Consider the following 55,137-nt stretch of genomic DNA (forward strand, 5'->3'; position numbering starts at 1 on the left):
CAATTAAAAAAGTACTGGTTTTGTTTTTGTAGCAGGGTCTCACTATGTGGCCCTGGCTGTCCCATTAATTGCTATGTAGATCAGGCTAGCCTATCTCTGCTTCCTTAAGAGTGTTCTTATTGCCAGGTGAAGCAGCACACGCCTTTAATCCCAGCACTCTGAAGGCAGGGGCAGGTCGATCTCAGTGAGTGAGAGGCCAGCCTGGTCTACAGAGTGGGTTCCAGGCTACACAGAGAAACCCTGTCTGGAAAAGGGTGTCCTTTATTGTTGAAATGAGTTGGAAGAATAGTTGACTCTAAATGCCTAGAAAAACAGATCACCTTTATACAGTTACTATCTTTGAACTATTTTTATTGGCTCAACCAGTTTCTTCCCTTTGCGGGAAGGTATGGAACAAATGATTTCCTTGTGGTATTCAAGGTAACTTCATTCAGGTCATGCTCCTCCAAGAGGTGTGAGTTAGGACAGTGCCACTTTTAGCTGAAGGTGTCTGCAAGGGAGAGGCCTCAGGGATTGTTTGACCAGCTTTTTGCTTTTACTATGGGTGTAAAATGCTTTCATTGTAGACAATGGAACATAAGATGCTAAAACTAACTTTCATCTGCGACACTGGAAGTCCATGTCCTTTTCTTGTAGGAATCACCTGGAAACACTGAAGGGGGAAGGGAAAAAAAGGGAAAAAAAAAAAAAAAGGGCCCTTCAGGGCATGGGCATGAGCACACATTGTTGGGTAGTGGGTCTAGGAATACAGTGTGGATACAAGGTTTCCTGATAAGCACAAGGGATAACACATGCAGGGTAATCTGGTGTTGACCTGAAGAGCAACAGTTACCTATATAGAGCCCTTTTTTTTTTTTTTTTTTTAAAGAGGCAGGAGGGAGCCCATCCTATGTAGCTGCTTTTAGCAACTTGGTGCACTGCCTCAAACAACAGTATTAGAAAAACTGAAATTTCCTCCTCGTGTGGTGATATATTTTATGATTTAATAAAGCTTGCCTAGGAGGATCAGTGCAAGCAAGCTAGCCTCACTAGTTATCTTAAAGGAAAAAAAAAAAAAAAAAAAAAAAAAGCTGGCCAGTGGCAGTATACACCTTTAATCCCAGGACTCAGGAGACAGAGGCAAATGGATCTCTGAGTCTAAGACCACCCTGGGCTAGGCTACACTACAGTGAATTGTTTTAAAAGAACAACAGCTTATGTGCTTGCTTGCTCCTCCCCCCCCCCCCCCCGCCCCCAGACAGGGTTTCTCTGTTATTGCTTTGCTAGCTCTGTAGACCATACTGGACTCCAACTCACAGAAATCCACCTGCCTCTGCCTCGAGAGTGCTGGAATTAAAGGCGTGTGCCACCAATACCCAGCTGAGTTTACGCCTTTAATCCCAACACCAGAGAGGTATATAAGGAAGAAGCAAAAAATGGTTTCATGTGGGATTCAGTTTCCAGTCACAGGAAAGACAGGACCTCCGTTTCATCCTTGGTAGAGGTAAGGGCTCATGTCTGGCTGCTTTGCTTCTCTGATCTTCAAGCAAGCTTTAGTAAATCATGATCAGTAATCACAATTACCTTTTTTTCTTTCTTTCTTTCTTTCTTTCTTTCTTTCTTTCTTTCTTTCTTTCTTTTCTTTCTTTCTTTGTCTAATTGCCACCCCACTAAAAAGCCTGTACTTTTTATTAGAAATGGAAGGAGCAAATCTATGGGATACAGAGAGTGTTGGAGGCCTATCTGCAACCTCAGTCCTCAAAGTGGTTTTACTTTTGCCAGGTGTTGCTGTTTGTCTCCATGAGTTTATATAGCAGTAATAACTGTGAAGGACATTTTGTTTATTTTTTTGTTTTGTTTTTTGAGACATGGTTTCTTCTGTGTGGCATGGTGTCCTGTAACTTACTCTGTAGACTAGGCTGTCTGGAGCTTGCAGAGACCCACCTGCTTCTGCCTTCCAAGCACTGGGATTAAAGGCGTGCACCACTACCTCCAGGCTCTTTTTTTATGATTTCCTAATAATTTTCTTTCACCTAATCAGAATAATTTAATAACGTGTGCTTTGGTAAATAGCATTTGTTTGCTGAGCAATAGACACCAAGAGAATTAAAAATTGGGTTTCTTAATATTCCTTCACGTGCTCAAGCATCAGCATGTGTGATAGGAAATTTTTGCAGCTATAGACCTTGGGACTCAGTGACAAGAGCCAGGTCTTGATACCTGCTGGGTAAGAATCATATGAACAGCAAGCTGTTCCCACTGAGGACAAGAGGAGAGGAAGTTTTCCCATCTCTGAACAGGCTGAATTTTCTAGGCACATTCTTATTATTAATTCACTTTATGGGAATTAACATTGAGTTATAAAAAAAGAACTTTTTAAAGATACTCTTTCATTTTTCATTAACAGGGTTTAGCATTTTCTAAATCCCATTTATTTAACAGAGTGCCCAGATAAAAGATCTTTAATAATAGAAACTATAAGTAATGATAAACTGGCCTAACCTGTCAGAATTAACAAATTCTGAGTTAGAGCCAAATCATTTTTATTGCAGCACTGGACATAATTTCTAACAAGGTAGAATTGCTTCAGAGTTACATTTGGAGGCACTAGAGGACCGTTGTTTGTATAAGGAAAACAAGTCTGAAGACATTTTGCCATCCAGTAGGACAAAATGTGCATGTGCACTTGAGTGTTGAATCATGACTGGAGGGTCATCGTGGCCATCTGTCACATGGCCTGCTGAGAGCTAAGAAGTTAGTTTCATGTTTGTGACTGTAGACAAGTTTAAGCACACCACAGTTAGACAGGGTTTCTCTGTATTGCTTTGGAGCCAGTCCTGAAACTAGCTCTGTGAACCAGACTGGCTTCAAACTCACAGAGATCCATCCGCCTGCCTCTGCCTCCTGAGTGCTGGGATCAAAGGCATGTGTCACCAGAGCCCAGCCGGGATAGTTGAATCTTGAGATTAGAGTAGTTAAAAGGTCATGCACCACACTAAAGTTTTTTTATAGTGTTATTTTAACATTTGGGGAGATGTGTTTTGCTTAATTTCTCCTTTGCATTGGTGATGTTTTGCTGAGTGAGTCAGGAAATGGGAAGGGAACCTCCTAACCTCTGTTAGGAGCATGTAGGACGGAAGATGGTACATTGTAGATGCTGTTACTGTCTTGTACTACCCAGCGCTATCTTAATTAGTAGAAACGGCAAAAGAGTTAAAGTTCTTTTTGTATTCCATGAGCTTCTGTGGGATCCCTGAAATTTCCTTGGATGTGAGTGGTCAAAATTTTCTGAAATAAAGACGAACATGATTTGTTTTCCTGACAGCTAATCTGTCAGGAAATACATAAGGGACCCTGAGCTCCCACTGTGGACTGGGTTTGTAAAATATACCTTTCCCTTTAGAATATCTTTGGTGAGAGGAAAGGGGAACGGCGGTTAATAGTAAATGAATAAAAAAGTGTATCTTTGGAGCCAAGGAAGATGGCCCTGGGTAAGAGTGTTTGCTGTCAAACCTAATAGCCTGAGTTTGATCCTTCAAACCTGTATGGTGAACAGAAATAAATGACTACTGCCAGTCGTCCTCTGACCTCTACACACCCATGTCATAGCAGACATGTGCGTGCACATACACTGAGAAAATAAGTGTAATTAAAAAGCAGATGGACATGCTGCCTATATGAGGCTTAGCCCTCAGATGCACACCTGTGTCACTTTCCTATGAGGAGCTGGAGGAGCTGGTACTGGTACATCGTGTCTCCTTGGATGAGAAGGCACAGCGGCCATCCAGCTCAGTGTTAGGTTTCTAGCTAAACATAGGATTTGCACTTTCAAGAGAATTAAAATTTTAGAAACATGTCTGTCATTGTGAGCTTGATAGTTTTCCAGTAATGAAACATTGCCGAGGCAATCCAGGCTGTTACAGATGCCTTTCTTCTCTAACTGCCTAGAATGCTGTGCTCTAGTGGTTCCTAAATAACCCTGTGTATGTGGTCTGAAGATGCAAGTTGTATAAAGACTCACATAGTACCAGACAGGCTAGTGGGTTAATGCAAGAAACTAAGAGACCTTGATTGAGTTTTATAGTCCACAAAGAAAATCCACAACTATGTAAACTGAATGACATGCCTCTGTAAGGCAGGGCTTTTTTCATAGAGTTCACTTAAAACCATACAAGGCAGAAGCATGTTTGGAAATCCTGTTTTTTTTTTTTTTTTGTTAAGCCAGAGATCTGCAAAAATAAAAAATACTACCATTCTTAATGCTTGTGTGATTTTTGAAAATAACAAAAAGTAAAATTAAGTATAGTGGACTTTTAGTAAATTACTTTTGCGAAATAACAATACATTCCACATAAACAAAAGATCTTTGGAGTCTTCAGAGTGTATTTTGCTGAGACCAAAAACTTTGAAACCCACCACCTAAGAATTCTGGTTAGCCATATAATTAACCTGTTTGTGCTGTCAGTCTTCAGCGTGTAGTTGATGTAGTTGGCATTGAATCTTTGTGGCGCTCCGTAGCACTGCTAAGAAATGGCACTGCTAAGAAATGGCGGCGGCGTGGCGCAGGCATGAATCTCACTGGCACAGTCCAAGTTGTCCATTAGTTTGCTACAGTCCTCCTGTCTGTTCCCTGAGCACTGAAGTTATAAAGTGTGTGTGTGTGCCTGTGTGCTTGGCATTCTGTGTCTTACTCTATTGCTTTCTATATCACTTCTTGAGACAGGGTCTTTTTGAACTGGATACTTGGCATTTTAGCTAAACGTTGGCCATCAAGTAAGTGTTCAGGATCTGCCTTTCTGAACATGTTCTAATGTTGGGGCTACCAGTGTAATGCATGCAACTGTACAAATCTTTTGTATGTGGGTGGTAGGGGTTTGAACTTGGGTCCTCATGTTTACAAGGCAAGTATTCCACTGAGCCAAGCCAAACCCCTACATAAAATTTTAATGCTTTAATTTCATTGTATAATGTATACTTCTGGTTAATGGGAAATAGTGGGTTTTAACTGAGAGGAGGGAAAATGACCTTCATAGTCTAACTCAGTAGCGCATGCCTTTAATTTTAATATTCAGGAGGAGACTAATGGCAGTAGGGTTGCCACAAGCTCCAGGTCATCTTGGCCTAGAGTCAGACCCTGTTCAGAAAGAGACAGATGGAAGTCATGCATTCAGAAATGGCCACTTTTTTATTTGGTGAGAAATTGCTAACATGACAGATATGATCACAATTTCATGGTCACTTTTTTTTTTTTTTTTTTTTTTTTTTTTTATGGACTGCTCTGTGTGGTGTGCAGAATTGGGTTAGAAATGTAACACAGTTTTTTTTTTTTTTTTTTTTTTTTTTTTTACTTATTCTTTAGTGGTACTGGGCTTGGTACCCAGGACCTTGTGTTTGTTAGGCACGTGTTCGCTGTTGTTCCACACACAACACAGCCCTGACAAAGTTTTCTAAACTGAGGTTGGCCTTGAGCTACTGTCTCCTCACTACGGACATTTACATACCCATTGTTGTGTCACCAGGCACCAGCACTGTTTTCTACTTACACCTTATGAATATGTTTCCTTTTGTTTGTACTTTTGTCCTGATACATTCTGTGCTTTTATTTCACAAACTGGATTTTAGTAGTTTTCTGCATTGGCGGAATTGTGAAAAAATTTTCAAATACAGAATTATTACAAATGACTTCTATTTCATTCTATTTAGCAGAATTAACTGCATTTTTTAAACCGTTTTTATTTTTTATGTATTTATTTTAAGACAGGATTTCTCTGTGTAACAGCTCTCTGGCTGTCCTGGAACTAGACCAGGTTGGCCTCCAACTCACTGATTTACTGAGATCTGCCTGCCTCTGCCTCCCAAGTGCAGGGACTAAAGGCGTGAGCCACCACAACTGGCACATTTTTACTTCTTAATATTCAGGAGTGTTCCAAATCCCTAGAAACATGTTTATTTTTCAGGTAAACCCATACTTTTTGCTCCCCTGTTGGGGATCCAATTCATGCTAGGCATTCTACCACTAAGCTGCATTCTCATCTGTAACTTGAATCTTTACAAAATTGTTTTTTAAGGTATTTTATGTGTATGAGTCTTTTGTTTGCAAGTATGTCAGTGTACCATATATGTGTCTGTTGCCTGTGTAAGTCAGATGAGGGTGTTAGATCTTCTGGAAATACCCTGGAACTGGAATTATGGGCTCTGGGGACCAAACCACAAGCTCTCTGCAAAAGTAACAAATGCTCTTAATTGCTGAGCCATCCCTCCAATCCCTCTAAGTTGAATCTTTTAAATGCTTTTCATTCTAAGAGTATTGTTTTTTTTTTTTTTTTTTTTTTTTTTTTTGGTCTTTGTAAGGAAATTCCAGTTTACTCAGTTTCTGACTTCTTATTTTGTTGTCATTTAGTTTTTGAGGTGCTATATATTATGTCCAGCCAGTTGTTTCTGAACTCTTGAAGTTGGCTTTTTTGTGGCTAGCTTTCCATGTGGTAGAAACGCTAATGACACCTGTAACTACATGGATTGGACATGAGGTCTTAAAAAAAAAAAAAAAAAAAAAAAAAAAAGGTTGTTATCACTTTAAGGATACATGGAATGTTTGCTCTTTGTCTTGGGTTACTAGGGAGACTACAGTTAGCTGGAAGGCAGTTGGAGCAGGCAGAGAGAGGAGGTAAGAGATGGGTTCTGCTCAGAATTGCTGGCTCTGGCCATTATAGGTTAAAAAAAAGCAAAGATAGATTGTTTAGATTATGATTATATGAACGGAGGAAAGGAGAGAGCTGGATTGGGGGTGGGCAGGGTGGAAGACGTTACACTTTTTTGAGATAGAGTCTGAGAACAGTATCATTAATTAGGACCTTCCCAGGAAGATTGAGTAAAACCAAAATGATTACTACTTATTTACTTATTTTGGGTTGAGACAGTCTCCTTGTCCAGACTGACCTCAAATTCAGTCTTGTTTGTGTCTGCTTCAGCCCATATGTACCACCCTGCCTGGCTCTCAAATATACATACATAGATAACTGCATCACATTGATGTTCAGTAAATATACAATTATTTCTTGTAAATTTCTTATATTTTAAATTAACTTATGATAGTTTGTACTACTAAGATTTAAATAAACAATTTCATAATTTTGTTATTCAGACTCTACCTTCTGTGTTTTTCCTCTCAATGTTGGGTTTCTTTGTGCTGGGTCTGCTTCATGATAAGCTCCTAATTGAATTCAGAAGCAGCTGATGCCCTGAGCCACCTTCTCTCCTTGTTTTTGACTCTTGCCTGGATGGCACCTTCTTTCAGAGTATACCAGTATCTCTCCCTCCCTACTCAGGGTAGATTAAGTCGAATTTGCTTTTTCTTGGTAGTTGCTGTGTGGTGTAGTCACAGTTGCTAAGATCTGTAACATGCTTTTCCTTTCCTATAGGAGCTTGCTCAAGAAGCAGTCCACACTGTCTCCAGAATCTTCTCACTCATGAGCTGAGACTGACAGAGGTGTGGTGAGGCTCAGCTATCTGCTGCACCTGTTTCCCAGGGCTATTGTTCTATGTAAGGCTGCCAGCCAGAGATTTCCAAGCTTTGTTTGGGGACAGGTAAGTGGCATTATTTGTATAATGAAATGAGTATAATGTGGCATTTATGTGTCTGTTTAATTAGAAACCAGTTTTGTAGAGGAAAAGTGAAGATGCCTCTTGGGTTCTTTATGGGCTGGAGAACTTAGAAAGACAGCACAGGGTGGCCTCTAGACTGTACCCTGAGTGGAGATACAGTGCTACCTGAACTTAGGATGCAGCTGTCTTGCTTCAGCCTGTGTCTGGAGTGTGGTTCAGTGGTAAAGTAGTTGAACTTAGTTTAAAAATGTTTTGATGCAAAACTCCTTTTTGCCTAAACAGCAAGACCATACTTCTCTCCCCAAAATTTTCTAACTAGAATGAACAAGCCACTATAGTAGGTACAGTTTGATATTTATTCAGCTATATTTACTTTTTCTACTTTAATTTTATGTGTGTACGTGACTGTCACCATGTGTGTGCAGTGCCCACAGAGGCCAGAGGGGCTAAGAGTAGAGTAAGTTAATAGCTCTCTGTTGTGGGTGCTGGGACTCAAGCTCAGCTCTTGAAGAGCAGCCAGCGTATCTCCAGCCCTAGCTATGTATTTAAAAGGAATACACTAGGTGGTCATGGTGGTGATGTCTTTAATCTTCCGTGGGGAGGCAGAGGCAAGTGGATTTCTGAGTTCAGGGCCAGCCAGGTCTACATATAGTTCTAGGCCAGTCAGTTACATGATGAGACCCTATCTGAGCCACCTCTCCTCTTAAGTGACAGTAGTTCAATGCCATTGTTTCTGTCCTTGGTGTCCAGGCAGTCTGAGGTACCTGGCATTTCCATTTAGGGGAGGTCACCTAAGGTGACTGAAGAAGTGATTCTTCACTTGGCAGCTTCCTATGACCTCAAGGCCATGGGGGATAAAGACAGTGCTAGACAGCTGCTGTAGTTGAGTGGCAATAATTTACTAAACTACTAGGAAAGAAAATAATATTTAGGCTACTGATAATCTTAAATTTTCTGTTTTGCATTTTTAGGGTTTTCGTTTAATGCCAATCCTTTCCCTAAGATGGAGCATGCAGTGCAATCATTCATCACTAGCATTTAAATGCTATTAAAGCCTGGACAGCTAGGAAAAGAATTCTCAAGGTATATATCTTTTCCAGTTTTGTCATTGTAAACAAGAATGAAATTTCATCTGTTAGAGAGAGAGAGAAAGACCTGAGTGTGTGGTGGTACAGGCTGTAATCTCAGCTCTTGGGATGCTAAGGAATGAGGGTCACCCCAATTAAAGCTGACCTTTGCCACATAGTAATAGCAAGACCTTAGGAAGGGATCCAGACTTGGGGCTACTTGGGCAGTACTATTACATCGAAGCTGTTGTTTAGATCAGCAGGCACATTGGACTGAACTGTGCAGCTGTTCTTTCTTGGTGTTCACAAGAGAAACTCCATGCTCAGCTGGCTCCAGTGTTCAAGATACTGTCCCTCCCAGTCTAGGTCCTGGATGAGAATAAAAACAAACACACAAAAAACAGGGTCAAAGCCCTAGCCAGCCTTGGATAGGCCCAGAAGTGTCAGCCCCCATGTGGCCTGACCTTGCTGATGGTCCTGAGCAGCCTGATGCCATGCAGAGTACCTGGAGAAAGGTATGGCCTCCAGCACCACTCTAGTGTCTGTTGGCCTTACTGTTTGGGTTCCCATGCTGCTTGGACTGCCTTCACTTCTTAGTTTCCTACCCATTTTGTGTTTGTTCACTCTCTAATCAGGATTATTCTCTGCAGAACATTTGCTGCATAACTTAGAATATCTTTGTTACCTCACATTGTCTTGTATACACCCCATAGAGAACAATGATCAGAAGCATTTAGTGTGTGTGCAGTTGTGCTCCTGTAAGAAAATGCCCTATTGCCACTGTTGGTAAGGGGCACTCACTAGATGTCCCTGGTGTATGGCCAGCCAAGACTACGTGGTGTGGTGGCTTGGTACTTTGTCAGTCACAGTGTGATTGCCTTTTATCATTAGGTATGGATGATAAAGGGCACCTGAGCAATGAGGAAGCACCCAAGGCTATCAAACCCACCAGTAAAGAGTTCAGGAAAACCTGGGGGTTTCGAAGAACCACAATTGCCAAACGTGAGGGTGCAGGAGACACTGAGGTGGACCCAGGTGAGCAGCCACCACAACAGCATAATCTCTCGCTGCGGCGCAGTGGACGGCAGCCAAAGCGGACCGAGAGAGTAGAAGAGTTCCTTACCACAGTTCGCCGCCGAGGGAGAAAGAATGTGCCAGTCTCGCTGGAGGATTCCAGTGAACCCACGTCCTCCACGGTCACTGATGTGGAGACTGCCTCAGAGGGCAGCGTGGAGAGTAGCTCTGAGGTCAGAAGAAGCCCTGCACCTGGCTCCTCAGGGAAGGGACATCCTGCCTCTTCCGAAAAGGCAAAAGGAGGTGATGAGGAAGAAGACAGCTCTGACAGTGACAGTGATGGCCTTACTTTGAAGGAACTTCAGAACCGCCTTCGAAGAAAGCGAGAACAAGAACCCTCCGAGAGGCCCCTGAGAGGCATTCAGAATCGCCTTCGGAAGAAGCGCCGGGAGGAGGGCCCTGCTGAAACTGGGAATGTCCTAACTGGCAGCGTTGATGATGAGAGCTTACCGCTCTGTAAGCCAGAACCTGAGGCTAGTCAGGGACCAGTGTCCCAGTCAGAGAAAGATGACAGAGAAAATCAATCAGAGGGGAAAGCAACTCAGGGAAGTAAAGAGGAAGGCCCCAGGGATGCAGGCAAACCAAAGCCTGAGTGTGAGGTTTATGACCCCAATGCCCTGTACTGCATCTGCCGCCAGCCTCACAACAACAGGTAGGTGGAGGGAGGGGGGAGCTTGTGCCCATTTCAGAGAGCCAAGGGATGGAGGCAGCGAAAGGACTCCCATTGGCTTTGATGCCAAAGAGCTTAAAGCTGGGCTTGTCAAGCAGTTGATTTATTGAAAAAAGATGAATGAGTCCTGTTAAAAGAAAAGAAACAAAGGATTGTATACAGTGAATTACCTAGAGCTACTCTGCACTGTAGCAGCCAACAGTTTGTCCACTGTGGCACTCACATATGGTCACCTGTATACAGTCAAAGTGTCCAGCATGAGATGGAAAGCTCACTGTCACTGTCTCAAGCCATGTGGACACTGTAGATAGGTGAAAACCTTCGGGAGAGTGTTACTCAGGACACGACTGCATCCATTGTGGTCCTTTGTTTACTTGAGTTGGCTGCCAGGTGGTGATGGGGCATCCTTGTGGGGTTATTAGGGAATGAATCTTCTGCTGTTACATGGAGATACTCTGAAGCCTCTAGCTCACTCTTAAAGTGGTCCAGCCAAAAGATGAAGGGCTGAGGATGCAACTAAGGAGTTAGAGTGCTTGCTTAGCATGCTTAGCATGCATGAAGCCCTGGGTTTGCCCTAGTGCCTCATATGTGGTGGCATATACTTGTGATCTCAGCTTTCAGTAGAGGCAGAGAGATCAGAAATTCACGAATTTGGAATTCTGGTAACAGAAAGGAGGACACATGGATGTTTTTAGTTCTTACCTCACTTTTTAGTTTATTTGCATGTTTTCATAATAGAATGTTAAGTTTGGCTTGGTGATAATAGTGTTGCACAGTAACCACGTAATTCCCATTTCAGGTTTATGATCTGCTGTGATCGATGTGAGGAGTGGTTCCATGGTGACTGTGTGGGCATCTCTGAGGCCCGAGGGCGGCTCCTGGAGAGGAATGGGGAAGACTACATCTGCCCAAATTGCACCATTTTGCAAGTGCAGGATGAGACAAGTGCCAGTGCCACTGGCGAGCAGGACACCGGGTGCAGACCCGTAGGTGCTGATGGCACAGACTGCACAAGCATAGGGGTAGTAGAGCAGAAGTCTGGTGAAGACCAGGGCATAAAGGGTAGGATTGAGAAGGCGGCAAACCCCAGCGGCAAGAAAAAACTCAAGATATTCCAGCCTGTAAGTATGTTTACCATGGCAAGCACAAACGTCAGGCTTACTGTTGGTGAAAACACCCAAGACTAGGAAGGTGTCTTTTCTTTGGAATAGCTAAGCTTGTTGTGGGGGCAGATGCTGTATCAGGTTTGGGTCTGAGCCTTACAAAGCAATCCTGATGTTGCTTCCCTCTTGTATCAGCGTGATGGCATTTTTGCACATGTTGTCTGTCACTCAGGCTCACCTCCAGTTTGTGATCTTTCTGCCTTAGCTTCCGTAGTACTTAGTACTAGGAGTATAGTTATTTACCAACACCGTACTCTAATGGTCCCTTAAAGAAAAAAAAAATACCCATTTCTGCAGACTGCAGTTGACTAAGGTTGGGGGAAAAAATTAGCCTAATAACTTGTTCTTTGTGTTACATGTTTTGAGTGCTGACAGAATTATTGAGAGAGTAGTGACTTGTATTCTCTCAGCGTCTTGATCTGAGTTGTTACTGGCCCGTTACTGATTGGGTCGTGTCTCTGTCCGCCCAGTGTTTTTCACTCTCCCTACTTGATTTCATGTTATCGCAGGGGCCATGGCGCTCATATTTCCCATGAACTAAGACTCGCAGTTTTTGCTGCTATCTCCATTGTCAGTGTCGCGTTGCATTTCTCTTGAGGGTGCCACTGTGTGCGCTCTCCTTGGCCCCTGCCTCCCCATTGGATGTGTTGTCTGGAGTGTCATTGCCTTAGCAGTCATGTGTGCTGCGGTGAGGGGGTGGCGTTTTTATTGCCAGTGTGTTTGTTAGATGTGGCCTGACTTTTATTCTGAATAAACGTAGATTTGGTAGAAGAAAAGCAACTATGTTAATATTTAACCTGAACACTGATGTTTTGCTGAAAACAGTGTAAGGGGCATGTTAATGTGTGTTAGCTTTTCCATCATCATAGCATTAGAAATTGTAAGCAGAAACATCCATATGTGCTATTGCCATTGTGTGGTTTCTGCTGCTATGTTACAGACATAGCTTAAAAAGTCTCCATGGGTCAGATCCTGGTACAGAGCCTGAACCCCCAAGGGGCACAGTTTTCCCAAGGCTCGGCTTGGCCTGATCACATTTACCTAAGGGCTGGGTGTGAGTCCAGTCTAGAGGCAGAATGAGTTCAGGGTTTACCTGGTCTACTGGTCTATATAATGAGTTCTAGGCCAGCCAAGACTACATTAGAAGACTTTTTCTTTTTCCAGGGGGCCTGGAGAGGTAGCTCAGTATTAAGAACACTAGTTGCTCTTCCAGAGTTCAATTCACAGCACCCACATGGTGGCTCACTACTGAGAACTCGAGTGTCAGGGAAGGGGATGCCCTCTTGTGACTTCTGTGGCACTGCATGTAGGTAGAGAAACATACATGTAGGCCAAAAGAAAAAAACATGCATACACATAAAGGAGTTTTCACCTGGGCCTCCAAGGTGGCTCTTTGGGTGAAGGCGCCTGCCATCAAACTAACTTTGACCATCAGACCACACATGATGTTTTTATTTTTTTTTTATAATGTTTTTAATGTGTATGTCTGGGGGAGGGGTGTAATTACACAGTGCAGGTGCCCTCAGAGGTCAGAAGTCTAAAGTTAGAGGTGATGGTGAGCTGCCTGATGAGGCCTTTTCTGAAGCACTCTGAGCTGTATCCCAGCCCTGCTCTGATATCACTTGGGACCTGCACATGCTTTCTGTAGAGGGTATGTTGATCTGAAGCTCCCATCAAGGGGAAATGGGTTTGTGTAGTTCATATAAACAAAAGGCAGGGTTTTACTATGTAGCCGAGGCTGGCCTAGAACTTGAGAATCTGCTGCCTTCTTATCCCAAGAGCTAGAATTGTATTAAAGATTATGCCATCATGCACAGCTAACGAATAAACAAATAATTTTTATTCATATCAAAAATATTGTTAGAGCTAGTCATAGAGCTTTGCTCTAGCACTAGGGAGGCGTAAACAAGTAGGTCTGCATAGCAAGTTTCAGGCCAGCCAGAATTAATGAGACACCCTGTCAAAAACCACCCAAACCAAAATAATAATAATAATAATAATAACAATGCTTTTGTCTCAGTCACAGTGCCGTCAGTGACCAGTGCCGTCAGCAGTGCCATCACAGCACTCACTACTAGTGTCAGCACGTGCATCGTCTGAAGTTTAACCTTTAACCTCTTTCTGCAGGTTGTAGAGGCTCCTGGTGCTGCTAAGTGCATTGGACCTGGGTGTTCCAATGTAGCACAGCCTGACTCGGTGTATTGCAGCAATGACTGTATTCTCAAACATGCTGCAGCTACCATGAGAATTTTAAGTTCAGGTAAAGAACAAAAACCAAAACCCAAGGAAAAGGTCAAGATGAAGCCAGAAAAATTCAATCTTCCAAAATGCAGTGTTCAGGTAAGCTGACCAAAGCCACCTTCAGGACAATTGAAACAGGAAGTGTTTGAAAGTGCTTGGCATAGATTTGTTTCTGTTTGCATGAAACAACAGTTGTCAACAAAATCTAAATGACATTTTTCTTATCTTTCCCCCATTTGCTGAAGGATTAGTTAACGTGAATATAGTAAAACAAGCAAACGTGGGTTTTGTTTTGTTTATTTTAGTTTTTGTTTTTCAAGCCAGGGTCTGACTATGTAGTCCTGGCTGTCCTAGAACAAGTTCTGTAGACCAAGCTGGCCTCAAACCCAAAGATACTTGGCCTGCCTCTGCCTCCCAAGTGCTAACGATTAAAGGCATGTGCCACCACCACCACCTGACCAGGCTAGTCTTAGGATTTCTACATATCCCTTGAAGAGTGTTTCCTTTGTTTTAAAGGTGGCCTGGATGGTTTTCTTCCCTTGGCCTCCCACCCAGTTTGGGTTACAGTTGGATCTTCAGACTCCAGAGAAGTGGTTGCTCTATTCAGTGTGAGGGTCATAGTGCAGATCATTGGGGTGTGGCAGAGTTTCCACAGGGAATGCAATACCATTTGTCCTCTCCAGGTCCCCCCTCATGCAGTCCTGCAGGCCCTTTCCATTTTGTTTTTAGTTTTTTGCTTCTTTTTTTCTTGGCTGGTTCACGCCTCAGCTAGATTATTATAGACAGATGTAGGTCAGGAATCCTTACATTATGCAGATGTTACATGGGAATGAATATCAAGGGTTATTAGTTGTGTAGACATAGCCATATGGAATCACAAGATTTTGCTCAGCTTGGGTGAAGGGTCTTAAGATACCAAAATAAAAGGCAGTATCATGTCTCTAATTGGTCATTGAAGTAAAGGTATCCCTTCAGATCTTAATTTGGATTTCACTGATTATCCAGGTGGGGATTAAAATCTCTTCTGTACACAAGAGACTAGCTTCAGAGAAAAAAGAAAACCCAGTGAAGAAAGTGATGGTGGCGCCTAGGAGTGAAACTTCCGGGAAGGAGATTACCTGTGAAAGCACCACACCATCCTGGGCAAGCGACCACAACTACAATGCCGTGAAGCCTGAGAAGCCTGAGAAGCCCACTGCACTCTCACCCACCCTATTGAGTAAATGTACGTATCACCCAAAGGCTGGCTTCCCAGGCCCCACCCATCATGTGGATGGCTGCCTGGGGCTATCTGGGAGTGGAGTCCTGGGTGCTCTGATACCGCTGGTAGCCTGCAGCTCACCACCAGCCAGAAACAAATACCAACATGCCTCTGGACCCCAGGTGTTCCTGCCTAGCCTGTGGAGCTTCTCTGGGTGTTTCCTAAAGAGCTGTGGTGGCTTCCATTCTGAGAGTCTCACAGTGGGGTCAATTTCTATTTCAGTTTCAGGCTTTGGTAAGTATTTGCACTGCTCTCAAGATGGGACTACACCAGTGCACTGTTAAGACTCCAGACTCAGTACCGTGCAGACACCAGTTTCTCACAGGACAGCCTGCATAAACCATGAGGAAGTTTTCCACATTACCTTTTGTTTGTTTGGTTGGTTTTTTTTAAGACAGGGTTTCTCTGTCTAGCTTTGGAGCCTCTCCAGTCATACGCTCTGTAGACCAGGCTGGCCTCAAACTCACAGAGATCCTTCTGCCTTTGCCTCCCGAGTGCGCCACCACTGCCCGGCTACATTACCTAGTTTCTGCACATGAGGTCACCGCTGCTCTTCTATAGTAAATTGATTTTTCTAGAGGTAGGATGTATTTGAAAGGACAGGTAGATAAATTGCTTGTGTCCATTTCACATACTACACACCTACATAATGAACAGGCTCACATTTTGAAGGTCATTTGTTGCTGCTGAGACCCTGTGGTGAGTAATCATGGAGACCTTTACCCTAGGGCAGTATCCTTATCAAAGTGAGAATTGTGGGTAGAGGCTTCCAGATTCCTTTTAGATGTTTAGATTTTTAGTCTGCTCCACATTTCAAATAATTGAAGTGGCAACAGTTTGAGTAAATTTTTAAAACCCCAGATTAGATCAAAAAAATTGAAGCCATTCTTGCTTAATAGCCCTATGCTCTACAGGGTACACTTTTTGTACAATGGTTTCAAGTGAATTTTTGGTTATGTTCTGGATAGTGTTTTGTTCCATCCCTGCCCGCCCTCAGCTAGCCCAGATAGAGTTCTTACAGCCCAGGCTAGCCTTAAACTTGCTGTGAAGCCGAGGATGACCTTAAACTTGTGAAGGGTGTTAGAATTTACAGGCACGCACCTGATTAATGTTCTCAGATGTGAACTCGGGGACATATTAGTCAAGCTAGATAATCTACCAACCAAGCTGCATTCCTGATCTTCCTATGTTCACTTCCTGAATGCTGGGGTTACAGTCATGTGGTGCTGGGTATCAAACCCAGGACTTCATGCACAACTAGGTAAGCACTACAGACCAACCTGTACTCCACCCCATTAGTGCATACTGTGCCCTTTGAAACATATGGCAGGGTTAAAGAGCCCTGAATTCTACAATAGGCTTGCAGCAAGTTAACTAAGGGAGGGATTTCTTAGAGGAACCTTCACAAAAGGAGAATGCAGTTGGAGGCCTAGAGTTCTAACATAAGTTGATGTGAGGATTGTGAGTTTTAGGCTAGTTGGGATTGCAGAGAGAACCTGTCTTTGAGACAAAGGGAGTAAATTAGCCTACCCTGCTGCGTTATGACAGGCCCTGGTGCACTTCAGGCAGTTGATTAGTGAGTTTGTTTGCAGAGGACATGTGTCTCAGATGTTCTTAACGTTACAGTAGCTCTACAACAGCAGCACTGTGTACTCCTGAGTAGACTTAGAGCCAGGTACCACCTCTTAAATAGGGAAGGACCAACCAAGTACAGGCTCAAGTGCTTCACATGTCTGTAGACCTAACAGTAAGGGCTATAAACCTGGGGTAGAGTCATAGCCCTGGAGCTGAAGACAACTCAGTTCATCTTTGTGTGCTTGACTCAGGGTCTTACTGTAGAAAGAGTTAACCCTCTAATTTCATTCTCAGACCCTGGTAAGTATATTGCCTATGTGGTATCATAGATGGCCCTGCCCTGTGCCTGAAGAAGAGGGTATTGGTGAGGGAGAAGAATAGTGATCCTAAATGTGAGGGCTGTCTTCTCCCTCCCACAAGGTTGGGAGAGGTGGAAGGCTCCTCAGCTGTCAACAGGTGGCCAGTTCGTTTTGTTTTTATTTTTTTTGTTTTGAGACAGGGTCTCTGTGTAGCCTTGGCTGTCCTGGAACTCAGATCCACCTGCCTTCTGAGTGCTAGCACTAAAGTGGTTGTCCAGCACTGCCCGGCTGGTGACTGGTTTCTGTGCCTAGAGGTTCTTTTTCTTTGACCTCTCCCACCTTGCCTTACAAATTGGCTCTTTGGTGGGGCTGATGGGCTCCAGGAGCAAGAAAGTGGGACACATTAACAACTGGTTAATCTTCCCAACATACCAGCATCTCAGAATTGACCGGCATTCAAAATACAGCATCAGGGACATGTTTCTGAACAGTGCTTGTTTTTTCCCTTTATCCCATAAATGTCATCTTCCACCCATTGAGAAGAGAGCGGTATCATCAGTGAGAAACACTCCCCTCTCTGCCTCTTCCTGTCCAAACAGGGCCAGTCCTCTCCGACCCCTTCTTCCTCTGCACAGTGGGAAGGACCACACAGCCTATGCAACTGTGTCCCAAGGATTCTGGCCTTGTCTCCCATTACCTGTGTGCAGAACATGCGTGAGGGTGGGTGGGGAGGGCATGGAGGGGGCTTCAAAGTGAACCCGGTGCTGGGAGCACTTGCACAACGTGAATGGATGTTCACCACACACACTGCACACTGAGAAGACTGCAGGGCAGAGCCGAGGAGCCCTGCCGCTCCCCCCTGGTGGACACAGGCAGGCACCAAGGAGCCCTGCCGCTGCCCCCTGGTGGACACAGGCAGGGTGCTGCCCACACAGGAAGCCACACCTCCACATGCAGGTGATCCATTTCACACACAGTTGTTTTTCTGTTCCTTTTTTTCCCCCTAGAATATCTGTACAGTTTTCTTAATTTATAGAAACAATTGTCATTTTTAAAATCCCCAAAATCTTGATATTGCTGTTAACCTTTTTTGTATCCTTCTGTTTTTATTTCCACTGACATCCCCATTGTCAGGAGGGAAGTGGGCTGAACATTTGCCTAGAATATTCCTGGTTTATTAGTTTTGAAACAGAATTAGGCATGTGTACTTATATACACAGTAACTAGTATTTTGGATTCATTAAATGGCTCATCAAGTGACTTAAAACACTAGGGTTTGAATAGATCTCGACATGACAACGGTGCATTGGGTGTGGGGATTTAATGGAAAACCCATCTGCCTATAAACCCTGCCTATAAACCCCACCCATGAGGATTGACTGCATCCTACCCATGTGGAGACAGTTTCCTTGTTGATGCATGAATGCATCCTGCACAGGCACCAGGTGGGGTAGCAGATGGGACGGGGAGAAGATGCGTTTTTTATCAGGTTATCTCAAGGTGTGGGCTCCAGAAGCACATTCCATGGGATCATGAAGGAATCGATCATCTGTATGTGGAGGGGACCAGAAACCTAAAGCTAAAGATGGGCCTGTGTTTTATCAGCTGTATGAGCCGTTTATTTGTCTCCTCCAGAGTAGTTAGTGGCAATAAAATGGGGACGGGAAAACAGCTTTGCACATCTAAACCAAGCCTTCCAAAACAAAACATGCTAAGGGGTTGTCAGTTAAATTCTTTTGGTATTTTAAGTCATTTTTGCTTTAATAACTCTTTAAAAGGCCTACTGTTGGAAGTTGTATCATAGCACTAACTTGAACCTGGCAAGTGAACCCCTAAGAAAACTAGTCTGTCCTACAGTGTGTCTCTGTGTCCTTCACCTCTCTGAAGTACCTTCCTGTAAACTTATGGAGGTGTGAATCCAAGGGTTATTAACACTCCAAGAAAATCCTTTTGATTGCATTGCTGATGTCAAGAGTACAATGGTCACCTCTGAAGATACCTACCACGGTTCCTCAGTGTATTTTCATAAAATGGTAAGATGCACATAGTTGACATGCTTAGTGTCCAGAAGTTAGAGAGTAACATAGAAGACCAGGTTCTTGGCTGCTTTAATGAGGGTTTGGGTAACATTGATGTGCCACAACCCTGGAAGAGCCCGGCAAGAACCTAAGGTAACTGGTTGATTGTCTTCACCTGGTTCTCCTCTGTGCCTCCAGCTGTAGACCCTTTAGGTCTGCAGAGCCCAAGGAAGGCATATGGGTCTTTTTAACATGTCCCCATCTTGTTAGTTTGAGTAAACAATTTAGGTACAAGGAAGTAATGGTTAAAGTGGACTTTACTGACTGAAGTCATCTGTGCCTGCGCTTGGGGAAATCTGAGGAACAGCAGCTCAGCTCCCAGTAGCTGGGCAGACTGAACATAACACCGACATGGCCTTCACCAACTGCATTCCAGTGACTAACGTATGATGTATGAAATTAACATTTACCCACCCAACATTATTTTAGAATCTCAAGACACTATGTGAACTAGTTAATATATATATAATTTTCAAGTCTTTTAGAGTTCACTGCATTAAGATTGAAGTCAAATACTGGACATCAGTAAGAAATAAAAGATTTGGTTTTAATCCCCCAGAACAAAGCAGTAGGATGTGGACTGGGGTCATTGTAGTCACAGTGGGCATTTGAGGAGCATCTCTGATAACAGCATGTGCTGCTTTTGTCCAGGTCACGGTTTTCTTACATGAAAGTAAATCGGTATCTGCTTTTTAATTGACCATTTTTGAGATGGCCTCAATATGATGATAGCCCTGGACACCTCCCTTCTAGTCCTGGCTCAACCTCCTGAATCATAAGATTACAGGCATGTGTATGAGGCCTCGATAAAGGGCTGATTATTTGAAGATACTTAACATGTTTAGGAAGCAACAGCAAAGACATTTCCACTTGCTATTGCCACCTCACTGAGAAGAAGTGCAGTGAAACAAATGGGAAACCCTGCGTTATTGTCCCACAGATGAGGAACAGAAGTCAACTTGGTACTGGTTCCTTTTAGGGTGCTGGAAGTGAAATGACCTGCATGGGGAGGGCGAGGGCAGTCACGGGGCAGGGTTTCTGGGGGTGGTTGGCTCTGTAGATTTGGCCCCCTGCCCTGTGTGTGCACCCTGTTCTCCATTAGGCTTCAACTTCAGCATATTTGCAGGGGTCTGCGCTGGGAGCACATGAGCAGGGTTTGTCTCCCATTTCTTCCCTCCACTGTGGGCCACTACTGCCATCTGGTGGCCAGCAGTGCTGTATCCTTACTAGTGAACCCATGGTGTGACTAATTTAGCAAAACAAATCTACTTCTGTATTCCACCAACCTTGAAGCAGCTTGGTTTCTATTACAAAGAACTGGTCTTGGCAGCAGTTTGCCTAGGGTAGTGGTCAACACCTTTGGAAAACATCTTCCTCCTCCTACTCAATGTTGGTCAATACCTTCTTGCCCCCACAAGAGGGCAGAGGAGGGTACTTGAACAGTGGCTCCATTAGTGGGATGGACATGTGGTGGGGAACTTAGCATTGCCCTTTGCCTAGGGGCACCAGGTGCTCCTATTTGTTGCCCAGCAGAGAAAGCAATAATGGCAGTGCGTAACTATTGCCATGTTTTACCCCCTCCAAAGTAGTGTGTCAAACTGCTGGTAGGCAAATAACTAGTGACATTCATCATTTATGAGGTATATTTGCCAATTTATAATTACATAACAACCTTTTACACACTGCTGGGGGTGTCGCTAAACGCTCCTGACGATTTCCTTAAATGGGCAAAAGCTGCTGGAGCTGTAAGACTGCAGAGTGATAGATAGCTACATTAGTGATGAATGGCTTTCAAGTATGATTGCTTAGGTCATCAGGTATATCCTGGGAATGTTGCGAATAACCAGAATGCAGCCAGACCAAGAGAGGTTGGGTCTATTATGGAATCTGTGGCTCTGAAATGCACTTTTATAACCAGAAGCAAGGAAAACATCACAAATGTTTCAGGCTATACTGTTGCTTTCTTGAGGTTCTAGCTATGCCTTAGTTTTATAGAGGGGAAGATGGCTGGTTTGGGGTCTCACTCTTGTAGTTGTTCTAGAAGCCTGCAAACTAGTACACATTTATTATGCCCCTGCCCAGTGCCCAATGTCCTTACTGTTCTCTGAAAGCTCATTCCTTCCTTGGCCCTTTCTCAAAGGAGTCTGTGCTTACCCTTTTTTCTTCCACATAATCCAGCAGCCAGACATGCAGATGAATTGCTGAATACCCATGGAGTGCAGAGTCCTTGGACATTGACCTTGCCCTGTGGAAGCTTGGCTGTACTCCTTGGCTCAGAATGTGCTCTCCTAATAAACACTTGTCTTTCACACTGTATTGTAAAAACAGGTCCTTGACAGCTTTAAAGTGTATCTCATTGGTCAGTGTGTGCCGATCTGTCTCTGGATAGTTTCTGTCCTCATCTAGAAACTGTCAGGTGCAGTTTTGGATAGATATGACTCTGGAGAGCCCCTAATGTGCTTCTGAGCACAGAGACCACTTGCAGCAAAGGGTCATTGGGGTGAAGTAGGAAGAGTTTAGATGGGATGCAGGGTTTGCATCTTAAGGTTTTTCAGTGCCATTCTGTAATTGGCAGTGGTATAGGCTGCCAATGACAGCTTGGTAGCCAGGTCTGGCAGGGCTTGTTGGGGCTCATAGACAGCTGGAGTAGTTTGTTGAAGTGAGGTTTCCTTGTATATGGGGTCTCTGGGCTTCCTGGTATATTGGAAATGGTTACTGGGAGCAGAAGGTGGGAAGTAAATATCAGTTCTTGAAATCATGCTTCAGGGATGGCTGGAACTACCTGTGTAGTGCAGGTATTGCCAGCATCCAGAGTAGATTGCCTATCTAGCTCATCTCATAGGTGTTTCCTTTGCCTGGCAAGATAGCCTTCCCAAGCCACATTTTCACAGGCATTTCCTTAGCTTGTTTTACCACTTGGGCTGCTGGGCAATGTGTTGGACAAGGATACAGTTCCATGACCCCGGTCTGTGGTGCTGACCCACTGAGGACTTGGGAACGGTGGGGTGGGGTAGGGGGGGTGGGGGCTGAACTTGGGCTTGGCAGCTAGTGCATTTACTTGCTGAGACATTTTGTGAGCCCTGGTACAGGGTTTTTTACTAAACCAATTACCTGCTGACATGGTTCAAGACATTTGAAACACCAGATTGTCGGTTTACCATGAGGACTGAGTTGAGGGTGTTAGGGGTGGGAACTTACATAAATGGGCATCACTATTGGCATCTGATGCCCATTGCTTCCCTAGTCTTCCCTCAAGAGAAGCTGTTTGCTGATTTCCTCTCACATAAACTCGGTGTGCAGGTGAAATGCTAAATACCCTGGGAACTGAGTGCTTCGGAACAGAGCCACTGGAGTCCTCTATTTTAGCGTCTTGACTTGTGATTTGAAAATAGGTTGGCTGACCTTCCCCATATTGCTCACCAGTTTATATTTTTATCAACTGTGTCTCCAGTGGACTTTTGCAGAGCGATAATGAAGTAACGTGTTCCCTGTGCTAACAGGAAGGTGTGGACCTTTAGGGTTGGCTGTTCATGGAGGAGTTTGATTTTTCCCCTTGAAAAGATTTTTTAAATTCAAGTTCATACAAAACACCTTGACCTGTTAATAAAAATTTTAAATCTGCCCTATTTTGATGGGAAGATTGTCCTTTAGTTGTACAGTTTAGTGATTAATTGGAGCCTTTAATAATTGGCTTGTTTGAAGTAAAAGTTTTAATGTAATGATACACTAAAGCCTTTTTCTGAAATGAATAATTACCAACATAGAATACAGTGGAAAACCTTTTCTGTAAATGTACCTTGACAAATGCCTAGGTTGACCGGCTGTTTCCCAGGGTCTACTTGGTGTAGTGCCCACTTGGAGTTTGTACCGTTGCCTTTGTCTCACTGTTTGTATTCTACTCTGTAGCCATGAAGGATGACAGGAGAACAGAGGACAGAACAGTGGCAGCAGCTGCAGTCCCAAAGAAGACGGTTCCTCCGGCCGCCTTGATGGGCAGGCAGACTTCAACCAGAAATCTTGTTCCAAAGAAGCTTCCTCCTTACGCTAGTGTGGCAGGAGCCAAACCAGCCATTAAGAAGCTACCATCAGGCTTCAAGGGTGCCGTCCCCAAGAGGCCATGGCCCTCAGCTACCCCTTCAGGCACTTCTGCCAGACAGGCAGGGCCAACACCTATGGCAGCTGCTTCCAGAAAGTTGCCTGGCTCTGCTGCTGTAGTAGGAGTTATCAGGAAGCCGATGTCTGCCAATGTTTCTGCAGCCTCTCCTGCCCCAGGACGCCTTGGGCCTGTGAGCCCAGCCCCATCACAGCCCAATTCACAAATTCGGCAAAACATAAGACGCTCCTTGAAAGAGATTTTGTGGAAAAGGTGGGCGATTGTACATGTCATACCTTTTGCAGATACAGCATTGATGATAGTGTTGTGGATTTCCCCACTAGGCAAGTGCCCCCTGGTTTATGTAATCCCTCTTTTCATTCTATTCAGAGTCAATGACAGCGATGACTTAATTATGACAGAAAATGAAGTAGGAAAAATTGCCCTCCACATTGAGAAGGAGATGTTTAACTTGTTCCAGGTTACTGATAATCGTTATAAGAGCAAATATCGCAGCATCATGTTCAACCTTAAGGATCCTAAGAATCAGGTCTGTGTGCCCCCAACTAGATGTTGGGACTTCTTGACCCAGAATAGAGCCTTACCTTCATTTCTGTTAGCTTCACAGTGACATTTGGAGCACCCTTTCTGTCTTTGTCTTTATCTTCTCTACCATAACTGGAGTTAAACATTTTATACCCTCTCCTTCCATTTTACTAGGAAGCTTATAAATTTTGCTGCAAAAGTCACATGCCCACTGCCCTAAGATTAAAATTTTTCATTCCAATTTTCAGGGATGTCTGGTGGACTTTTTGTTTTAGATTTTTTGGAGGGTTGGGGGCAAGGTCTCACCGTAGCTTTGGCTGGCCTAGGTCTTGCTTTGTAGACCAGGCTGGCCTCAAAACTCTTAAGAGATCTGACACACCTGCTTCTTTGGCAAGTGCTGGGATTAGAGGTGTGTGCCAGTATGCCTGGGTTCAAGCAACTTTTTTCTGCTTTGCCTTTCTTCCTCAGCCCAGTCATGTGGGCCACACCCCTTGTGGCTCTCAACCTTGCCTAGCATGGTGCCTCCTTCTGCTGCTGGGGCTGTTTATAGCATTTTCTAGATAGTAAACACACACAACCTCTGTGTTTTAGAACCAGAATCAAGTGCCCTGGCTACATTGCCATGATCTCTGGTCCCATGGTAGAAGTGATTATATTCCTGCCTTTAACTTTCTTTTTTGCGGGGGAAACAGGGTCTCACTATGTAGTCTGGCCTCAAACTTAGATTCCCGTGCTGGGGTTAAGGGTGTGTATAGGACTGGAGAGGTGGCTCAGCTGCCTAACTATAGGCTCACAAACAAAAATATAGAAGGTACCTACAGTTTGGCCTTCTAACTACTGTTTTTGAGGCAGCCTTTTGCTTCTGCTTCCCAGGTGTGCACCACCTCACCCAGCTTCCAGCTGTCTAACCTATATTTCAGGTTGTACACATGATTTGTGGTCTGAGAAGGCATGGAATCTGCACATGGCCTTAAAGTCAGCTCTCAGCTGCTGTTGCCTACTCAAGAGAGGCTGCTCCATGTGGGTGGAGGTTGCACCTCTGTAGGTTGTGTGGTTAAGTTCTTGGAGTATTCAGGGTCCATCTGAATTCCATTGTGCTGCTTTTTTTTTTTTTTTTTTTTTTTTTTTTTTTTTGAGTAAAAGATACACTAAAGGTGTATGGATGAGGAAATAAACGTGCTGGGTTTTTTTGTTTTTTTTTTTTTAAATAGGGGCTCTTTCATCGAGTTCTTCGAGAAGAAATCTCCTTGGCAAAACTTGTCAGAATGAAGCCTGAAGAACTAGTATCTAAAGAACTTTCCATGTGGACAGAGAAGCCTACAAAATCTGTGAGTGCTGAGGAGGATGGTTACCTGAGGCCTTAGGAGTTTCATTTTTTCAGAATCAATAAGCTCTGTGTAGATAGATGAATATTCCTTCTACCTAGAACCCAAAGCTGAGCCTTCATTTCTGTCCTTGTTGTTGTAGGTGATAGAGTCCAGGACTAAGTTGCTTAATGAAAGCAAGAAGAACCCTGCTAAGCCAGAAACTGTCCCTGACATGGAAGATTCTCCACCAGTGTCAGATTCGGAAGTGAGCATTTGGGTTGCCTGGTGTTTGCACAGAGACTGAGACTAAGATGTCCTGAGCCACTAAACAAGTCTATACGAATGCATGGTTCAGGGTTTTTGAAGTGCTATTCATTGGGATGATTTGGGTTCCTTTACTTTTTGAGACAATCTCTCGTTATCTACCGTGAAGCTCTCCCCCTCTGGAATTTGGGGATTATAGCCATGTCTGGGTGGGCTTTTTCTCCATCTGTTTTGTTTGCTTTCTTTTTTTTTTTTTTTTCCAGGACAGGGTTTGGCCTTGTTCTGTAGGCCTGGGTGGCCTTGAACTCAGATCAAGCTGCCTCCACCTCCCAGCCTTTGGCAGTGGATTTTCACCGTCTGTGTTGTTAATTTAGAGATGGATTGGATTTGGAAAGGAAATTATTTACTTGAGCCAGCATGTTGCCATTTACCTGCAATCCCAGCACTTTTTAGATCAGTGGTTCTCAAGCTGTGGGTTGTGAGCCTTGGAGGGTAGAGCAACCCTGTCATAGGGGTCACATATCAAATATCCTGTATATCAGATAATTGCATAGCAGTAGCAAAGTTACGGTAATAGAGTAGCAACAAAAATAATTTTATGGTTGGGTGTCACCACATGAGGAACTGCAGTAGAGGCTGGCAGCTTTAGGAAGGTTGAGAACCACTGCTCTAGACAGAAGCAGGAGGGTCAGGAGCTTCAGGGTCATCTTCTGCTACATTTCGAGACACTGTTTCAAGGAAACAACAAAGTAAGACCTACTTGGGTTTCAATTTTAGGAACAACAAGAGTCAGTAAGAGCCGCCCCTGAAAAGAGCTCGGCGCCTCTTCTCGATGTCTTCAGCAGCATGCTAAAGGACACGACAAGTCAGCACCGGGCTCATCTTTTTGACTTAAACTGTAAAATTTGTACAGGTGAGCATAATTTAGGGCCTGAAACTTTGGAAATGAGACAAAATTGGGTTTTGTTTAAAATTGCTCTTCTGGGGATATCAGTGTTCCAGCCAAGCTTAGACAGTGGCTTTCTGGTGCTTAAGTAGCCTTGCCTCAATTGCTTTTGATTAACATAAGAAGCCATTCCCTACTTCTTGAGCTATGCCCTTGAATGTATCTTTGTCATACCTCATACTCTTTAGGTCAGGTTTCATCATCGGAGGATGAACCAGCTCCTAAAAAGCAAAAGCTTTCAGCTTCTGCTAAGAAAGAAGACCCGAAGCCTAGGCATGACAGCTCTCCATCTGATCCAGTTCCTAACAGTGCTGATGAAGGAATTGCAGAGACACTGCCTGAAAATGCCTCTGAGCCAGACCTGGAGAATGTGTCTATTCAGAACCAGGAGAGAAAATGCTTCCCTGGGCCTCCAGGTGATGGCCATCCTGAGCCCTCCCCACTGGATGGCCTCTCTCCCTGCTCCACCTCTGGCAGCAGTGGGGTGGTCACCACGGTCACAGTGTCTGGCCGAGACCCCAGGACCGCTCTGAGTGGGTCATGCACGGTCACAGCCTCCATGGCAGCCCACCTGGACAACTCCCACACATCAGAGACCAAGCTGGACACTCCAAAGCCTGCTTTGACTCCTGCAGTGGTGCCTAAGTCCATACTGGCTAAGCCGTCCTCCTCTCCTGACCCGAGATACCTGTCAGTACCACCATCACCAAATACAAGGTGTGTTTTTAAGTTGGGGTCTGAGTAAACCTCAGACCTTTACTTTAGACTGACAGGAAAAGCTAGTGTAGTGATTAGGTTAATCAGAAACCTGGCTTTAGCTTTAGTATCCTAGAAATGCTCCTTTTTTTTTTTTTTTTTTTTTTTTTTTTTTTTTGATGCCTACTTAGTATTTCAGTGTCACCCATGTCTTCTATGTTTTTAACTTAATGGCCATTCTGATTGGTTGTCTGATCAACTTCTTTACCAAATGTCTAAGTCATTATGACTTAAATAGTTGGTTGGTAAGGGAAGCCACCAACCTTGGTATATCCTCTTTTGCTCCCAAGTTTGAAGTCACCATACTTTGAATATCCATTGTATATTGACACTTTTTTATGGTTTGTTTTTTACAGCATTTCAGAATCACGATCCCCGCCAGAAGGAGACACAACCCTCTTTTTGTCTCGGCTCAGCACGATTTGGAAAGGATTTATTAATATGCAGAGTGTTGCAAAATTTGTCACTAAGGCATATCCTGTGTCTGGGTGTTTGGATTATCTTAGTGAGGTTAGGACAAGAAGTCCCCCCTCCCCTCTCCTGGGTGTATGGGTGTGTCTATATGGGTGTGCCTTGGAGGAGTCAGATCCATGCTGCTCTCTCTTATGTTGTGGGGCGTCTGGTTCCCTGCTTAGGTGGGTTATTTCCACACACTTGACCTGCCTCTGCTTCTGAACATAATATCCTTGGGAGGAAGGTGGTTGTCCCTGCTCTGGCTTTAGATGACACTCTTCTAAAGCGGTAATGGTTTTGTTGTGCCATCTGGTATTTTGGAATTAATTATGTCAATCTCTGAAGACTGGAGCTCTGGTGTTGACTGCATGTTCTTCTTGTGTAGGATTTGCCAGACACCATCCACATCGGTGGAAGGATTGCTCCAAAGACAGTTTGGGATTATGTCGGCAAACTCAAGTCATCTGTGTCCAAGGTACCTGCTCACAGTGTGGTCTCTGCAGCAATGGGATCTTGTGTTTGCTTAAACTTTTTTTTTTTTTAATTTCTCATTTTGTTGTGCTGAGGCTTGAAACATCAGCCAATAACTGTTGAAAGTGTTCATAAGTATATAAAAATATGAAGGTATACTTGACTAATAGTGATAGGAGTTTGTATCTAATTTATAATGGTGTGAATGCATTGAAATTTTAGTAAATACACAGGCTTTGCTTTCCTCTTTCATGACTAAGGGAAAAGAGGGTAGGAACTGGGAGGCATTCTTGCTCAGGCACACACAATCTTACACAAAACTCACACAGGGGCTTTGGCTTTCTAAAAATCCCTTAAGTCAGTTGCAGGTGATGTGTGAGGTTTCTTTTGAACATTGTCTGTGGTTTGTGCCTGCCTCACAAGAGAAGGTAAACCATATAGATTGACCTAACCGTGTGAAGACACCCATATGACACCCACTGCTGGTGTGCCTTGTGTGCTGTGATCCCCATCATCAGGGGTAGTGAAAAGCTTGCTTGGTGTCAGACACACGTAAGCCGACAACTACGCACAATTGCTCACTGGGAGTCCTGGGAGTGGAAGTGGTTTTATTTTAGCTCAGCAGTCTGGCGAGAACGAGTGTTATTTACACTGGATGTGAGCTGAATGCAGGCCATAGGTCTGACAGTGAGACCCAGCAGGCAGTGTGTCCTAGGGTCCATATCTGAAGGAGGGTTGTTCAGGCAGCCCTGATGCATGCTTCCCTGTGCTTTGTTTGCCTCACAGGAGCTCTGTCTGATCCGATTCCACCCCGCCACAGAGGAGGAGGAGGTTGCCTACATCTCTCTCTACTCCTATTTTAGCAGCCGTGGCCGCTTTGGGGTTGTAGCTAATAACAACAGGCATGTCAAGGACCTGTACCTGATTCCACTGAGTGCTAAGGATCCTGTACCATCCAAACTCTTGCCCTTTGAGGGCCCAGGTAAGCACCCAGTTTCTGGGAGGTGTAGGCACAGCCAGTCTCCACATAGTCTTCTACACTGATACAGTCCTCTCAGGTTCTCACGGGGACATCTGCCACCTGGCCTAAACCCCCAGGAACTAGATTAGGACAACCAGTGGGACCATGCCTGGCGGAAGAACTGGTCTCTGTGATGTAGGCACATGGCTCTAAAAGTGTCTCGGTTCATACAAAAATTGACTCACTACTTGCAGCCAAATTGTTTGCTTCCTCAGACCAGGAAGCTGTTCAAATGCCAGGAGCAAGAACCAGACCCAGAGAGGGAAGGCAGGCTTTGCCTGGGCCCAATGGCCTTCCACTCCAGAGAGAGGGTTCCTTAGGCTCCAGTCACTGCACGTACTATACAAGTTCTTTTATCCTTTCCAGCTGTTTAAATTCCCTCTTTTCTTGGAAGCATTGCTTAGCAGGTTACACATAAACACACACTGGGGTTCAGATGACATGGAGGGATCTGGTCCAGTGACATCCAGCTCTGCTAAGTGCCTTCAAGGAATTTTCAGGGCTTCAACTGGGAAATTGGCACGAGGTGCCTAAATTGGTCTCTTTGATCATTATGACCCCAGACCCTAGAAGCCAGTGGGTTTGACGTGTGCTAAATATTCTTTAAATGCTGTCATAGAGGTAGCTGATGAATGCCCCAAGCCCTGTACCCCACACCACTTGCACTGTACCTAAACTTGCTAGGATGCTGAAGTCCCAGGCTCATTGCCCCAAGCACAGCTCTCTGCCAACTACAACCTGCTCCTAGTTCATGGCAAGGGTTTTCCTGTGTCTGGACTTTGAAAATTTGTGCACATTAAGGTATCGGTTGGTTTCCTAATTAACAGGGTTAAATGTTAATGGGCATGATGCAGTACATGATTTTAGTGTCTAGCACATTTCAAAAGCAAAGTGTGTTCTGTGAAAGCCACATTGGGGATTTTTTAAAATGCCACTGTGGGTGGCACAAAGTACCCTGAAGTGCTTGATGACAGCCATGTGAAGAGCTCTGGCCAGCATATTCCGTAACTATGGGGAAAGAGATATCCAGTTCTCCGGGAAGTGAAGATCCAGAAGCTGACCCTTGGCAGGCACCTGTGAAGATGTGTCTGAGATGGCGGGTAGGAGTTAGTGTCCATGGGTGATGCCTGTAGCGAGGGCAGGTCCTGCCATTGGGTACCCTCCTCTCAGGTGGGAAAGCACACCACTAATGCGGAGTGTGCATTAGATTCCTTGCCTCCAGTTTGCTTAAAACAAAAGCAGCGCTTCATCCTTTATGTTCTCCCTCTCATCTCCATCTCACCATTGCCAAAAGAGGAGAGACTGCTGGGAGTGAGAAGCCTGCAGAGTATGTGGGGTTGGGGAACGTGGGACCCTTAACCAAGGTTCCCAGGGGCCGGGGCCAGGAAGGAGACCACCAGAGGAATGGCACCGTCCATTGTGGGTGCACAGTTATTTGACTGCAGGGTTTGGGATAGCCAGCTGGGACAAGACAAGGCCACATTGGGCTTCCAAGATGACAGGGTTTGGGTTGGCTCATTGTACTCCACTAAGAGATAGGCACTGACCACCCAGACTCCTGTGCAGTAGCTGGCCAAGTGCAGGGGCACACTTGCTGAGGCCTCGACACTGAAGAGTGCATTCAAGAGATAGGCAGATCCCATCCACAGGTAAATCACAAATGTGTCTTGTTAAAGTAAGAATTTAGAAAAGTAATGAAAAATATTACTTTTAAACATAATGACTGAAATACAGTTTTATTTATATTGTTGCCACAATTACATGTGTGTGGTGTTTGCACACTGTCAGCGCAGACAGCCTTGGCCTAGGCCAGGCTTATGGCTGGACCTGCCTTATGTACTGATGGCTTGACTTGGCATTTTTTAGGTGTAGAGGGGTGTGTGTGTGTGTGTGTGTGTGTGTGTGTGTGTGCGCGCGTGTGCGCGTGCGCGCGCGCGCGTGCGTGCGTGTGTGTGCACGCTTATGCTTGTTTGTGGTGTATGTGTATAAGGCTGGATTGGAGCCTTGTTTCCTGGCTTGGTTTTCCCTGTCCTCATAGCATGTAATCTTCCCAGAAGCCCTGGACACCTTGGGCCATCTACAGGTAGTAGTAGCTCTGACCAGTGGCCCCATCTTGAGTACCTAGGTATGTGCTTGCTGGGGTCACTGCACATACCTAGGAAATTACTGGGGCCTGGGTCAGCGTACCCAAAGACTTTTCTCTCAATACAGAGACTGCCATTAGTCTCTGTGAGAGTGGCACAGTGCTGTCTTGAGCTGCTTTCCATATAACAGAGGTTAGGATGTCCTTAAACACAGATAGCGTCAACCCCATGCATCGTGTGTGCAGAAGATCATGGTGGGAATAGAGGGACTTACAGGAAAGTAACCTCCTTGTCCGTGCATCTCATTTTCTAGATGTGCAGCCACAGTGGTCCTTTCCCTCTGAACTCAGAGCCTCTTGAGCTCTGTTATTTGAAGAATGACAAGACCTCAAAAGTGCTTAGATCATACCTTTAGGACACCCAGTGCCAGCATTTGGTTCTTGGTCTCGTACATGTAGTTCACAGATCTAGTCAGTACATCCTGAGCTGCTGGGTTTCTTAAAGACTCCAACTAGCACCCCAGTGCTTTTTAATGATTTTCCACAAAAGTGCTGTCTGGTTTTAGTCTGTCAGACACTAATGTTTATGTCTAGTGTGCTTCTTTCAGAGGACAGATAAAAAGCGTAGGTCCCTCTGACCTGGCTGTCCAGCCTCTCCACACTAATTTAGACACTATTTTAAAGGCACCAACAGGTTCTCAGGTGACTTGTGGCCTTAGTCAAGGGAGCGAGACTAGTTTAGTTACAGGGAACCCTTCCCTTCTACCTGGCCCTGACAACACTGAGTCTGAAGCCCATGTACCCACCTCATATTCATCAGGCCACTGCCAGGTTGGAGAAAACCAAGGGCACCTCGTCTGGTGTCAGTGCCTGGCAGCACGCAGCCAGTCTCCTCCCCAAATCACCCTCAGGTGTGCTGAGAGAAAGGACATGTCTCTCTGTATAGAAAGCATTCCTGAGGGAGGATCACACTCCGGTGTCTTTGTGTTTTACTTTTAAACAGTTCAATTAGCTGGGAAGTTCTATTCTTTGAACTCTTAGCAGGTAAGCACTCCAGTTTTATGTATGTATCAAAGCTTTGCACAGAAACTGTTATCAAAGTCGAATACAGTATTGAATGGAATGTACTACGTTGTCTACCTAAATCAATAAAAATATGTCATGGAAACTGGTCATTGTTTGTTTGACTTGGAACCATGTGGTAGCTAGGGCCACTTGTCCTAGGTGTGCCTCTGCCCCATGTAAGGCAGCGTAACTCTGTTGTGGTAGTACAGGGGCTCCCAGTGTCCTGCCACGTGGTGTACAGCAGAGGACATGCAGACTGGCATGCTCCATGGTGTCCTTTGTACTTGGGCACCTGCAAGAAGACGGACAACGCCCTGTTACCCCAAGCATGCACTGGGTGCAGTGGCTTTTCCCTGGTCTTACAGCTTCAGAGTCGAGAAGGGAGGACATGTGCGTGAGTGTGTGTGTGCTAAGTGGGTTGGGAAGTGTACAGTTCCCCCCATATTTGCCAAGTGTGTCCAAGTCATACCTAAAAACACAGTGTGCACATTTTTATTTTGACAGATTCAAACCATAAAAGGCTTTTCATCTTGAACATGTTAAACATACTGTTAGTGTTAGATTTGACAGGTGTGAGGTCAGCAGGAGTCTGCTCTGGGGTGACTCTGTTAATAAACGGGAACGCTAGCTAACATGCACACAGGTCACAGCACCACCTCCTCCTATCTGTAGAAGCAGGTGGATGTCCTCGTCAGCTACATCTTCAGACTCTTGCTAACAGGTCTGGATAACGGTCCTGAGAGATGAACTAGCACACCTCTCTGGTGCTCCCTTGTCTGGTTTCTCTTCCTGTCTAATACACTGAGTTCAAAGGCTATGTAGACATTTGCACCTTGGAAACAGGGACACGTGGAGCTTAAAGGGCTTGCTTTCAAACACACTAAGCACCGTATCCCTTGTAGTTGGACAGCACGTTTTACTGCATCTGTATGTCAGTCTCCCACTGCTTGTTTTTCTAGTTGTGTGAATTGACAGCCTCTTAAGAGCCCCAGAGAGGGTGGTGAGTAGCTGCCATCCTGTCCAGTGCTGACTGCTTTTGGACACCCCACCCCAACCCATCTGCATTGCAGCTGGGGTTGACCATTGCTTCTCAGGCCATACATCCCACACTCTGGGAAGTTGAATTCTTAACCTGATGGCTGACAAAATCCAACAAGCCTGGAAAGTGGACCCCAAGAAGCCTGGATCTCCACTGCCCCTCCTCAAGGTGTGGGGTAGAGATGGGGACTTGGGGCCTTTGACCTTCATTGACATTCCCTGTTACATGGCATACCTTGCATACACAATTGAGCAGCATCATTGTCTTTGGGACATACCCTTCACTCCTCAGCGAAGATACTTCCAAGGCCCAAGGCGGATAATTGAATTTGATTGTTCACAAGATGACGCTGCTTCCGGGGTGCTAGCTACAGTTGGATTTTGGGTTTGTTTTGTTCTTGTTTTGTTTTGTTTTGGCCCAGGCTGGCCTGGAACTCAGCATATAGTCTTCAGTTGGCCTTGAACTCATGAAAAATCTTCCTGCCCTCAGACTTGTGAGCCAATGGGTCATACACACGAACTACCATTCTTTGTGGATATTTTATATAGTTGTAGGCACACACAAGACAGGCGATAAGGGTTGTTTCAGAACAGGGCTGTGCATTCTGGGGAGGTCAGCCAGAAGTTTGGAGAATATGGACCAGTCCGTGGAGCCCTGCAGTGTGTACACACACAGGGGATGGCCAAGTGATTAGAAACAGCTGCTGGTAAGATGCCGCTCTAGGCAGCCTACTGTGCTCTGAGACCATATAAATACTAACAACTACCAGCTTGCTATGAATGCTGGAGCGTCCTGCTGTGCTGAGACACGATAATTTTTTTTAACCAGTACCCTGGACCCCCTATTGAGCAGGAGTCTGATACAATGGAGGGCTGGCCCATCACCTACACTTGGGTGGGCTGGAAGTCCTTTATGGAGTGAGGCAGTATAGCCCCCTCCGTGGGGGACTAGTGGTCCACATTAAACTGCCCACCCTGCTACCTCACACCAAGGGCCCCCAACCCTTAGCACCATGTTCTTCTGCCACCACCACCACCCTACAACTCTCAGCCAGCCTCCTAGTGTCAGGCTCTAGATAGAAAGACCCTGGTTTACAGAGCTGTCAGTAAAACTTCAGCTTGAGGCCCAAATGTTCCAACAAGTTTTCATAACTCAAACTTGTAAGATCTGGGCATTTTTCTACAGATTTGTTCAGAAAGGCTTAAAGAAAAAAAAAAAAAAAAGGTTTAGCAATTAGTCCAAAGTGTAGCTCTTAACAAGCCATATAATATCCAGGAAGCAGATAGCAGCTTAAAATCCCTTTAATTTCTCCTTAGAAAAAGAACTTCATAGCTTTCCACACATTTTGAGTTTTCCGTAGGATCTGCCTGCTCTCCAGGTTTTGTATTTTTGTTTTGTTGTTATTTTTGTTTTGTTTCTACTGCCTAGCTCTTTCATTGATACACTAGGCAATTATAGCCCTATCTCAGTTTTAATGCATCCTTCTAGGAAGCAAAAGGCTCGTGCAGAGATTCCTGGAAAGAGGGAGGATGGCTAGGTGTGGGGGCTGGGTGGCCAGCTCTCAATAGCTGGCCCAGTGGGCCACCTCTATTCCCCATTGTGTGCTAAGCCTTACTGGAATTTAGGAATTGTAACCCACTTAGAAATAACTACAAGTAACTGTCTGAAAGCAATTGTTTACAGTAGCTTGAAACACAAATAAAAATCTTTGCTAGTGATTTAGTTGCTTAAAAATTATGCATTATTTTTATGACAGTAAGTTGAATAGCATGATCAAGTTTCATTGTACATTTGTACCCTTGACGCTATGTCATCTCTTCATCCCCTCCCCCAAGTTACTACAAGTTTTGTGACCTGGACTTTTCATTCATGCTCTGCTCTACACACGAAAGAGGAGTGGGAAGCAGCCCTGGTTAACGGGAGTTCCTGAGCTGGCTTGCCACACTCACTGTTGTAGAGAGGTCCTTGCCTTTACAAGCAGTATGCCCTGGGCCTCGCTAGTGCTCCTTCCCAGGGCTGTGTTATTTACCACCATTTGCAAGTGCCCCCCCCCCCCCCCCCCCCCCCGCGCTTCAGCCAAGGCTTGAGCAGTAGGTAGTTGCTGTTTAGCCCAGGTAAACCCTGAACTCAATCCTGCTGCTGCCGCCGCCTCTCAAATTCTGGGGTAGCAATTGTGTCCACCATTCACAGCTCAGTAGGAATGTAGTAATATGAATGCCCAATGAATTTTGTTTTGAATTGAGTTTTGTTTTCTCATCACTATAATTCTGACTCCAGACTCTAAATTCACTGTCATTGATCATTATAGCTTGAGCTGAATTGATCCCTAATTGCTTGCCAGTTTGGTATATTTACCTTAACATGTGCAGCTCATATGTTAAAGCTAAAAGGGGGCTGCTGTCTCCGGGTGTGCAATGGGGGGCAGATAGAATAGCAATAGCTGAGACTCTAAAAACATTGTTTGCCCTCCAGAGACAGAGGCAGGCAGATCTGTGAGTTCAAGGCCAGCCTGGTCCACAGAGCGAGTTCCAGGACAGCCAGGGCCACACAGAGAAACCCTGTCTCAAAACACCATTGTTTCCCAACCTGCCAGTCAGATGTTCCAGTAACCAGTGGCTGCCTGTCTCTCTCACCTCTTCTATGGCTTTAGCATTTTAGCAACTGGAAAGACAGCATAAAATTCTCACATGGGATGGATTTGCTTATGACTTGAGTTCTTGTTTTGTGGTTTCTGATTGTGCATAAATCTATCATGGGTTGCTTTCAGACTACTAGAGCTGGGACTAGGTGGGTATGCTGGTACATTCAAAGTATACAGTTCCTTGGCCTTCTGTACAGTAAGCTTCTTAATTGTGGGACTTGATTTTCCACAGATCTCTTCCTCTGCCTATTGACATTCCCCATTAGTGAAAGTTACCTCTGAAGGGTGGAAGCTAGGCTTAGATTCTAAAGTTTGTATAAATATTTTGTTTTCCAGGTCTTGAGTCACCACGTCCAAATATAATACTTGGGTTAGTAATATGTCAGAAAGTCAAACGTCCTTCGAGTGCTGGAGAGACCGACAAGACAGATGAGAAGCGGACTCGACTCCAACAGGAGGAAGCAGAAACATCAGTTTATCCCAAAGTAACTGCAACGCTGCCATCTGAGAAGAAGCCTCCCAAGTACCACCTGCACTCTGCAGACACAGCTGCCAGCAGCACTCCCCCCCCAAGTTCTCCTCCGCCCCCTCCTCCTCTTCCTGAACCCCCAGTCCTGAAAATACTGTCATCCCTCAAGCCAGGGCCCACCAGCACTGTCACAGCACCCACCACATCTGCAGTGACCACCGCCACAGCTTCCCCCATCATTCCTGCCGCTTCAAAGACGGCTTCGCCTCTGGAGCACATCCTGCAGACTCTGTTTGGGAAAAAGAAGTCGTTTGAACCCTCGGCCAAAGAATCAGTTGGGTCCTCTGTTTCTCCACATCAGGATTCCAAGGCTCCAGGGGAGGGTGCCATGCCAGCAGCTCCTTTGCTGGATCCAATTGTTCAGCAGTTTGGTCAGCTCTCAAAAGACAAGGCCCTGGAGGAAGAGGAGGAAGATGACCGGCCCTATGACCCAGAAGAAGAGTACAACCCCGAGCGAGCCTTTCATACCCTGCTTGCTGAGCCAGGGAGGCACCATGACGTGGAAAATGTACCTGAGACAGCTGAGAGGGAAGAGGTAGCCTATGATCCCGAAGATGAGACCATCTTAGAAGAAGCTAAAGTGACCATTGATGACCTGCCCAATCGGATGTGTGTGAAAGTCAGCTCTAACGAGAGGCCTGCTGACTTCGCCACCGATGCCACCAATGCCTCCCTAGTAGAGCAACAGAAAATGTTAGAAGAGCTAAATAAGCAGATTGAGGAGCAAAAGAGGCAGCTGGAGGAGCAAGAAGAAGCCCTCAGACAGCAGAGAGCTGCTGTGGGTGCTTCCATGGCACACTTCTCTGTGTCAGATGCACTAATGTCGCCACCTCCCAAGGCTTCCCTGGCCAAGACAGACCTGTTCTCTCAGGAACAGCAAGCCCAGGACCCAAGTCGTGGAGCCCCGGGTGCCAACCACAACTTAGACTCCAGACAGAGTAGGGATCCGAGGCAGGCCAGGAGGCTGGCTGCTGAGAACACGGAGAGTGAGCCTCTTCCCAGAGCCCCCACCGGAAGCGCACCTGGCCCACAAGGTGCCGTGCCTGCCAGGGAGACTCAGGCTGCTGGGACTGCAGCAGTCCAGGGGCCTGGGCTGGCTCCCGAAGCCAATGACTCAGTGGCTGTTACCTGGGCTCCAGGTGAAAACGCCGTGCTGAGGCCCGAACATGACATCCAGAAGTGTGAGTACCCTGACAACAGCCACCTTCCTGCTGCTGGTGATGGCGCAGCCAGGCCCGCAGCACCCCGAAGAGTGCTGCTGCCCACGCCTCCAAGCACCACCTTTCCACCCAGCTTCCCTGTGCAGCCTGAAACACAGAATTTCACTTCTGGAGGCAGGGAGCCGTTTCCAGGGCCCATGTTTCTGTCCCAGGAAACATCTCTTGGCTCATCGCAATACGAGGACACTCGGGGTCCTCAGTCTGCTGGGAGGAGTGACAGCCCAGTAGCTGATGCTGAGGACAGCAGGGAGCCACAGCTCAGGACTGGTGAGGGCACTACTCCATTCCCCGAACCTGGGCAGAGGGGAGGGGGCCCTCAGCCCCAGTTTCCTGGCCAGCGTGAGCCTTTACCACGCACTTTTGGGATGTCGGGACATCATGGCCCCGGTTTCCAAGGACCGAGGGGGCCAGTCTCTCCCTTTTCAGAAGAGAATATTGTTCCTAACAATGATGGACCAAGAGGCCCTCCACCTGCTCGATTTGGGGCCCAGAAGCCACCCATCCCTTCCTTATTCTCTGGGCAACATGGGCCACCTCCCTACGGGGACAGCAGGGGACTCTCACCTTCTTATCTTGGTGGGCCCAGAGGAGGAGCACCAGCCCAGTTTGAAGAACGCAAGGACCCACATGGGGAGAAGAGGGAATTCCAGGACACGCCATACAACGAGATGGCAGGTGCCCCTGCCCAGTGTGAAGGACCAGACCAGGCCCAGTTCATGGGAAACAGGGCACCCTTCCAATTTGGAGGCCAGAGACGGCCGCTGCTGACTCAGATGAAAGGGCCCCGTGGAGGACCTCCACCATCTCAGTTTGGAGGCCAAAGGGGACCACCTCCTGGCCATTTTGTGGGCCCACGTGGGCCCCATCCTAATCAGTTCGAAACTTCCCGAGGCCCTCACCCTGGCCAATTTGAGGGGCCCAGGGGCCAAGCACCAGGTTTCATGCCTGGCCCCCGCGGCGTTCAGCCCCAGCAGTTCGAAGAGCAGAGGGTGAACTCACCGCCACGGTTTGCAGGCCAGAGGGCACCAGCACCCCTGCCGTATGGAGGACCAAGGGGGCCTGCACCCTTTGCTGAGAAAAATGAACAGCCACCTTCTCGATTTCACTTTCAAGGCCAGTCTTCCCAGCCTGTAAAGCCTCCCCCTCGGCCCCTGCTGGAGCTACCAAGCCACCCTCCTCAGCACAGGAAGGACCGATGGGATGAGGCAGGCCCAGCCACTGCCCTGCCTTCCAATACTGGGTCTGGGCAGGGCCCTGAGGCTGACGGGCAGTGGGCCACGGCAGAGTTCCGAGAAGGCAAAGGCCATGAGTATAGGAGCTCAGCTTTCGAAGGGAGACAGCGGGAGCGGTTTGAAGGAGGACCTAAGGAAAAGCCTCTGGATGAGCCTGAAGCTCAAGGGTTGGAGAATCGGCAGGGCCGGGCCTTTGAGGATCGGAGGCGAGAGCGAGAGCGAGGCAGAAACTGGAGCCGAGAAAGAGACTGGGAGCGGAGCCGGGAGTGGGACCGGCATCGGGAGTGGGACAAAGGCAGAGATAGGAGCTCCAACAGGGACAGGGAAAGAGATGCCGACCGGTCTAAGGAGTGGGACCGAAACCGGGAGAGAAGCAGGAATCGCGACCGGGACCGGGAAAGGCGGCGAGACAGAGACAGGTCCCGGAGCAGAGATCGAGACAGGGACCGTGAGAGAGCCCGGGACCGAGGCCGGGACCGGGACCGGAAGGACCGCAGCAAGAGCAGAGAGAGTCCTCGGGACCTGAAGTCTGAGGCCAGGACCTCTGATGGGGGCCCTGCCACAGCCCAGGCCTAGAGGCCATTGCACTCAGGGCTGGTGACAAGACACGCTGGTGAGGACAAAGACCTCGCGTCAGCTATTGTTAATATAGGCTCAGCCTGGCAAAGATCCCTTTAAAAGCCAAGTACATAAAATGTGTTGAGCAAAGAGTTTTTGAAATAGCAATGAACTTAGATGCAGGATATAATATTCTGGACTTCAGGAATTACTGTAATTTTGTGTATAATGGTTTGTTACAAATTTCCCAACTTTACAATTCTGATGTTTTTTTTAATAACTTAATATTTCCATTTAAAATTACAGAAATGGGAAAGTATCTACAAAAGCATATTGCTTTTTTTCAGATTATAAAGTTATCTTTTCCAATAACTTGACTGGTGTAAGTTTTAAGGGAATTTCAGTGGACTGTAGAGCTAGCTTTCCCTGGGCTGCCATCTCTGCTTCCACATATCCTGACCTGTCCGGGGCTTCCGAGCGAGCGCTGTCCTGGATGGAATGCACTGTTGAGGGGTGAGCTGGGGTTTGAGCTTGCAGCTGTGGGAGAAGTCTTCCTAGGCCTGGCTCCCCACAACGTGTCACTTTAGAAGTTTTTTTTAGAACATAATTAGAAAAAAATAATCCGTCCTAGTGGGAATTGTTACATTCTAAATAACAATTTATTTTTAAATGTTCAAACTTATCAGCCTAAAGAAGAAGCAAAGCAGTTCAGAGTAGTTTAAGAGGGAAGAGGCAGGAGTCATTCAGAGAGGCATTACCCATTGCTGTCAACAGAGTGGCTCTGCAGACCCACAGGCCCAGACAGGGGACGGGTGGGTTTGGAAGCTTCTCTGTGGCATGGGGCAATGTTTGTACCAGATCTGGAAAAGAAGAGGATTGAGGGTGAAACACTGCTTCGTAGCCTTCAGGCTGCTCTGCTGTTGCCTCGCATAGCCCCTCTGAAGACGCTGTGAGAACGTCGGCTAACTTATTTGACTGTGCAAATATGTTTGATAGTTCCTTTTATATTTTCATAAACTTGCTTTTTCAGATAGAGAATTAGAGAGCTTCGTTTGTTCTTTGGAGTCTTTTACTTCATTGTACATCACTACAAATTTTTCTTCACTTTATAGCACAAATTTTTAAGTTGAGGAGACATGGAAAAAAATAGCAATTTGAGATATTTGCTATTATAAACCAAATGTCAGTAGGTTAAATTACATGAAAGTGTCAGTTTCAACATCTAATAAGATGTGAAGTTTTTTTTTTTTTTTTTTAACATATAAAGTAAAATTTTCTAACTTAAATGCACAAGCATAAAAATCAAGTGTGTTTCTTTAGGTTTACTTGGTAGAAATTTCTGTACATTGTATTTTGTATTGCAGAGTGTTCTATCACTGTCCATTTAAACACAGGACTTCATAGGTTTTGTTACTTGAAGTAGAATAAATATCTACAGAGTTCTTGTCTCTCTCTTCACTCAGCCTTGATCCCCAGTTGTCACAGGCACAGGCACAAGCTTGTGTTGGATGCTGCCTGCTGTATGGTGTCAGGACCCAGGCAGGAATGTGCTGTCAGGCATCCTATAGAACCCTGGCTGCACGTGTTTAGGCTCACAGGAACCCTGGGCGTGTCACTGAAGGCGACTGGGTCGGAGCAGGATGTAGTGAGTGCACAGTGTCATGGGTAGACTTCAGTCCTTCACTGCCGGCTTTAAAAAAGCCTAGCTGGTTGTGCAGCAACTACTCTGGTGGAGTTGGTGGCCCCGCTTGCCTGCCTGCGGCCCTGTCCTTGACTGCCACCTGCTCGTAAAACTACTTGGGCCTACATCTGGCTGCTATATCTCCGCATAGGCAGCCAGTGCCGTAAGAACTTGGCAGGAAGATGGAGTGTTTGCCGGGGGTGCCTCCGACAGCCATAGCACCTTTTTGTTTTGAGGTAGCCCTACTATATAACCTCAAATCCACAGCGGTCCTCCTTCATCCTGCTGAGAGCCACAATTATAGATAGGTACCATCACCCCAGCTCCCATTTGAACGGGGTCCTACACGTGTACCTTGGCTGTGTTATGTCACTTAATGTCCACCCAAAAACTCTGTGAAACCTATCGCAGGGTTATGCGGCACACCTGAAAAGGCAGGTAGGTGCCAGGGCCCCCAGTGTACAGTAGTGGCCTCCACCCATTCTAGAGCCCTAGCAACAACAGCTAGGACATTCATTACCAAGTCCAGTAACAAGCAAGTAATAGTCTGTGTGTCCCAGAGAAAGCAGTAGACACTGGCCATGGCCCAGCTCAGGAAAGGCCTGACCTGTAGAGCAGAGAAGACAGGTGTCTACCAAGGGCAACAGCTGGGAGGGTAGCTAGTGTGTACTGCAAATGAAGCCTGTTCCCTTCAGTAGCTCACACCTGTATGGCTCTTAGCAAAAGCTGGGAGGGGGTACCCAACCGTAGTTTTACACCCACAGACAGCTAGTAACACTCGGTATACCTACACATACTTGTCTTTCTCATTGCTGTGACAGAGTGCTTAAAGAAGGGAGATTTATTCTGACAGGGGGTTCAGTCTGCCATGGAGACTGGAGCAGCCATTGTTGGCAGCGGGAGCTTGTGACATGTCCTGTTCTCACCTTAGTGGACCAAGAAGCATGGCTCAGGCACATCTGGGCTGTAGCCCTCAAAGCCACCCTACCCCACTTGGTGGTCTGTGTCAACCAGCTAGGTCACCGGTCTTTAACGGTTTTATTAGCTCCAAGAACTGTGCCACAAACTGAGGACCAAACACTTGAACCTGTGGGAGACATTTCAGATCCAACCATATTCAGTCTTATTTCTTGTTTAACTAATAAGGTGTGGATTATATAATATACATTTATTGGGTTTTTTTATTATTATTTTTGTCTTGTCAGTAAACTGGGTAATTCCCAAAGGTATCACACATTCACACAAACTCTTGTTTACAGGAGGGCTTGGTAGGCAGGCAGATTTCTCTGAGTTTAAAGCCAGGTTGCATATTGAGATATTGAGATCGTGTCTCAAAAACAGTACTGTAGTGGCCTCTTGTTCCACCAAGAGATTTGAGGTACTGGCCTTAGGATGTGGCTTTGGTGTGCAAACATGATCCCTTATAAGGAAGGGGAGGAGCCTTGCTCTGACTACTGTACCATTCTAGATTTTCAGAGGTTGCCTCCAAACTTTGTGCTTCTGTTGACTCCTTGCCAAAGCCAGCCTCCTTTAACGATGACTCTAGCTTTCATACTCCTTTTGAACACGACTCAAGTAGTTTGTGTTTTTCTTTAGTTAGCACAGAAAGCTCAAGAGCAAGTTTTTTTCTTTTCCTGAATAAAATCGGCTTCAAAATGATCGGAAGCCTCTCCAGAGAAACAGGAGAATGGCAAGCAGTCCAAGGGTAAGCACAAACATTACCAATTCCAATGAAAACCTGGGCAGGAGCTCCAGAACCCACCCCATGCAGCCTGTGATGGCCCCTGGCCCCGCCATCGCCACACCCATGGGCAGAGCTATGGTCTAACCTGTTACTATTTCTGAAAAGCCTGCAAATATTGAACACCCAGAAGGATATAGTAAATGCAAATAGGAGCCCATTCGTATGAAGACTGTAAGATTATAAAGGAGCGGGAGTTTCTTACAGCAAACAGTAAAGGAATGAGCTGTAAGAGAGTGACTCCTAATGACTGGCTTCAGTTTCAGCAATTTTAGGACTGGGTCCGCAGCTGTAGTAGAGGTCATATCGGACAGAGGCCAAGGCCCCTGACAATGAGGCACAATCAAAGGTTATGAGGCTTCCCAAGATCAGATTCTTGGTGAGGGCCATTTCGCTGATGCAGATATTCAAGCTACATGCAATGAACACATCTCGGTCCCTATGCCATACAGCAGCCTTGAATGCTTGGGACAAGATTCAAGAACCAGAGGAAAGAGTTGAGTCATATACTAAAGTTATACAAGGCCCAAAAGAACCCTTTAATGTCTTTTTGCAAAGATGGACTATAGCTGTACAAATAGGTGTAGCAGATGCAGAAGCTGGATGAGTACTCATTCAGTCTCTGGCTTTTGAATATGCTAATTTAGAATGCAAAAAGGTACTTGGGCCCTTAAAGATCAGATCAGCACCTATGGATGAATGGATCCTGCACACAGCCAATGCTGAGTCTTTTGACTATAACACTGAGGCTTGGGTAGGAGAAGCAACTTCCAAAGGTATGAAAAGATGTCAGAATTCCAAATGTTTTAATTGTGGTAGAATATAGGCCATTTGAAAAGAAATTGTAGATAAGACATCCCTAGAAATAACTCTTCTTCTGGGAGTGATCCAAAAAGAAGGCCCAACCTTCTGGATTGTGTAGAAGATGCAGCAAAGGTCAACACTGGATCAATGAAAGTAGATCAACCAGACAAGATCTGGGGTCACTACATGTGTTCATGGTCACAGTATGGGTGACAGCTGTGTTTGTAAGGCCAGGACCTGCCTGAGTCTGTCGTGGAGTGGCTGTGTAAAGTGATGCAGAAGGAAGATCAGGGTGGCCAGGCTAGACAAGGGTGAGTTACAATGCAGAGAACAGCCTGGGGAAGGAAGACTGCTCTGTATCTCGATGGCAATCGTATCACATGATTTATTTCTCAAAAACCAACACTTGGAAAAGACTCCAATTAGTAAGTGTGTGGCAGTTCCTGAGGGGTTTGGGTCCTAAAGAGTAGGTGTGGAGTTGGTGGGGAAGGAGGAGACTGTAGTGAAACATTGTTTATGATCTAGCAAATAAAGTTTGCCTGACTGAAGATCAGACTGCACAGCCAGCCACACTAGTTAGCCATAGAGGCCAGGCAGTGAAGGCCACACCTTTAATCCCAGCTCTTGGGAGACGGAGGCAGATGGATCTCTGTTATGAGTTATTTTCCCCCCAGCCTGGCCCCACAGCCACACCAGCCCCAAATAACACACAGAGATACTGTATTAGATATAAAGCTGTTGGCCTGTTATTAACATTCCTTAATGGCTAGCTCTGACTTAAATATTAACCCATTTCTATTACTCTAAGTGTTTTCACGTGGTCTTATTTTACCAGAGAGAGGGTCCTGAGTTCTACTCTCTTAATCCTATTTGTTAAATCTCCTCCTACCACTTCCTGAATCTTCCTTGTCTCCTAGTCCCACCTATCTTGATTTCCTATTGGCCAATATGAGAAACATATTTACAGAATTACATCTCCCATCATCTCCTCTTTTCTGTATAAAATAAAAAGAAGGGTTTTAACTTTAACATAGCAAAATATATAACAAAACAGTTATCAAATGAGGACCACAGTTAACAATGTTCAGTTAACATTTAGCAAGATTTAAAGAAAATATTTTATCATCTATCCTATTTTTGTGAGTCTAAAGTCCTATATGTACCTTATCTTTAATCCTAACAAAGGAAAATTATAACTATAACTATCTGTCTTCAACTCCATTAAAGACCACAGAAGGATAATATATAAATTCTAGAAATGACAGGGGCAACTCACTGCCTGGTCAGTCACCCATAGTTCTTCTGTAATGTTCTATCTTCAGCCCATAGGTCATAGTGTGTCTGGCAGACTCCTCAGCAAAGCAGGAAACTTTAAACTGTCCACCTGTATTGGCAGTTTGTCAGTCACTTTTCTCTGTGTCCTGCAGAATGTCTGGAAGACTCTTCCATGAAGCAGGAACTCTGTAGCAATGTCCATCTTGTATCAGCAGTCACTTTCCTGTGGGTCCTGCATGTCCAGTTTATACAGCATAAAGTCAAATAGTCCAGACAAGAGCAGTATCTTGTCCAAATGGCTAGTCTTGCCATATTGGAAGTAAACTCCATAACGTGTTTCTTCAAGGTCCATCTTCCTTTCTGATGTAGGTGGTGTTGCCAGGAGCAGTTATGTCTTATTGTTACGAAAAACCCTAAACCATTTTAAATGCCATATTCTGTTGGTCTTTAAAAGGTTTGAAGAATACCTATCCATCTCAAATACATCTTGAAAACCTAACTTAACTCTAAGTTTTGACTATCATAGGGAACTATATATAATCTGTACTAAATTATACATTACATTTTAAAATGAGCTATATAAACACAATATCTTAACAAGAGGAGAAATATCATATCACAAAATTGACCTTAAATTGTATTAATAAATGAAAACCATTCCAAAACAAAGTATTCATATCTATACCATAATCCCCTTTTTATCTTTAAAAAGAATTGGCTGTGGTGATTAATCATTTATAACCAACCCCATTTAAATGAAAACAAACATTTATAAACAATATTTGGGAATTTGGGCGTCCTTCTTTCCAAACTGCTTTCTGCTTGTAGGGGGCGCTGTCATGGGGATCTTCAGAAGACGTAGAAATCCTGGCTGTTGTGGTCTGCAAGGCTGCCTTGTCCCAGCTGTTTTGAATGTTGGATCACCTGGGACACTGCTTCAGGGGTCTTGCTTGATCAAACTATGTTAGTCTGGAAGGAATCCACAGCTTTTCATTTTCTGTGGAAACAAAAATAGAAATCCTTTTCCCCAGTAACCTGTCCTTAGACTTGAATTTAGGAGTCAAAGTATTTTTAAAATATATAAATTTAATTAATCCAGCAGCATTTCTTTTAAGAATTGTTGCTATTTTCTCAGCAGTCAAACAATACAAAGACAACACAATAGCATACAGTATCCAGACTCTTTTTGTGCTTTCCATCTTTATGTGGATTTTTTATTATTTTATTTCTTCTACTTCTATTTTTTCAATTTTTGAGACAAGTTTTCTCTGTGTAACTTTGGCTGTCCTGGAATTTATTCTGCTCACCAGGTTCACTTTGAAATCAGAGATCTGCTTCTTGCCTCTGCTTCCCGAGTGCTAGAACTAAAGGCGTGTGCCACCACACCCAGCTACTCTCTCCAGCTCTCACACACACACCATTGAATTCTTATCAGCACTTCCTAAAAGCTGTGCATTTTTTTTTGCCACTTATGCTGAGTCAGGAAATCTCCCTTAAAGGAGCCGAGCAAGTCTCTGTTTGTCTCTAGCAAAACAGCCCAAGGGAGAAAAATGCTGCTACCAAGAAGCCTTGTTTGTCTTTGTTCTTTTGTTTCTAAAACTCCTTTTTAAGCTTCTGTTAAGTTTTAAGTGAAAGTTCTCCGGTCCACATTGTAGTGCCATTTTGTTACCATCAGTTTTCCCTCCAGCCTGGTCCCAGAGTCTCGCCAGCCCCACACCTTTAATCACACCACTTGGGAGGCAGAGGCAGGCTTATGTCTGTGAGTTGGCAGCCAGGCTGGTCTACAGAGTGAGTTCCAGGACAGCTAGGGCTGTTACACAGAGAAACCCTGTCTTGAAAAAACAACAACAAAACAAAACAAACAAAAAACAACAAACAAGAACTCTAGTGGCTGGCCGCTCTGCTTCTCTGATACTTCAGCTTTCTGAGTTTTTATTATTAAGACCAAAGAGAATTTGTGCTGTTAAGACCAAGGTGACTGGCACTGTTTGGTCCCAGGGCACAAAGAAAAGGGCAGTCAGACCACTGAGTCTATTAACCGGAAGCAACTTCATTTCACCACTGCAGGGTACAAAGACTTCTAACTAGTTTAGGGCCACAGGCCTGGGAGGGGGGCATAAGTGTCTTTTTATAGCAAAACACCATATGCAGCAGGACTGCACCCCAGAATCAGGATTTACAGCCTCTGGGGACTGCACCCCAGAATCAAGATTTATAGCCTTTGGGGAGTGCACCCCAGAATCAGGATTTATAGCCTTTGGGGAGTGCACCCTTGAGTTGGAGTAGGATTTTACAACCTCTGATTACAAGGTGTTCAAGATGTTTACATAGTAAGTCTGTTTTAGCTGCCCCACCCCAAATCTGGGGAGAAGGTAGGACAAAAGGGTCAGGTAGCTTGCTTAAAGCAGCTATCAGCCCCAATACCCCTCAGATATGTATATAGGCTATAGACATATACATGTTCATATTCCTGGGCTCTTCAGCACCATCTGAGGGTGAACTGAGATGGCTGTCCCTTTACTGAAGAAATTTTTATACTCTATAAATGCACAAAAGAGTAAATGGGAGAAAGGAGGCATGTGTTCTGGGGTGTGGCTTGTGATTGGGAATTGAGGAAGCCAGAATTGATACTTTTATAGGCACCAGTCATATTTTGATGGAAGAGCCACAAGTTCCTCTTGCCAGAGATAAGATTGCCTCCCTTTTTAGCAAGCAGGAATTTTCTTCAAGCCCCTGAGAGAATGGGGGATTTTTTTGTCTACATGCTGACCTTGGGAAAAGTGACTTTTTTGGAAGGGATCAGACACTCAATTATAGAATATTGCTGTTTTTTTTTTTAAGCTTTAAAGTGAGCAAAGTTAAGGCAAGACCAATATTAGTGTGACCCTGAGTAGACCTTAGGGATTTATAAATCTTGATTATCAAATATCAAGGATATGTTACTTATCTAAATTTTCTAGCAGCTTGGAGTTAACTGGTGTGGAAGTAGGCAGAATTATCATGCTATATGGTTCCAAGGTGGTGAGGATGTTTTTCCAATAAACAAAAGAATTGTTTATGGTAAAGCTCGAGGGGAACCTTGGTGGACTCCATGGCAGGGAGGGTGACTGAGGTGAGGGAGATGTGGGGGCGGCACGGGACGGACACAAACATGCCAGGCAGACAGGGCTTAGTGAGACATTTTATTGGAGGGGGGAGAGAAGAGGAGTAAAGAGACACAGAGGACAGAAGAGAAGAGGGAGACAGGAAAAGTCCTGTCTGCCCCAGGAGAACGGCAGAAGAGAGTGGGAAGAGAGAGCAGAAAGCACATAAGTGGGCAAATGTCTTTCTTTTAAAGGGGTCCTTTGCACCTGGGATGACCTGAGTGCATTCTGGCAGGTGAAAGAGTCAGGCCAGCATAATGCCTAAATCCTTACAAGAGTTACTCTGTTTAAAGAGACCACCATTATATACATCCTCATCCTCCAAGAGTTACTTTGTTTCCTCATTCTCTATTGAAACCCGTAGAAAGGCATAATGGTGAGTGGTTGGTAAGAACCTCCAGCTCCTCCTGCACTGCCTTGTAAGCCCCATTCCTGTCTCTACAAACCCCGCCCACTCAGAGAATCTCCAAACATGGGAAGTCTCCAAACCCCGCCCACTCAGAGAATCTCCAAACAAAGGAAGTCTCCAAAAAGCCCAGTACCCCATTCTTGGTGGCTATGACAGCTTCCTCCCCTGAAGTTGCCAGCAGTCCAAGTCCCCACCTAAAACTTCCGGCTTTTGACCATACTTGGGCACAAACCTAGCTTGTGGCAAACATGTCATCACCCTTCACCTACAACCTATATCATCTTCCTGTTTTAGTCCGGGTGTGTGGCTTCTCCAGCCTCTACCTCTGGGACTGGAGAATCTGTCTAGGAGTTGCTTTGTTCAAATAATCCCGTTTGATGGGAGATGTCATTCTGTATATATGTTTCTCTTATTGGTTAATGAATAAAGCACTGTTGGCCAATAGGAAAGCAAGATAGGTGGGACTAGGAGATAAGGAGGATTCCGGGAGGGTTAGGAGGAGGTTCAACATGTAGGACTTGAGAGAACAGAGGTCTGCTGGGCCCCCTCTCAGGTAAGATAAGACCACGTGGAAATACTTAGATTGATAGAAATGGGTTAATATTTAAGACAGAGCTAGCCAATAAGTAATGCTAGTAACAGGCCAACAGCTTTATATCTAATACAGTGACTCTGTGTGTTATTTGGGGCTGACGTGGCAGTGGGACCAGACTGGCGGGAAAACACCTATTGTTATACTTTTTCAATTCAGTTTGATCTGGCTTACTGCATTGGCAGAGAGACCCATTACCGGGAACAGAAAACCTGTTAGTGAGAATCATTGAAAAATGGAAGTAAAAGGTAGCTGGAGAATTGTGATCCACAAAGTCAAAATGCTAGAACTCTGGCAAGTAGCAATGGAAGCCAGGCGGTCCATGTCAGAGTAGAGTCCCAACTCCTTTACACATGTATACATGTGTACACACACCCACATGTGTTCACACAGAGGCACATACACTCAAACAGAGAAACTGAGCAGGTCCAGGGAAGGCACAGCCAAACCTCCATAGGCAGCAACAAAATCGATACCCTAGAAACACAGCCCATTCTCCAGCACAGGAAGAAGTCCATTTGTCCTGTCAGGAGACAGACACATCTTTCCAAAGCAGTGTAAGGAGTTCTAGGCTTTCAGGGACCTCAACTGAGGCTAAATTTGGATTGATGGCTTCAGTGCTAAAAAGGATTTCAGGACTGGCTGTATGTATATTTTTAAGTTTCTTATTTATCCACTGACTCATTTGTGTTGTGGGTATGTATTGCCACAATATGCCTTCGAAGGATCAGAAGACAATTTGTGGGAACTGGTTCTCCCATGTGTGGGCACTGAGAATTGTTATGTGAGGTTTTTTTTTTTTTTTTTTTTTTTTTGTCCCGGCTAGGCTCTGCCACTGCTTTAGCCCCAAATGAACACATGGACACTATATTAATTATGAGACTGTTGGCTGATGACTAGGGCTTCTTATTCTGCTAGCTCTGTCTTAATTATTAACCCATTTCTATTAATCCATGTATTTCCACATGGTCTTATCTTACCTGAGAAGGGTCTGGACCTCTCTTTAGGAAGCTCACATGGTGACTGCTAAGCATCTCCATAGAGAAGAGAATATTTCCTGTTTGTCCCTGCTTATATCCTGATTCTACCCAGCTATGTCACTTCCTCTCTGGCCAATCAGCCAATTAGCCAATCAGTGTTCTATTCCTTAATCAATAAGAGAAATATATACACAGAAGAACATTCCCCATCAGGGAATTAAACTTAGGTTGTGTTTGGTAGCAAGCACTGTTACCTGCTGAGCCATCTCACTAGACTTTAAGAGGTGTTTTAAAGTAGTTCTGATTTGCATTTCCCTAATGGCTATGGATTCTGAACATTTAGGTGTTTCTCAGCAATTTGAATTTCCTCTATTGAGAACTCTCTGTTTAGAGCTGTACCCCATTTTTAAATTGGATTATTTGTTTTCTTGATACCTAGTTTCTTGAATTCTTTATATATTTTGGACATTAGCCATTATCAGATGTGGAGTTGAGGAAAATCTTCCCCCATTGTGCAGGATGTTGCTTTGTCCTACTCTATGTCCTTTATCTTATAGAAGCTTTTCAGTTTCGTGAGGTCCCATGTATTAATTGTTGATCTGTGTTATCGGTGTTCTGTTCAGGAAGTTGTCTCCTGTGCCAAAGCATTCAAGGCTATTCCCTACTTCCTCTTCTATCAGGTTCAACTTACCACCTACAATCTATCCCACCTACAAGATGTGCTGGGGCATTGGAGGTGCAGAAGTTGTGGAATGGCCAACCAATGACCTGTCTAATTTGAGGCCAACACCAAAAGAGGGAGCCCATGTCCTACGCTGCCTGGATGACCAGGAACAGGAGGCTGGATAGCCCAGAGACCTATGATAGAAAACAAAACAAAACAAACAAACAAACAAAAAAAAAAAACGGTGAAATGATTCCTAATGATATTCTTATATACTCATAGTTCCTGGCCCAATCGTCATCAGAGAGGCTTCTGCCAGCAGCTGATGGGAGGAGATGCAAAGACCCACAGCCAAACATTAGGTATAGAGAGAGCCCAAATTGGAGATCTCCATCAGGTCCCCTCCCCTTGGAGCTTGGGGAACCCTACAGAAGACGGTAAGGAAGAAGTGTGTACTCAATTCTAATTGGTCTTAATAATAATAATAGCAAACAGAGTCAGATAGTACGGGGTAAAAGCTGAAAGATCAGAGAGGCAGAGCAGCAGCCACTAAATTCTTACCTCTATGAATCCTTAGACCAGAAGGGGTTGAGCTCCTATCTATGAAACCTCAGACTGAATCTGGAGCTCCTGTCTCCTCCCGCTTTATATTCCTCTCTCTGCCCAGCCATATCACTTCCTGTCTCCCCCTCCCTAGTGCTGGGATTAAAGGTGTGTGCCACCACCACTTGGCTTTGTTTCTCTTTTACACTGAGTTAATTTCGTGTAGCCCAGGGTGGCCTTGAACTCACAGAGATCCATCTACCTCTCTCTCCCAAGTCCTGGGATTAAAGGTGCATGCCGCCACTGCCTGGCTTCTATGGGCAACAAGTGTGGCTAGCTCTGCACTCTGATCTTCAGGAAAGCGTTATTTGTTAGATCACAGACAAATTATCACCATACACGTGTACAGCAGGAGAACAGGCCTACAGATATCAACCAGATAGGGCTCACAGGGGGTCACAGAGACTGAAATGGCAATTCCACAGCCTGCGTGGGTTTGAGCTAGGTCCTCTGTAAATATGTTATGGTTGTTAGCTTGGAGTTTTTATGGGACTCCTAATAGTGGGTGTGGGGTGTCTCTGACCCTGTCGTCTGCTTTGGGACCCTTTTCCTCCTACTGAGTGTCCTCACCCAACCTTGATATGAGGGTTTGTACCTAGTCTTATTAGTTATATCTTGTTATACTATGTCCATTGGATATCCCTGTGATGTCTGCTCTTTCTGGAGGGAAACAGAGGAGTGAATCATGGGGTGGGGGGGTCTGGAAGGAGTGGGGGGAGTGGAAACTGCAGTCAGGATGTATTCAAAACAAACCAAAAAGGTGTTTTAATATAGCTTCCGCATGCTAGGTGGGACGGAAGGAGAGGTGCAGAAGTAAGTAAGCCACACAGGTGAGTATGGTGTGACCTCATCGAAACAAGAGTCGCAGCTCACTGTTTTCAGGGTACTCATTCACAGGATTTTGTTAGACACGAAGTTACTATTTTTGAGGGTTGCCAGGAAGCCTAAGTGAGATCACTGGGTGGTTTCTGAGGGGCACCTGTCAGGCAGGATTACATTTGATAAGGTAGGAGTACAGCCCCACAGGAAGGTTTTGTTGGTTTTGTTTGAGAGTCTCTAGAAAGGAACGAGGGACCACCCAAGGTCATACACAGTCAGGCCTCAAGCCTGGGTTATCACTACTTTAACGTATAATGCTTACCTCAAAGGAGTAGTAACTCTGTGTCTCGTGTTGGCTGCTTTCATGGCAAATGCGACTTATGCTAGAATTTTTGATTCTCGGTCATCAGAGTTTTGTTAGTTTTGTTACTTTTTTTTTAGACAGGGTTTCACTATGTAGCTCTGGATGGCCTAGAATATCATATGTAGACCAAAGCTAGCTTTAAACTCACAGAGATCCACTTGTCTCCCAAGTGCTGGGACTAAAGGAATGTGACATCATGTCCAGCAGTGAGAGGTTTTACTCAAACTGCTGGGTGAGGAGGCCCTTTCCCCTCTCATACCAGATGATTTCCCTATCATTTATCCTGCTGTTCTGGGTGATGTTTGCCCTCCTCAGAGTCATCTAACACTGATAACGGAGAAAGCCAGACAAGGTGGTACCTGCTGGTAGAGGCCAGAGGACGCCAGATACCCTAAAGCTGCAGTTACAGGTGGTTGGGGACCACTTGACATAGATACTGGGATCCAAACCCAGGTCCTGTGGAAGAGTAATATGTGTTCTTATCCACCGAGCTGTATCCCCAAGTCCCCGAGTTCATCATTTTTAAAAGTCTGGATATCAGCACCATGCCTAAGAATCTAATCCTGGATTCTGACAAGTTTTGCTTTCATTTGTATTTATTATTATTATTAGTAGTAGTAGTAGTAATATTTTCTTCTCTTCTTCTTCTCCTCCTATTACACCTCCTCCTCCTCATTCTTCAAATGGCATGTGACACTACATCTGACTTGCCTTCACTCTCCTGTAAATGAAGCTTATAGCTTTCCTTCTGAGTGAAGCTTCATGTAAGACTCAAGGTTCATGCTGTGATTGATTCCCTTTCGCTGCCCACTGTCGAAAGGGCCATTCTTTCTCCATTGAGTTGGTTTTGCACCTTTGTGTACTCACTGGCCCTGCTTGTGGGAGACTGGTCTTAGCTACCTGCTCTGCTTCATTAACCTTTATGACTAGTTCTTCTCTAATACCACACATTCTTTCCACTTTAGTCTCTTATAAAACTTATAAGATATATTTACTTGGTGTGAGTGTATGTCAATATGCATGTTCCATGGGCAGGTATGGAGGTCAGAGGACCACTTGTGGTAATCAGTTTTCTCCTTCTATGAAATGGAACCTAGAGATTGAATTTAGGCTATCAGGCTTGCTGGCAGACACCTTTATCACAGCCTGTTCTCAAACTCATAGCTATCCAAGTATATCTTTCCATTAAATATAGAGTAAGTTTGTGTCTACAACAAAAATTTGCTGGATTTTAATAAAAATTTCATCAAACCTATCACTTTGGGGAGACATATGGTAACTGTTGGGTTTTCCAACAGCAAATATGTAGATCTTCAATTTCTACAGAGTATAACTTCCTGCATCTTGGTTCTTAATGCATATTTTTAGATTTATACCTAAGTGCATTTTTGAATAGTTATAAATGTTACTGAATTTAAGTTCAGTGTCTACAAGTTTGTTGTTGGTACATAGAAATATCTGATATTTCCATGTTCTTGGATTGTGCAACCTGGTTGATTTTCCTATTTTTTTTCTTTAACAGACTCCTTGGGATTGTTTACATAGATCAGGATGCTGTTCTACCCTGCATCTTAATGTATAGTATAACTATTTGACATAAGTTTGACATAACCATTCCTGTCCAGATAGATGCAGAGCAGTGATGGAAGATGTCATTCTGTAAATATGTTCTTCTTATTGGTTAATGAATAAAGCCCTGTTGGCCAATAGGAAAGCAAGACAGGCAGGACTAGGAGACTAGGAGGATTCTGGGAGATGTAGTAGAGAGTCAAGATGTAGGGACTTGAGAGGAAGAGGTCCGTATCCTCTCTCCGGTAAGATAAGGCTACGTGGAAATACTTAGATTGATAGAAATGGGTTAATATTTAAGACAGAGCTAGCCAATATGAAATGCTAGTAACTGGTCAAAAGCATTATATCTAATACAGCATCTCTGTGTTTTATTTGGGGTTGATGTGGCTCTGTGGCTGGCAGGAAAAATGCTTGTAACAGAGCAGGTGTGAAGACCACATGAAATTCTCCCCAAACTGGGCATTCCCTCGTGGAGAGAGGGGTGGTCTCATAGGTCTCTATTGGTGTCTCTCTAATCGGAGTGAACAAACATTTAACTTCGTTTTGTTTTTGAGAATTAGTTAACTCTGTAGCCCAGCATACCTGGAGCTCTCTCTGTAAGGCAGGCTATCTTCAAGTTCATAGCAATCTTCCTACAACCCTAAATGCTGAGATTACAGATGGAAGCCATATTTGTAACTAGAGGAGTTGTTTTTGACAGTTTCACTGTGTGGGCCTACTGGCCTGGAACTTGTTATATAGCTCAGGGGACCTCATACTCATAGAGATCCACCTGTCTCTGCACCTAAGTGCTGGGGTTAAAGGCGTATGCCATCACACAACAGCCTAGAGGATTTTATATATAGGCACCCTAGGGCTTGGCTTTGTGTCCATCTTGATAACCACTGCTTTTCCATATTTACTGTTTTTTAGATTTATTTATGTGTATGAGTGTTTTGCCTGCATGTTAAGTACATGTACCATGTGCATATCCCATACCTGTGGGGCTCTAAAGATATCACTGGATTACCTGGAACTCAAGTTATGGAGGGCATGAACCACCACATAGGTGCTGGGAACTAAACCCAGGTCCTTTGCAAGAGCAACAAGTGTTCTTAACTGCTGAGCCATCTTTCCAGCCTGCTTTCCCACACTGAAATCATTTCTATTTTATATGATCTTGTTGGAGTTAAACCTCCCAGTTGTTTATTCCCCACCTGTCCCCTGTGCCCACCTTTCTGCTGTTTCCTCTCCTGCCTCTTTACACTGCAATCCTAT

The 55,137-nt window shown here is 45.0% G+C and overlaps 1 protein-coding gene across 2 annotated transcripts; it reads left to right on the forward strand.

The window, feature by feature from the left end:
• The first annotated feature begins 7,435 nt into the window (after positions 1–7,435).
• Dido1 (death inducer-obliterator 1) lies at positions 7,436–40,675 on the forward strand. Of its 2 annotated transcripts, XM_051184795.1 has the most exons (16): positions 7,438–7,563; positions 8,553–8,664; positions 9,540–10,374; positions 11,192–11,513; positions 13,683–13,895; positions 14,802–15,021; positions 22,916–23,375; positions 23,493–23,652; positions 24,860–24,976; positions 25,116–25,220; positions 25,997–26,132; positions 26,354–26,882; positions 27,278–27,431; positions 27,760–27,849; positions 28,632–28,827; positions 36,031–40,675. In XM_051184795.1, exons 3-16 carry the CDS (start codon positions 9,542–9,544, stop codon positions 39,249–39,251), a joined length of 6,756 nt encoding a protein of 2,251 aa, XP_051040752.1. In that variant the 5' UTR covers positions 7,438–7,563; positions 8,553–8,664; positions 9,540–9,541; the 3' UTR covers positions 39,252–40,675. The 2 variants fall into 2 exon arrangements, with proteins under 2 accessions (XP_051040745.1, XP_051040752.1); XM_051184788.1 differs by having other exon boundaries at positions 7,436–7,563; positions 22,916–23,652.
• Positions 40,676–55,137: the final 14,462 nt, after the last annotated feature.

The sequence above is a fragment of the Phodopus roborovskii genome, unplaced genomic scaffold, assembly GCF_943737965.1.
Source record: "Phodopus roborovskii unplaced genomic scaffold, PHOROB, whole genome shotgun sequence".
Taxonomy (NCBI): domain Eukaryota; kingdom Metazoa; phylum Chordata; class Mammalia; order Rodentia; family Cricetidae; genus Phodopus; species Phodopus roborovskii.

Coding starts and splice junctions, on each gene's coding strand:
- Dido1 (XM_051184788.1), top strand. CDS start 9,542: ATGGATGATAAAGGGCACCTGAGCAATGAGGAAGCACCCAAGGCTATC. Junction 15,022..22,915: donor ACCCACCCTATTGAGTAAAT/GTACGTATCACC, acceptor TCTACTCTGTAG/CCATGAAGGATGACAGGAGA. Junction 27,850..28,631: donor TCAAGTCATCTGTGTCCAAG/GTACCTGCTCAC, acceptor TTTGCCTCACAG/GAGCTCTGTCTGATCCGATT.